The sequence below is a fragment of the Eubalaena glacialis genome, chromosome 5 (genome assembly GCF_028564815.1).
Source record: "Eubalaena glacialis isolate mEubGla1 chromosome 5, mEubGla1.1.hap2.+ XY, whole genome shotgun sequence".
In the NCBI taxonomy this organism is placed as follows: domain Eukaryota; kingdom Metazoa; phylum Chordata; class Mammalia; order Artiodactyla; family Balaenidae; genus Eubalaena; species Eubalaena glacialis.
In genome coordinates this window covers 76,253,973-76,325,817 of record NC_083720.1, presented here as the reverse complement: position 1 = coordinate 76,325,817, position 71,845 = coordinate 76,253,973, and the positions used below count along the sequence as shown (strand labels likewise).

Sequence of the window (71,845 nt, the reverse complement as noted above, 5' to 3'; positions counted from 1 at the left end):
ATAAAACTGGCAATGAGTCCATTCCTGCACACCAATAAAACTCAATTCTTTAAGAGAACCAATTTGGTTAAGAATTTCAATCTTCCTCTCTCTGTCTCTGTCTTTGTCTCTCTCTCTCCATCTATCTATCTATCTATCTATCATCTATCTATCTATATCTTCATTCTCCAAACATTTAATAAGATCCTATTATGCACCAGCCCTAGGATTGTGGCTCAGGTCAGTAGATGGACACAGTATCATAGTTTTGTAGGATAGACAGCTAGAAGAGCAAAGGTCAAATCATGAAAGACCCTTTGTATTCTACTGAGAAATATGAAGGAGATAAGGAGGCATGTAGGATGTAAGCAAGGAAGTAATGTAATCAAATCTGTCATTTACGAGTGATCATTCTGGAAACAGGATGAAGCTAGTTGGGTGAGGGTATAGGATTATGAGACTGAGAAGTCGAGACAGCCTGACCCAAGGCAAGGGCAGTAGGCAGAGAGAAAGAAGAGGACAAATTGAAGAGATATTCAGGAGTAGAATTGAAGGATGTAGCAGATGGGTCAGGTTTCCAACTAAAGCAACTGAGTTGTTGATGAACTAATGTTGCAAACTAGGAGGTTTGGAGTGGGGTAAGGGATGTGGAGGCCGGAAGAGGGAGAATTTGATGAGTTTGGATGGTTTCATGGAAAGAGCTTTACATCTGGAGTCAAGTTTCTGCCCTGATACCATTTTGTTCTAGCTGTATTTTCTTGGACTATATTTGTCTATTTGGCATTCATTTATCACAGGGCCAAACTAATGACCAAATTTGTTTACATCTCCCCTGCTATCCAGCTTTCTCAGGTGCACAAAAGTCATATTACAAACTCTCCAACCAATCTCAAGCCCATACCTCCAACCACCTCCTTTATCTCACTAACACCAAGTCAGTATTTCCCCTGTCATATATCAACCCAGGGCCAGACATCTCGGGACAACCCCTAAGCCTCAAAACTTGCTGGAATTATTCAAACTAGCCAATCCCAAAGTGTTTAATCTGTCTTGCCTTTCTGGCAGAAACCCCAATAAGGTTGTACCTATACTTTTCCCTTTTCTTTCTGCCTCCTGACCGACTCTGGTACTTCCCCATATGCCCCTAAATGGCATGGTGCGTGCTCTCTCCTCTCAGGAAATGTAAGTAATAAAAATCTCCTTTCAATGGCATTAACCTCTCTGTCCCCTTTATAAAATAGACCTGGTCACAAATCACACCTCTTCCTTTGTAATTCTAGACATTACTACATTCTTTGAATATTCCTTTACTCATCTAAAATAAATAATGTTGAACCTGGAATAACATGGGTTTGAAGTTCAGGGGTCCACTTATAAGCAGATTTTTTCCAGTAGTAAGTATTACAGCCCTACATGATCCAAGGTTGGTTGAATCTGTGGATGTGGAACTGTGGATATAGAGGAACCTCGGATATAGAGGATCAGTTATAAGTTACGTGCAGATTTTCAGCTGGGCTGAGGGTCTGTCCCCCTAACCCTTGCATTGTTCAAGGATCAACCGTATAAGAATAATAATAATAAGAGCTAGCTCATGTGATTATCATGAAGCTTATTTAAGATATGTGATAGCAGTCTTTGCACATTATAAGCATATTCATTATTATCATTAGTTCTCAAGACTCTGATCTGTTAGTGCCTTTCCCCAGAAAAACCAACTTCTGAGTTTTTTCTGACAATATAGTTGGTCGATGAATCATATTCATGGAGTGTCATCCCTGTGCAGGTGCAGAGTTTCTTATCATAACCCGAGTAAATTCATGTGATCTGACCAAAGCAACCAAAGCTCTTTGATACAGAGCTACAAGGAGCTGACCTGGTTAGTCTTTCCTAATGCAATATCATATACAAAAGTCTGTATTTAAAAAGAAAAATGGGTAAAAGACTCCCCTAATGTATAAAAAAACTGGATTCATCATCATTCTAGTTAGAACTTTTCAGGAGTCCAACTAATCAGAACTTGACCCTTAAGCCTTTGTTTAAACCCAATTGCTAGTTTATAAAAACTTTCCACCAGATTCTTAATTATTGTTATCAAAAACACAATGATTTGGCAACAGAAATGGAATAAATGATGTTTGGGAGAAAAGGAAAGACAATCTTTTGGGAGGAAAGAGGGAAATAGGAGGAAAATGCTCTTTTCCAGCAGCAAATGGTATTATTTATTCCAAAAAATAACAGTTTCCACAGAGAGCTCTTCATAACTTCAAGACACTAACAAAGAAAGGTTTGTCCAAGGCCAGAGACTATCAGAATCAAAATGGTGACACTATTTAAGGGAATTTAGCATGAAGAAATTCTAGATTTCCTGGAGCACCTAATGCCAACTCCAACTGGTTCAGAATGGGAACAGATTACAGCAGGACCACGACGACAAGGGTAAGGCAAGTGAGATGCCTAGGGTGCAAAATTTAAGGAGGCACTCGAATTCCGGGCTCTGTGAGAGCCCCCTAGTCCCTACCCTTCAGTACAACCACAAGAATAAATAATTTCTATTGTAGTGTCATTAACATAGAGGAGCTCTATCAAGTGGCTAGCCCTCAGCTGTAGCATAATCATAATGCAGACTATTGTGTGCTGTACTCCATGCTGAAGCATGCCTCTATGGATGGACTGGGTTCTTTGCCAAGTAGCCCCCATCGAAACCTAACCAGAGTCCTGAATTTGAAGAGGAATTGAGACTAAACAATGCTTGCTTATTCATTCCAGAAGTGGAACAAATTCTCAATCTTAGTGAGGTAAAAGTCAGTGTTTCTGAGAAATTCACCTCAAGGTCTACAAATACACAAGTGTATTTCTTATGAAAATAGCCACCACCCAAGACCACCCGCATACTTAATTCCAATAGTGTTCAGGATCAGAAATTCCTCTGCCTCTGGTTCTTGCTTTTGCTTCACTCCAGGCTTGGACAGGTTGCCAGCAAAACTCTGGGTTTTATTTAAAATAAGAATGTAGGACTTCCCTGGTGGCACAGTGGTTAAGAATTCACCTGCCAATGCAGGGGACATGGGTTCAAGCCCTGGTGCAGGAAGATCCCACATGCCGCAGAGCAGCTAAGCCCGTGCGCCACAACTACTGAGCCTGCGCTCTAGAGCCCATGCTCTGCAACAAGAGAAGCCACTGCAATGAGAAGCCCGCGCACCGCAACGAAGAGTAGCCCTCGCTCGCTGCAACTGGAGAAAGCCCCTGCGCAGCAACAATGACCCAACGCAGCCAAAAAAATTTAAAAATAAAAATAAGAATGTAATTCTTCCCATAAGTCTAAAAAGGATGTTATGGTGGCAAATGGCTTCAATGGAGGGTTTGAGTTTTCTGGATTCAAGAGAATCTCTATTTAAACACTTTTTCAGCACTTTTCAGATGTGTCCCTGCTAAAAAACTTCCCATACATTCACTATCATGTTTGTTGTCCCTTTTTCATTAGAGAAGAGCACAGCCATTATGTCATAGGCATTTTCGATCGACACACATAGGCAGGAGCTTTAGGTCAATGTTGAATTTGACTTCCAACTTAAGTGTTGCTTTCTCAATTTGTCTGCTGCCCTAAAGCCTCCTGCAACTCCTCCCTCTGTGGGTGGGGATTCATTCAATCCTGCACCAAATATTTACTAAACATATTTACTAAACACTTACTCTGGACCAGGCACTATTCTAGGCACCAAGGATACATCAGTGAAGAAAACAGATGCAAATCTTGCCATCTTGTAGCTTAGTTTCTAGCATCGGAGATAGAAAATAACCATGAGCTCGTGGATAAACTATACAATGAGTTAGAAGGTTACAAATTGGGGGATGGGGGAGTATAGCAGGGTAAGTGCTGGGGGCAGAGGCAGCATGGGTGGGGTGGTGGATGGAGCTGAGGTCAATATTAAATAGGGCAGTCAGAGTCAGCCCCATGGAAAAGGTGAAGTTGAGCAGACACGTGACGTGAGACAATTATCCAAACATAGCTAGAGGAGGAGCATTCCAGGCAAAGGGAACAACCAGCCCAAAGGCCATAACATGGGTGTATCCTTCTTGTGTTCTAGAAACAGCAATGAGGCCAGTGAGGTTGGAAGGGAGTAAGCAAAGGAGAGAATGGGAGAAGCTGGGGAGATGCCAGAGGCTGGATCCTGAAGGGCTTTGACAGCTATTTGAAACACTTTATGTTTTACTTTGAGTAAAATAGGGAGTCACTGCAGGATTTTGAGCAAAGGGGTGACCATGATCCTACTTCATTTTAAAAGCATCACTCTGGCTGCTGTTTTGAAAAGTCTGTTGTAGAAAGGGAAAGAGCAAAGCAAGGTAGATGTTTCAGGAAGCTACTGCAGTAGTCCGGACAAAGGGTGATGGTGGCTTGGCCCAGGGTGGTAGCAATAGAGGTAGTGAGAAGTGGTCAGATTCTAAACACATCTTAGAGATGCTTAAGGTAGAACCAAAGTCTTAACAGATTAGATGCAGAGTGTGAGAAAGAGAAAAAGAATTGTCAAGGATGACTCTGAGATTTGGGGTATGAGCAACTGGAAGATTATAGAGTTGCCATCAACAGAGATGAGGGAGCTTGAGGCTAGATCAGCTTGAGGGAAGAAGTAGGAGTCAAGTTTTGAAGTTAAGAGGTCAACTCTGATATCCAAAGGAAGATGTTGAGCAGGTAGTTGGACACATGAATCTGTAGTTCAGGAGAGAGGACTCGGCTAGAAACATACAATTAGGAGCTGCCAGCGTATAGATGCTATTTGAAGCCATGAGGATAGATGAGACCAAAAAAATGAAATTCAAAGACTTAGTCTTAGGGCACTCCAACACAAATAGAGGCCAGGGGAAGAGAAGAATCAGCAAAGAAACTGATAAAAAAGCCACCAGTAGTGCAGGAGGAAAACCTCCTCTTGGAATGTCTTGGAAACCCAGTGAAGAAAGTATATTAAAGGTGGGAATTACAAGCATACCCATAGAAATTTTTCATTTGTTTCAAAAGGGTTGCATCACTTAAGAATGCGTTTGTTGCAAGTGACGGAAAATATGAAAAGAGTCACTTAAATGTGTGTTTTTCTCATGCAAAAAAAGGAATCTGGAAGGAGGTAGGTCAGAGTTAATGCACCTGTGCAAGACTGTCATCAAAGAGCCTGACTTTGTCTCCTGGACTGCCATTTTTAATGTGTGGTTTTTAATTTCATGGTCAAAAAAATGGCTGCTCCAATGCCAGTCAGTGTCTTCAAGTTCCAGGCAGGAAGATATGGGAAGGACAAAGTGAGAAAGACAAAAACTTTTCTCTGAAGTCTCTCCCTTTTTAATGCAATATGGAAGTCCTCAGAAAGTACACCTATATCCTATGGACCAGAATCATGTCACATGGCCAAATCCTGGCTGCAAAAGAATTTGAGTATTTTTGCTTTCCAACTTTTGTATTAGAAAAAAGCAATAAAAACAATACATAGACAAGATGTTGAGTGAGCCAATCTATATCTGCTGCAGAAGGTAAGAAATTATATAAAGATAAAGATCTCATGACTGTGAAAGTAGATGAGAAGTTGGAGCTTCCAAAGTAGTATCTCTCTGATAAATGAATGCATCTTAATGACTTTGTACCCATAACTAAGAGTTGTAACCAGATCACTGCTCTATTGCTTTCATTTGTATCTCATTTTACCTTTATTCTGATCACTACTCAAGAATTTCACACATTACAGTCCTTTTCTTGACTCTGTATTGGACCAATACCATTCTCATTTAAAACGGTATCAACTAAGATGACTTCCAGAGCCAAACAAACTTTCAGCCCCTTGATCATTTTTAGTTTATGGAAATGACTGGCTCTGTCCCTGCCTTTCAAAGACATGTTCTATCTATAGACTAAAGTTATTAAATATTTATGAACACACTTTATAAAGGAAAGGTCAATTCATGAATCCTGGTGTATTGTTCTTCTGGCTTAGAATGCTCCTCCCTTCTTCTCTGCCTGGAAAATAAAAAATCCTTCAAAGCCCAGCTCAAATGCTTCTTTCCCTGCAACATTCCCTAGCTTGATTAAAGGCTCTTTTCTCTGTATTCTGATAATACTTTGAATTATATATCATATTGCATTTTATCAAAATTTGTAGAATGCATCTAAAATAATGCTTAGAGGGAAAACTATAGCATTAAATCCTTACATTAGAAAGTATTATGATCTCAAATAAATTATCTAAGCTTCTACCTTAAGAAACTGGAAGAGAAAGAACAAATTAAAGTATGCAAGGACTTCCCTGGTGGCACAGTGGTTAAGAATCTGCCTGCTAATGCAGGGGACACGGGTTCGAGCCCTGGTCCAGGAAGATCCCATATGCCGCGGAGCAACTAAGCCTGTGCGCCACAACTGCTGAACCTGCGCTCTAGAGCCTGAGAGCCACAACTACTGAACCCACATGTTACAACTGCTGAAGCCTGTGTGCCTAGAGCCCATGCTCCACAACAAGAGAAGCCACTGCAATGAGAAGCCTGCGCACCGTAACGAAGAGTAGCCCCTGCTTGCCTCAACTAGAGAAAGCCTGCGCACAGCAACAAAGACCCAACACAGCCAAAAATAAATAAATAAAATAAATAAATTTTAAAAATAAATAAATAAAAATTAAAAAAATAAAGTATGCAGAAGGAAAGAAGTAATAAAGATAAGAGTAAAAAATCAATGAAATAGAAATGTGGAAATGGGACAAACAATAGAGAATAGACAAACAATGAAACCAAAAGCTAATTCTTTGAAACTATCGCTAAAATTGATAGACCTCTAGTCAATATCATCAATAAAAAAGGTAACACACAAATTATCAAGATCATGAATGAATGAGGAGACAACAGTACAGATCTTACAATACTAAAGAATAATAAGGGGTGTTATCAACAACTTTATGGTAATAAATTCCATAACTTTATGCTAAAAAATTCATAATTGCTATGGACAAATTCCTTCAAAAACACAAACTACCCAACTACTCAAGAATAAATAGATAGCCTGACTAGCCCTATATCTATCAAGGAAATTGAATTCCTAATTTATAACCTTCCAACAGAGAAACTTCCAGGCAGAGGTGACTTTAATGGTAAATTATATCAAATATTTAAAAAAGAAATAATACCAATTCTACACAAAGCTCTTCCAGAAACTAGAGAAGGAAGAAATATGTCCCAACTCATTCTATGAGGCCATTATTGCCTTGATACCAAACCAAGGCAAAGACATGACAAGAATAGAAAACCACAGGTAGGGACATTCCTGGTGATCCAGTGGTTAAGACTCCACACTCCCAATGCAGGGGGCCCGGGTTCGATCCCTGGTCAGGGAACTAGATCCCACATACCGCAACTAAGAGCCCACTTGCCACAACTAAAAAGATCCTGCAGGCCACAACTAAAGATCCTGCATGCAGCAACTAAAACGTCCCGCGTGCAGCAACTAAGACCCGGCGTAGCCAAATAAATAAATATTTAAAAAAATAAAAAGAAAAAAGAAAAGAAAACCACAGGTTTCATCATAAACATAGATTTTAAAATCTTTAACAAAATATTATCAAATGAATCCAGCAATACATAAAAATGATAATAATCATAACTAAGAGAATTTTAACCCAGAAAGGCAAAATTGCTTAGCTTTTGGAAATCAATCAATATAATTCACCATATTAATAAATGAAAAAAGAATGATAATCCAACAAAAATATGATCACCTCAATAGATGCAGGAAAAAACTTTCCTGATCAGCTTTCACCATTTCCATTCAACTTTGTACTTGAATTCCTAGCTACTGCAATAAGGTAAGTAAAATAAAGATGTCCAAATTGGAAAGGAAGAAATAAAATTGTCTTTACTTACAGATAACATCATTGTCTATGTTAAAAAAAATCCTTTGGAATCTACAGGGTTGCAGAATATAAGGTCAATTACATTTCTATATAATAGCTAAAAATAGAAACAGAAAAATACCATTCATCAAAAAATGAAATATTTAAAAATAAATTAATAAAATATATGAAAGTACACTAAAAACTACAAAATATTACTGAGATAAAAAAAAGAAGATCTAAGTAAATGAAGAGATATAGCATGTTTACAGATTGGAAGACTCAATATTGTCAAGATGACAAGAGCATATGTCCTTCAACACAAACAACCTTCAAATATCTACTGTATCATGTCTGATAACATCCTGTTAGTCAAAGACAGTCACACAGTCAAGTCCAACATCAATGAAGGGAGAATATCTGCTCCTATGAGGGGGAGGGGGAGGAATATAGTTCCAAAGTATAATTCGATTAACTACAATGTTCACTGAACTTTAGTGCTATTAGTATCCCTAGGACTTAACATACATGGAAAATGGTTGTTGAACAATGACTAAATAAGTGTCTTTTTAGAAAAGTATGCCAAAATATCACTTTATATTTCAGTTTGGAAAGATCCTTGTTTCCAAAATCATAACTAGAAAGTCACGACCTTACCATATGGTGATGATATTACCTCACCATCCACATCTTTTAGACTCTACCATCACTATAGTCTCACTCTGGTTGCAAAAGGAGTTATGATAGCCGCTGAATGGCAGCACCAAAATACAATCATTCTCTTTTTTTTTTTCTTTTTCTTTTTTTGCCACCTTGAACCCCTACGTTGTGTTTTGTTTTGTTTTAATTTTTATTGGAGTGCAATTGATTTACAATGTTGGGTTAGTTAAAATACAATCATTCTTGAAAGTTTGGGAGGACGGGTGTGAAGGTGGCCATGGTGTCTGGAATCCAGCAAGGGGATTGCAGGAAGCGAGGCCACCAGGTCTGGCTACCCTAGCCCTAGCTCCCATTCTCGAACGTTCCAACAACACTTGTGTCCTCTGGTTGCAGAAAAGCTTTCTTTTTTATCAGAAGTTTCCATCTACATCCTACTCCTCTGGCTTTTTGTTACCCCCAAGTAAGGACTGTGGCCTCCACCTACTACAGTTCTCGGCTCTGTGCTGCTCTACTGTCACATACCGTTCCCCTCAGGTAATTAGCTCGTTGGAATCAGGTCTGCCAGCTGCCTCATTTAGGAGTAAGCATTCTAGAGATCAAGGAAACAAAGAAAAGGCTGTTCTCTAATATGTATTTGTTGAAGGAATTAATTAAAAAATGACTTTCTGGGGCCAGATTATTCCATCACGTTCTCACACATTTTCTCCATTTAGGAAGGAAACCCCAACCTTTCTACAAAGAAAGGATGTCTAATTATCTCAGGCTAATGAAAGACACATCCATTCTGGAATTGTCTTCATATATACCAAATATCACACGCTATCCTGTAGGAGCTCAACAAAATAAGAAATGTAATGTAATCCTCAGGACAGAGAAGAAAAATGTTTTCTTCATTTCAAAGAGTTACTTAATTCCTAATCAAGCCTAAAACTTTGACCAGCCAAACAATCGGCAGCTTATGCGCCACACGGAAAATACTGGATCTGATTCTGTTTGGAGCAGTCAACATGAGACATAATGAAATTCAAAATAGACAGGATACACATGCTCCAGAGGGATGTCATTAATACCCATGAATAATGATAAAGCAAAATACCATCTGCCAGGATAATGTGGCAAATCTTTTTAAAATTCCAATTAGCCTATAAACCAGAAACAGTGAGCAAATATGCTTCCCTGGCCGCGTGAGACCATGTGTCCTTGACGTCTCCATCGCTTTAAATGTAGACAAGAATGTGGGTGATGGAAACATTACCCATGTATGAATACATTTGGGAGGAAACATCCATTATTCTTTAGGACACGGGTGCTATTTATGTAACTGGGTGGAACAGAATGTTGGAATCTGCTAATTAAGGCCACATATATATTTTCACATATATTTTAATGATGAGGGTGAAAAGATTGTGTCTGTTATAAACACAGTATGTTAATTTTGCTGTAACAATGTGGTTGGACTTAATCCTTATATGTATTTGGAGTCAGAGATAATAAAGCATTTCTATCACCCTGTTATCCCAGGGAAAATTGCCTAGTTTATGATGGTTTCAGATATTCTAAGCTATTTCCCTGAGCTGCATTTTATGAAGCACATAGCTATTAAAATCATAATGTCCATTATTAGAATTGTAGTACAGCCTGAAAAGAGATTGTTCTTATACAAATGCGTAAAACAGTTCTATAGGCTGGCTAGTCCATCACTTGTCTTTTGAAATATTTCAAGAAGCAAAGCAACCTATTTCTGAATACTGACATTTCCCAGTAACTCTTGCTTTTCCATGGTTTTTTGTAGTGCAAACAACACTGGAATTAGTATATTTGGAATTTCTAATCCCAGTGCTTTCATTACGGTTGTATGATTTTTAGAAATCATGTGGTTTCCTCAGCTATAAAAATTCTTCCCTGCCTCAGTGTTACCGTAAGATTCAAAATAAGTAAACATGAAAAGGATCTTTGAAAAAGTTTTAAAACCTTCCAACAGTAAAAGTCATTTTTATTATCATGACTGTATAAAGTAAGAAAATTGCCTGCATTAAATTAAGAGGTAGAATTATACATTAAAAACGGAAAATAAAAAGATCTCTCGGCCATGCTTGGAGCACTGATTTGATGCTAGATTAGGCAGCTATTGTTTAATCAGTAGGATTATTGTTCCTGATGATCTGCCTCCTTCCTGGGGCTGGAACAGAGGCTGAGCCAATACCCAACCTGCAGCCAAACTCCTTTCAGTTTCAACTCCAAGGAGGCGTGCTTTAATCTGCAGCCTACCTGAACATGGGCAATAAGGAGTTACGTTGGAATAGGAGGCTATATTCCAATTAACAACATAATCAATCTGCATTATCCATGAATTGAAAATAAGATGAATTGTATCTTTTTTTTTAATTCCTAGAGTCTTTTGATTTGGCATGCTTCAGAGCACAAAAACCCACATCCTCCCATCAGTGAGCAATGTGAGGCAGAGGAAACCCTGCAAAACTGCAGGTAATTAGCAAAGCAGGTGATTCACATGCAGACGTTCAAGAATTTACCGTGACAATCATATCTGAAGACATGGGCTCAATATCAGTTTACTTCTGCACACCTTTTGGTCTAGCAATTTATTTCTAGGAATCTGTCCTAACAAAACACTTCTGTATGTGCACAAGGATGCATGTGCAAGGACGTTCAGGAAGTCATTTTACTTTTTTTTTAATTTATTTTCTTTTATTTTATTTATTTATTTATTTTTAACATCTTTATTGGAGTATAATTGCTTTACAATGGTGTGTTAGTTTCTGCTTTATCACAAAGTGAATCAGTTATACATATACATATGTCCCCATATCTCTTCCCTCTTGCGTCTCCCTCCCACCCTCCCTATCCCACCCCTCTAGGTGGTCACAAAGCACGGAGCTGATCTCCCTGTGCTATGCGGCTGCTTCCCACTAGCTATCTATTTTACATTTGGTAGTGTATATATGTCCATGACACTCTCTCACTTTGTCCCAGCTTACCCTTCCCCCTCCCTGTATCCTCAAGTCCATTCTCTAGTAGGTCTGTGTCTTTATTCCCGTCTTGCCCCTAGGCTCTTCATGACTTTTTTTTTTTTTTTTAGATTCCATATATATGTGTTAGCATACAGTATTTGTTTTTCTCTTTCTGACTTACTTCACTCTGTATGACAGACTCTAGGTCCATCCACCTCACTACAAATAACTCAATTTTGTTTCTTTTTATGGCTGAGTAATATTCCATTGTATATATGTGCCACATCTTCTTTATCCATTCATCTGTTGATGGACACATAGGTTGCTTCCATGTCCTGGCTATTGTAAATAGAGCTGCAATGAACATTTTGGTACATGACTCTTTTTGAATTATGGTTTTCTCAGGGTATATGCCCAGTAGTGGGATTGCTGGGTCGTATGGTAGTTCTATTTGTAGTTTTTTAAGGAACCTCCATACTGTTCTCCATAGTGGCTGTATCAGTTTACATTCCCACCAACAGTGCAAGAGGGTTCCCTTTTCTCCACACCCACTCCAGCATGTATTGTTTGTAGATTTTTTTTTTTAATTTTTATTTATTTATTTATTTATTTATTTATTTATGGCTGTGTTGGGTCTTCGTTTCTGTGCGAGGGCTTTCCCCAGTTGCGGCAAGTGGGGGCCACTCTTCATCGCAGTGCGCGGGCCTCCCGTCATCGCGGCCTCTCTTGTTGCGGAGCACAGGCTCCAGACGCACAGGCTCAGCAGTTGTGGCTCACGGGCCCAGCTGCTCTGCGGCACGTGGGATCTTCCCAGACCAGGGCCCGAACCCGTGCCCCCTGCACTGGCAGGCAGACTCTCAACCACTGCGCCACCAGGGAAGCCCTGTTTGTAGATTTTTTGATGAAGGCCATTCTGACTAGTGTGAGGTGATACCTCATTGTAGTTTTGATTTGCATTTCTCTAATGATTAGTGATGTTGAGCATCCTTTCATGTGTTTGTTGGCAATCTGTATATCTTCTTTGGAGAAATGTCTATTTAGGTCTTCTGCCTATTTTTGGATTGGGTTATTTGTCTTTTTTGATATTGAGCTGCATGAGCTGCTTGTAAATTTTGGAGGTTAATCCTTTGTCAGTTGCTTCATTTGTAAATAATTTCTCCCATTCTGAGGGTTGTCTTTTCGTCTTCTTTATGTTTTCCTTTGCTGTGCAAAAGCTTTTAAGTTTCATTAGGTCCCATTTGTTTATTTTTGTTCTTATTTCCATTTCTCTAGGAGGTGGGTCAAAAAGGATCTTGCTGTGATTTATGTCATAGAGTGTTCTGCCTATGTTTTCCTCTAAAGAGTTTTATAGTCTCTGGCCTTACATTTAGGTCTTTAATCCATTTTGAGTTTATTTTGTGTATGGTGTTAGGGAGTGTTCTAATTTCATTCTTTTACATGTAGTCCAGTTTTCCCAGCACCACTTTTTTTTTTTTTTTTTTTTTTTTGGAGCTGAGAAAGGTTTATTGCAGGGCCATGCAAGGAGATGGGTGGCCATGCCCCAGTAAAACCCTGAACTCTCTGAAGGCTTTCAACAAAGCCGTTTTTTTTTTTTTTTTTCGCCTAATATCATATCTTTACTTTTTTATGTTACAAATACATTTTTTTAAAAATTCTAACAGAAAGTCACAAAAATTATAATCATCCTCATCAGTTCACTCAGTCCCATGTAATTAATTTTTTTATCTTGATCTTTTGTTAGCGCTTTTATGAGTTCATCAGTTTTTCATTAGAGTTCTGAAAATGCTTATTCATTCACCCAGCACCACTTATTGAAGAGGCTGTCTTTTCTCCATTGTATATTCTTCCCTCCTTTATCAAAAATAAGTGACCATATGTGCGTGGGTTAATCTCTGGGCTTTCTATCCTGTTCCATTGATCTATATTTCTGTTTTTGTGCCAGTACCATACTGTCTTGATTACTGTAGCTTTGTCTGAAGTCAGGGAGCCTGATTCCTCCAGCTCTGTTTTTGTTTCTCAAGATTGCTTTGGCTATTCAGGGTCTTTCGTGTTTCCATATGAATTGTGAAATTTTTTGTTCTAGTTCTGTGAAAAGTGCCATTGGTAGTTTGATAGGGATTGCACTGAATCTGTAGATTGCTTTGGGTAGTATAGTCATTTTCACAATGTTGATTCTTCCAGTCCAAGAACATGGTATATCTCTCCATCTCTTTGTATCATCTTTAATTTCTTTCATCAATGTCTTGTAGTTTTCGGCATACAGGTCTTTTGTCTCCTTAGGTAGGTTTATTCCTAGGTATTTTATTCTTTTTGTTGCAATGGTAAATGGGAGTGTTTCCTTAATTTCTCCTTCAGATTTTTCATCGTTAGTGTATTAACTAACGATGTGCATTAATTTCGTATCCTGCTACTTTACCAAATTCATTGATTAGCTCTAGTAGTTTTCTGGTAGCATCTTTAGGATTCTCTATGTATAGTATCATGTCATCTGCAAACAGTGACAGCTTTACTTCTTCTTTTCCAATTTGGATTCCTTTTATTTCTTTTTCTTCTCTGATTGCTGTGGCTAAAACTTCCAAAACTATGTTGAATAGTGGTGAGAGTGGGCAACCTTGTCTTGTTCCTGATCTTAGTGGAAATGGTTTCAGTTTTTCACCATTGAGGATGATGTTGGCTGTGGGTTTGTCATATATGGCCTTTATTAAGTTGAGGAAAGTTCCCTCTATGCCTACTTTCTGGAGGGTTTTTAGCATAAATGGGTGTTGAATTTTGTCAAAAGCTTTCTCTGCATCTATTGAGATGATCATATGGTTTTTCTCTTTCAATTTGTTAATATGGTATATCACATTGATTGACTTGTGTATATTCAAGAATCCTTGCATTCCTGGGATAAACCCCACTTGTTCATGGTGTATGATCCTTTTAATGTGCTATTAGATTCTGTTTGCTAGTATTTTGTTGAGGATTTTTGCATCTATGTTCATCAGGGATATTGGCCTGTAGTTTTCTTTCTTTGTGACATCTTTGTCTGGTTTTGGTATCAGGGTGATGGTGGCCTCGTAGAATGAGTTTGGGAGTGTTCCTCCCTCTGCTATATTTTGGAAGAGTTTGAGAAGGATAGGTGTTAGCTCTTCTCTAAATGTTTGATAGAATTCTCCTGGTCCTGGGCTTTTGTTTGTTGGAAGATTTTTAATCACAGTTTCAATTTCAGTGCTTGTGATTGGTCTGTTTATATTTTCTATTTCTTCCTGGTTCAGTCACGGAGGGTTGTGCTTTTCTGAGAATTTGTCCATTTCTTCCAGGTTGTCCATTTTATTGGCATATAGTTGCTTGCTGTAATCTCTCATGATCCTTTGTATTTCTGCAGTGTCAGTTGTTACTTCTTTTTCATTTCTAATTCTATTGATTTGAGTCTTCTCCTTTTTTTTCTTAATGAGTCTGGCTAATGGTTTATCAATTTTGTTTATCTTCTCAAACAACAAGCTTTTAGTTTTATTAATCTTTGCTATTTCCTTCATTTCTTTTTCATTTATTTCTGATCTGATCTTTATGATTGCTTTCCTTCTGCTGACTTTGGGGTTTTTTTGTTCTTCTTTCTCTAATTGCTTTAGGTGTAAGGTTAGGTTGTTTATTTGAGATGTTTCTTGTTTCTTGAGGTAGGATTGTATTGCTATAAACTTCCCTCTTAGAACTGCTTTTACTGCATCCCATAGGTTTTGGGACATCGTGTTTTCATCGTCATTTGTTTCTAGGTATTTTTTGATTTCTTCAGTGATCGCTTGGTTATTTAGTAGTGTATTGTTTAGCCTCCATGTGTTCGTATTTTTTACAGATTTTTTTCCTGTAATTGATACCTGGTCTCATAGCATTGTGGTCGGAAAAGATACTTGATTTCAATTTTCTTAAATTTACCAAGGCTTGATTTGTGACCCAAGATATGATCTATCTTGGAGAATGTTCCATGAGCACTTGAGAAGAAATTGTATTCTGTTGTTTTTGGATGGAATGTCCTATAAATATCAATTAAGTCCATCTTGTTTAATGTATCATTTAAAGCTTCTGTTTCCTTATTTATTTTTGTTTTGGATGATCTGTCCATTGGTGAACGTGGGGTGTTAAAGTCCCCTACTATGTTTGTGATACTGTCGATTTCCCCTTTTATGACTGTTAGCATTTGCCTTATGTATTGAGGTGCTCCTATGTTGAGTGCAGAAATATTTCCAATTGTTATATCTTCTTCTTCTTGGATTGGCCCCTTGATCATTATGTAGTGTCCTTCTTTGTCTCTTGTAATAGTCTTTATTTTAAAGTCTATTTTGTCTGATATGAGAATTGCTACTCCAGCTTTTTTTTGATTTTCATTTGCATGGAATATCTTTTTCCATCCCCTCACTTTCAGTCTGTATGTGTCCCTAGGTCTGAAGTGGGTCTCTTGTAGACAGCATATATACGGGTCTTGTTTTTGTATCCCTTCAGCCAGTCTATGTCTTTTGGTTGGAGCATTTAATCCATTTACATTTAAGGTAGTTATCAATATGTATATTCCTATTACCATTTTCTTAATTGTTTTGGGTTTGTTATTGTAGGTCTTTTCCTTGTCTTGTGTTTCCTGCCTAGAGAAGTTCCTTTAACATTTGTTTTAAAGCTGGTTTGGTGGTGCTGAATTCTCTTAGCTTTTGCTACTCTGTAAAGGTTTTAGTTTCTCCATCGAATCTGAATGAGAGCCTTGCTGAGTAGAGTAATCTTTGTTGTAGGTTTTCCCTTTCATCACTTTAAATATGTCCTGCCATATGGAGTCATTCTTAATTCTCTGGGCACTCCCTGTGGTTCATGACTTATTTTTAATCTTTTGTATCACTTACAAATTTGGTTATTTATCTGCTCACAATTCTGTCTACTCAATTTTGGGCTCTTGAAGTGCAAGAAGTGTGTCTTACTCATCCTTGGGCTCTCTTAGCTTTTGCTTGTCTGTAAAGGTTTTAATTTCTCTGTCAAATCTGAATGAGATCCTTGCTGGGTAGAGTAATCTTGGTTGTAGGTTTTTCTCCATCAGCACTTTATATATGTCCTGCCACTCCCTTCTGGCTTGCAGAGTTTCTGCTGAAAGATCAGCTGTTAACCTTATGGGGATTCCCTTGTGTGTTATTTGTTGTTTTTCCCTTGTATGTTATTTGTTGTTTTTCCCTTGTTGCTTGTAATGTTTTCGTGGAGCTGGGAGGTGTCTTGTGGACCAATGTCCTGAACTTGGCTCTCCCACCTCAGAGGCACAGGTCTGATGCCTGGCTGGAGCACCAAGAGCCTTTCATCCACACGGCTCAGAATAAAAGGGAGAAAAAAAAGAAGGAAAGGAAGAAGAAGATAAAATAAAATAAAATAAAGTTATTAAAATAAAAAATAATTATTAAAAAAAAATTTTTTAAGTAATTATAAAAAAGAAAGAAAGAAGAGAGCAACCAAACCAAAAAACAAATCCACCAATGATAACAAGTGCTAAAAACTAGACTAAAACAAACAAACAAACGAACAAACAAAACGGACAGACAGAACCTTAGGACAAATGGTAAAAGCAAAGCTATACAAAGTCACACACAGAAGCATACACATACACTCACAAAAAGAGAAAAAGGGAAAAAAATATATATATCGTTGCTCCCAAAGTCCACCTCCTCAGTTTGGGATGATTTGTTGTCTATTCAGGTATTCCACAGATGCAGGGTACATCCAGTTGATTGTGGAGATTTAATCCGCTGCTCCTGAGGCTGCTGGGAGAAATTTCCCTTTCTCTTCTTTGTTCACACAGTTCCGGGGTTTCAGCTTTGGATTTGGACCCGCCTCTGCGTGTAGGTCACCTGAGGGCGTCTGTTCTTCGCTCACACAGGACGGGGTTAAAGGAGCAGCTGCTTCAGGGGCTCTGGCTCATTCAGGCCGGGGGGAGGGAGGGGTACGGATGCGGGGCGAGTCTGCGCGGCAGAGGCCATCGTGACGTTGCACAGCCCGAGGCGCGCCGTGCGTTCTCCGTTCTCCCGGGGAAGTTGTCCCTGGATCACGGGACGCTGGCAGTGGCGGCTGCACAGGCTCCCAGGAGGGGCGGTGTGGATAGTGACCTGTGCTTGCACACAGGCTTCTTGGTGGCAGCAGCAGCAGCCTTAGCGTCTCATGCCCGTCTCTGGGGTCCGCGCTGATAGCCGCGGCTCGCACCCGTCTCTGGAGCTCGTTTAGGCGGCGCTCTGAATCCCCTGTCCTCGTGCACCAGGAAACAAAGAGGGAAGAAAAAGTCTCTTGCCTCTTCGGCAGCTGCAGACTTTTTCCTGGACTCCCTCCCGGCTAGCTGTGGCGCACTAACCCCTTCAGGCTGTGTTCACGCCGCCAACCCCAGTCCTCTCCCTGCGATCCGACCGAAGCCCGAGCCTCAGCTCCCAGCCCCCGCCCGCCCCGGCGGGTGAGCAGACAAGCCTCTCGGGCTGGTGAGTGCTGGTCGGCACCGATCCTCTGTGCGGGAGTCTCTCCGCTTTGCCCTCCGCACCCCTGTGGCTGCGCTCTCCTCCGTGGCTCCGAAGCTTCCCCCCTCTGCCACCCGCAGTCTCTGCCCGCGAAGGGGCTTCCTAGAGTGTGGAAACCTTTCCTCCTTCACGGCTCCCTCCCTCTGGTGCAGGTCCCGTCCCTATTCTTTTGTCTCTGTTTTTTCTTTTTTTTTTTTGCCCTACCCAGGTACGTGGGGAGTTTCTTGCCTTTTGGGAGGTCTGAGGTCTTCTGCCAGCGTTCAGTAGGTGTTCTGTAAGAGTTGTTCCACATGTAGATGGATTTCTGATGTATTTGTGGGGAGGAAGGTGATCTCCATGTCTTACTCCTCCGCCATCTTGAAGCTCCTCCCTCTATTTTATTTTATTTATTTTTGGCTGCGTTGGGCTTTTGTTGCTGTGCGCGGGCTTTCTCCAGTTGCAGTGAGCGGGGGCTACTCTTCGTTGTGGTGCGCGGGCCTCTCATTGTGGTGGCTTCTCTTGTTGTGGAGCACAGGCTCTAGGCACGCAGGCTTCAGTTGTGGCATACAGGCTCAGTAGCTGTGCTCATGGGCTCTAGAGCGCAGGCTCAGTAGTTGTGGTGCATGGGCTTAGTTGCTCTGCGGCATGTGGGATCTTCCCGGACCAGGGCTCGAATCCGTGTCCCCTGCATTGGCAGGCGGATTCTTAACCACTGCGCCACCAGGGAAGTCCATGAAGTCATTTTAATAGCAAAGGATTGGAAACTATAAATCTATCTATAGGAATGAGATTGCATAAATTATGGTATATTTACACAATGGGATACTATGCAGCTGATAAAAAATGAGGAAGGTTTACCTATATATACTTGTGACAGAGATCTCTAAAAGATAGCACTTAAAGAGAAAAAACACTGTGGACTCTGGTGATAATGATGTGTCAATGTAGGTTCCTCAGTCTTAACAAGGGTACCACTCTGTGGGGGATGGTGATAATGGGAGAGGCGGTGCATGTATGGGGGCGTATGAGGGAAATCTCTGTACCTTTGCTCGATTTTGCTATGAACTTAAAACTGCTCTTAAAAAAATTAAGTCTATTAAAAAGAAAGAACAAAGCACATTACAAAGCATTACATAAAGTACAATCCCATTTAGGTAAAATATAAAGCAAAGTAGAGATGTGTATATATGTATATAAGCAGATGAACAAAAAGGGGGCTGAAAGGATAAAAGAACACACAAAAAAGATGCAGTTCTTCCTCTGGGAAATGGGACAGGGACAGGGAAGAAGATATGGTGAAAAAAGACTTTAACCTTTTATTTTACGCACTTGAACAATGTTTGAACCGGGTCCAGAGTAAATGCAGTCTTGTATTCCTTGTGCAGGGGAAAATGCACAAAATGCTACTATAACAAACAATAGACAGGATTAAAGATGAGCTAGGTGCCAGTCATCTTTAAGTCAAATGCTGGTTCTGAGAACTAACGACCTCAAATAATGTTTGAAACTAGAATTTTCTATTGGTTTCATTAAAACCATAATACAGAGTCCTACTAGAATGTCACTAAAGTAAATTAAACAGGATTGGTTTAATTTATGGTTAAACTAAAGACAAAAATGCTAAAACCTTAGCATAATTTAAAATTATATATATATATATCTCATTTATTGAAATATAAAGATCTTCATTTACACGTTTTAAAACAAAAACATGAATGGGGCAATTTGTAATACAATTGTATCGGTAGACTCTTCCTATCGAGTTAGTTCTCCAACATTCACCACACCACTGTTTTGGGAACATTTACGTATTTTTCTCTTTATTATTTCTAAAATATAAATTTTGGACATTCAAAAGTGCAACAGTTAATGTGCCTGTGGGGAATATCACAGTTAAAAAAATATAAACAAAGGCAGTGATACAGCTTGTCATAAATGTTTTGGCAGTATTCTCCAAGTCTATATAGAAATACATATATACATATTGATGTATAACATCATTTTATCTCACGTCCCTCTTCACAAAAATAGGACCATTTTGTACAGATTGGCAGACCACATTTTAAGGACATCATCAATCATTTAAAAAGTCACAAATTGTGTTTCTCAGGCCAACTTTGATTGTCTTCATAAAAATAGAAAGCAGGAAGGATTGACAAATTTTCATCTGGGGTCTTTGCAGGAGGCCAGAAAGGAAACAAATCTGTCATACACTGAAAACACTATTTAAGAGAGAAAAAAAAAAAATGCAGCCACATACAAACTCAGGTGACAGCATTCATCAGGACTAGATCCTGCTGGTCTGAGAATTTTAATCCAGCCTCATGATGTCATGCAAGACTCAAAGGACATCAAAATGCAAAGCACCAACAAAAGGAGGCTGTACGAGGGACAGGGAGCGATAAACAGAGTGCTTGAGCTGTGATTCTAGAAACACAAATGTATTTCAAGTCTAATTGGCTCTACAGAACCTAGTCAGGTTTTCTTTTTTAATTGGCCAATCTGGCTCAGTCTTCACACTTACCATGAAAAAGGTGGGGCTTGCATTGAGATTACACCAGTAGGTAGTCAAGTACCTTGTTATTGCTTCTACATCTTCCAAAGCATCACCTGCCACGAGTACGCACAGTGATTGCAGTAATCACAGCCCATGTTTCATTCATATGGTGTCAGCAATTAAGTGGTATTGCACAGAATGCCAATGAACCCACAGCAACCGGTTTCACAATCTGGATGGATGTGACAATCTGTCCTCCCATCTAACCCCAAAATATCAGTAAAACTTAAAAATTTTTTTCACCAAAATAGTGACCTGGTCATACAGAGACTTGGTACACTGAATTGCATCATTTTTGTACATGCCTTTTGGCGGGAAACTGGTGGGGAGGGAGTTCAGTTCCCCATGCAGTGAGAAGATCTACCAAACCAAGATTTGGCTTGCTCAGTCTCAGCTAAGACTGTAAAATTAAATTAAGGGTAGCAATTGCCAGATATAAGGCATTAAATGTCACTGACCCAAAGCCAAAGATTTAAATAGCAGGCTTCCTACGTGGTTGATTTCTATTTCAAATTATTTTTTTCCCATGGCAACTTCCTGTCATCTACACCGGTGTTCCCCAAATCTGGCTGATCAGAACAGCCAGGATGTTTGTAAAAATACAGGTCTCTGCTCCCCCAGACCTAATTAATTCCGAATCTCTCAGATGGGGACATAGAATCTCATGATTCTGGTTGCCAGTTACATATAGGGACCAAGGATCCAGGCTAAGGCACACACAGCCTTCACTAAACAATGCCTTTATTGTCTCAGAGTTCCAAACTATTTCTCCTGGGGGTAAGAAATGAAGGAATGGGGCTCCTGTTCAGGGCATCCTTCTGACTTTTTCAGGGTTCGCAGAATTAAAAATATATATGTGTTGAGATCCACCAGGATTATCACCAGGCATGAAAAAAATCTCTGCAAATCCAGTCTTTTTGCCGATGATTACTTTTTCCACTGGGTAATAATATGAGAAGTCATGTTAGGCAGAGACTCATGCCTTAATATTGAGAACATTTAGGATTTAGGGGTTTTGTTTATTTATTCCAAATCGCATTACTTCAAAGGGCAGTTAATTGCTTTTAGTACGATGGATTAGGGAACTATTCAGTACATAGTTAAAAACTCTGACTTGCTGGAAGACACTACTCTTACTTTGTTCTCTATGTTCAACTAAATTTAATCCACTAAAGCTATAACCATATTTTATAGAGAAACATGTTATTTAATATAAATGTCAAAAACTGTCAAACTTGTCACCTACTTAGTAAGGATTTTTTTTAAATTGTGCTTTTTCTGTAGGGAAAACGTGTTACATATTACACATTTAGCGTTACTGATAACAGTAGCATTATTATAAACGTAGATTACAATATGAAAATGAGTTGTCAGGCTTATAAATGACCCAAATCTAATAAACAAAGTTGGTTAATTATTATCTTTTATCACCTCAACACTAAAAAAAAAAAAAGTAAAATGCTATAGTACCAGTACCTTTTAAGGTTCAAAAGTGGTTTTGCATGTACTTCATAAGAAAGTTCAACAGCAGCTGATACCAGGTTTCAAGCGTGAAGCACATGGGTGGACTGAGTGGTCTCTCCAGAAGTCCAGGGAAGATAGTTAATACAAATCAAAACACATCCTTGGTTAGAGTTATTTACATAATTACAATGCTGGAGTTTTGTTGCAGTAAAAGTTGTGTACGTTGGAATCTCACCAATGCCCCTGAATCGCAAAGTTTGTCTTCTGTGGCCCGTTATTTCCTTGCCCATCTACCTCCAAACTTCACATGCCAATGAGATGCTACTGAAGCATTGCCAGAGGCCACAACAAAAAAGTTCATTTCAGAATATCCCATTCATTCGTATTTAGAAGGCTCCCTGAGGCCCTTGGCTGGGAACTTCTCTTTACACATCATCCAAGTTCTCCCCTCAAACTTTGCATTGCAGTAAAGTGGTTTTCTTAAAAGGATCCAAGTTGGTTCCAGGAGTGGAAGGTCCCCCCCGAATCTGCCAGTTACAGGAAGCTGTCTTCCACCAGGTCCGAAGAGTCTATGCCAATGTCGTCCATCATGTCGATGTCCTCGATGGTCTCATCCTCTCTCTTGATGAAGGTAGAACTGCTGGAACCTGTCTCAATGGCACTCTCTTCAGAGGTCTGCGAGCTGGAGAAGGGAAAGAAGAGGAAAGATCACAGTCAGACCAACTAGACCATGGGGGCATTTCCAAGGTGACCCCCCAAAGGCAAAGGAGCTCTTCCTGCAACATCCTTTGGCATTCAAACCCAGGCTACCCAGCCGGGCAAGATTTTGCCACCAAGCCAGACGCAGCCCCCATCACACTGCAGTCGGCCACATGGAAAACCCAGATCCACAGGTCATCTCCACACTTCAGCTTCCCTTCTCTTCTGCCAGATCTTCCACCAAAGTTGCTAACAAGCTGTGACAATTTCTATTTTCCCTACTCAACCCCAGTGGAAGAGAAAAGAAGCAATGCCCGATCAAAAGGCCTGGGGAAGAAAAAGCAGAGGGATGAAACTGGGGCAAAGTGCAGCCGGGTCAGTCACTTGCTAGCCCTGAAAGCTCCTGAACGTCCAAACTGTGATCTCAGGATTTCACCCCACGCCCCAGGAATGCCCTCCTTCCCCTCCTCTTACATCCAATCCCCCCTTGAGTCCTAAAGGCCCAGGTGAAGGCTCTTTACTTACTAGAGTAGCATCTGAGAAGGGAGTTCTAGAGTCAGAAAGCCTTAGATCTGGAATGGTCCACCACTTACCAGCTGTGGGACTTCACACAAGTCCCTTAACCTCCTGAACTTGTTCCCTTGCCTATAAAATGAGATGACAACAGTGCCTGACAATATTCCTGTTTGTTAGGGAGATTAAATACAGCAGTAAGGCAATAGCCATACAGCACTGAGCAGGGTGCCTAGCACATAATAAGTGCTCGATAAATGTTAGTTATGATTATTGTTGCTGTTATCCAAGCTCTGAATTTGAATAGGGCCCGGATATTAGATGATATCAAGGAATAGTTGTCAGTTTTCTCATGTGTGGTCATGCTATTATGGTTATGTAGGAGAGTCCCCTTATTCTTAGGACATGTGTGCTGGAATTTCAAATGATTTTGTTTCAAGTGACTTAGCAAGAAAAAAAAGTATGAGTGTATGTTTGTGATACAACACCTACCATATATATGTATATTATATATATAATATATAGGTAAAGCAAATGTGATACAGTGTTAACAACAGCTAAATCAAAGTGGTAGATATATTCTTACAATTTTTCTGGACACTTAAAATTTTTCACAAAAATTTTTTAAAAATATTCTCTAGAGTCTCCAGACTGTCACTATTGCCTGTCTTCCCTTCTCTGAACTCTTACTGTCTTACTGTTATCCTGCCCTGTGTTGCTAAATTTTTATGTACCTCTTTTAGCTCCAAGCAGATTATCACCTGCTGATAGGCAGGACCATGGCTGCACCTCCTCGTGGCGAGGCTGCAGTACCGTGCTACACACATGGCATAGAAACCATACCATCAGCTGGGTGGCCACATGACGGGGTCTCACACATGCATACCAAAAAAGAGGCTCTCACCCCTTTCCTGCCTCTCTCCCCTCCTTTCCATATCAGTTTCCAAGCAGAGAACCAAGCCTGCCCAATAGAAGCCCACGGGAAGCAGTCTGCTACCCTCCACCGTGGGGCCCCTGTGGCCCAGAGAGCTCTTAGAACCTATGGGGCTACTGGACTGAGTTCCCCTTCATAACCCTCCAGATTGGGCCCTTCCTTAAGACTGAGCTTTTGCTCAGTTCCTAGTCTGTACCCCACTTCCCCTCCCCACTTATACCCTGGTCCTACAGCCTCACTGTGAACCTTAGTCCACTTGGCTGGTCTTAATAACCATGTAGTCCTGGCAGGCTCTCTCCCCAGGAGGCCAAACCCAGTTCCTGGGACCTTGGCCAATGGCTGGACTGTGGGCACAGAAGAAGCTAGCTTCCACCAAGACTCAGCACCACGTCATCCTTGCTGCTCATCAGGCTTCACGGACGGTGGTTCCTAATGCTGATGACTGGCCTTATTTCTGGTTCCCAAGCCACAGTGCTCATCTTGTAGCCCAGGACCTGACTCCTGATAGGCTCTGACCTAGCACCCCCAAGTCCTCTACAGCAAGGCCCTTTCTTCCTCAGGCCCACTCGCCTCCCAAGGCCAAGCATCCTGAGCCTGAGGAGGGTGTTCCACAAGACCACCATGCTCACTCCTGCCTACCTACACCCAGAGCATCCCAGATCTGGGATCCCCCATCTTTTATGGGCTGAATTGTATCCCACCAAATTCACATGTTGAAGCCCCAACCCCCAATGTGACAAATGTGGAGACAGGGCCTTTAAGGAGGTAATTAAGGTTAAATGAAGTCATAAGGATGGGGCCCTAGCCCAGTAGGATTGGTGTCCTTATAAGAAGAGACACCAGAGATGCACACACAGAAAAAGCCCATGTGAGGACACAGCAAGAAGGTGGCCATGTGCAAGCCAAGGAGAGAGGCCTCGGGAGAAACCAAACCTGCCAACACCTTGATCTTGAACTTCCAGCTTCCAGAACTGTGAGAAATTCCTGTTGTTCAAGCCCCTTAGTCTGTGGTACTGTGTTATGGCAGCACAAGCTACAACACTCACCATCTCAGCCCACCTGTCAGGGCCACAGTCTCACTGACCTAGTGTAGTCATTTGGGACATACTTTGTGTGATTCAGATAAGACCAAATGTATCACCCTTACAGAAGTTCCAGTTTTCTAATACAACAACTACCTACCAACTAGAATTGCTCTCTCTGTGGAATACGTGTCAAATTCTGAAGTCCAGCCTTGTGTACCCCTAAAACAGTTCTTGGCACCTTTCTTATGTTATTTATCCCAAAGTGATTTTCTAACTTTATTTAGAAGCAGAACCCTTTTTTACCGTTGAAATATTCAGTGCCCTCAAACACAAAGTAACCAAATGGATGACAGATCTGGGGTATAGCGCTCCAAGACCCACTGTTCAACCTTCTTCCCACCCCCAAGAAGTTCTACAAAAACTACCCAAAACTTGGAGAAACATTGTTTGCTAAAGGAACATAAACACATTTAAAAATCGTACTGAGCAGAGGATAAATAGAAAGGTAAGTCAGACAGCCCACTTTTCCCCATCTCCAAATCTCACCACAAAAACAAACAAACAAAAACTATACTTCTTTTAAAATTACCTGGTGCATACACATAAACAAGGGCTGTCTATATCTTATAACTAAATTGGTTGAGAGAGGTCACAGTTATAAGCCTCCAAAATAATAATCTCATGTGCTTCTGCCTAAATATTTATATGTATTCAACTGAATGAGAAAGAGACAGCAATATCCTGAATGAAGAGAGAGAGAGAGAGAAACTCATAAGCAACTTGGACCTTGAACCAGGGGCCACTATCACCACCTACCTTCTCCTGCCTCTGTCCAAGGGTTATGCAAAGAGAGCAAGGAAGTGGGGCATGGCCCCTCCACCTGGACCATACAAACCAATGGTTCTAGTGCTGGCTGTGCATTAGCATCACGTTGGTAATAAATTAATGGGTCTAGGTATGACCACCAGTGGCTGCTATTGTCACAAAAAGAGACAATGGTACAGCATGTACCTCCTGTACACAGCATCATCTTTGAAGCACACTTACCAAAAATCTACTGAGTCAGATCAAGCCTCTAGACTAACTACCAATTTCCAACAAATATAGGAGACAGAAGCATATGATAAAACTCACAACAGTAATGCAAGCAGCAAAATTCTGAATGTGGGAACTCTACAGGCAAATGCTCTGGTTTTTACACAAACAATATGCAAGGGGGCTAAAAGAGGCAGAACGAATTTATAGAGCTCTATCAACCAAAGTCAATGTGTGACTCTTATTTGGGTCTTGAACAGAACAAACTAAATGTAAAATAATATTTATGAGAGAATCAAGGAAATTTGAACACTGACTGGATATCTGATGCTTTTAACTATTGTCAATTTGGGGGGTGAAATAATGGTACCGTAGTTATTTTTAATAACTATAGTTATTTTTTAAAATAGAGCCCTTATCTTTTTGAGATGTATGCTGAAATATTATGGATGAAATGATATGATGTCTAGGATCTGCTTCAAAATAATCCAGAGGGAAGTGGTAGAGGAGGAGTAGATATGGCTATGCAAGCAGACAGGTCATGGGTTCATCAACACTGAAGTTGAGTGGTGGGTACCTGACAGTTCACTATACTGTTTGAATTATGCACGTTAGAAATCTTCCATAATACGAAGTTAGAAAGAAAGAATAAATCAGCCAGAGAGTGCTTGAGTCTCACTCCCAGAGATTATCATTTGTTGGTCTGGGTGAGGCTTGTATAGCAGTAGTTATCAAATCTCCCCAGGTGGTTCCAACTTGCAGCTAGGGTTAAGAACCGCTGATGGGGACTTCCCTGGTGGCGCAGTGGTTAAGAATCCTCCTGCCAATGCTGGGAACATGGGTTTGAGCCCTGGGCGGGGAAGATCCCACATGCCGTGGAGCAACTAAGCCCGTGCGCCACAACTACTGAAGCCCGCATGCCTAGAGCCCATGCTCCGCAACAAGAGAAGCCACTGCAATGAGAAGCCCATGCACCACAATGAAGAGTAGCCCCTGCTCTCCACAATTAGAGAAATCCCAGGCGCAGCAACAAAGACCCAATGTAGCATGAATGAATGAATGAATGAATAAATGAAACCGCTGATGTAGAGTCAAATAGCCCAGTACAGCCAGCCTCTCAACTTTCTCCTCGGTTTGAATTAAGAAACTAAATAAGAAAACAGCAAGAAGGATTTCTCTGGCGGTCCAGTGGTTAAGACTCCAAGCTTCCACTGCAGGGGATGTGGGTTAGATCCCTGGTTGGGGAACTAAGATCCCACAAGATCCCACCCACATGCTGCGGGGCCAAAAAAGAAAAGAAAAAAGAAAAAAACCAGCAAGAGAGGCTTATATTATTTCAGTAACCATAGTTGCTGTATCAGTTTGATCAAGTTACCTGAGGACTTAGGTCAAAGGTTCTCCATCAGGGAAACATGTCCCTTCCTGCCCTAGACCTCCACCAGCTCCAGGGAGCAAATATAGGCAGTACACTCTTTGACATTGGTCTCAGCAATATTTTTTTGGATCTGTCTCCTCATCCAAGAGCAACAACAACAAAAATAAACAAATGGGACCTGATCAAACCTTTTGCACAGCAAAGGAAACCAATAACAAAATGAAAAGGGAACCTACTGAATGAGAGAAGATATTTGCAAACAATATGTCTGATAAGGGATTAATAACCAAAATACATAAAGAACTCATACAACTCAATATCAAAAAACCCCAAACAATCCAATTAAAAATTGGGCAGAGGACCTGAATAGGCATTTTTCCAAAGAAGGCATACAGATGGTCAACAGGCACATGAAAAGACGCTCAACATCACTAATCATCAGGGAAATGCAAATCAAAACCACAATGAGATATCATCTCATGCCTGTCAGCAGAATGGCTATCATCAAAAAGACAAGAAATAACAAGTGGTGGTGAGGATGTGGAAAAAAGAAAACCCTAGTACATTGTTAGTGGGAATGTAAACTGGTGCAACCACTATGGAAAACAATATGGAGGTTCCTCAAAAAATTAAAAATAGAACTACCATACAATGCAGCAATTCCACTTCTCGGTATTTATCCAAAGAAGATGAAAACACTAATTCGAAAAGATACATGCACCCCAGTGTTCTTAACAGCATTATTTACAATAGCCATGATATGGAAGCAACCTAAGTGCCCATCAACCGACGAATGGATAAGGAAGATATGGTATATATACACAATGAAATACTCAGCCATAAAAAAGAATGAAATCTTGCCATTTGCGACAACGTGAATGGACCTGGAGGGTGTTATACTTAGTGAAATGAGTCAGAGACAAATACTGTATGTTTTCACGTATATGTGGAATCTAAAAGAACAAAACAAATTAACAAACAAAACACAAACAGACTCACAGATACAGAGAACAAACTAGTGGTTACCAGAGGGGAGAGGGGCAAAGTAGGTGAATGGGATTAAAAGGTACAAACTACCAGTTATAAAACAAATAAATCACAGGGATGTAATATACAGCACATATAGGGAAATAATCTATAATTTATCATAACTTTATATGGTGTATAATCTATAAAAATATCAAATCACTATGTTGTACACTTGACACTAATATAATATTGTAAGCCAACTATATTTGAGTAAACTAAAAAAAAAAAAAAATTTAAAGAATCATCTGGGAAGCATTTTCAAAACTAAACAGACCCCTGGGGGTTCTGCCACTGGCTCCCCCAGGACAGATTCAGCACTAGGAGAGCCTCACAATGGGGCAATGGCTCCTCCCCTTCAGGTGCGCTGGGGGAGGGGAGGGGAGACAGCTCGGCAGGAAGCTGAGGTCTCGTGTCTACCTGTGTCTGTTCCTTTTGCCCAGGTCTTCCTCCTCAGGAACAGGGTCGATGTCAGGCAGAGGGATGATGTAGCCACTGTCCGCGCTCAGCCTCTGCTCGTCGAGGCCACCCTCCCAGTCCTTCAGCTTGTCCTCCTCGTTTTTGTAGGTGACGCCAATGTAGGCGTTGTCGGAGTCGACGCGCATACGTGCCACGGCGGGATGGTCACTCTTCAGGAAGTCCAGGTGGATCTTTTCATAACTCTGCAAATGTTCATTTCACATAGTTACTCAAGGGTTACTGATAGAACTGCAAAAAAGGACACAGATGCTCAGAACTTACAATTTTTTAACTGTTGACAACTGAAGGAGAGTCAGGTGTTAACTGTTCCCCAGAGATGTGTAACATGAAGAAAGGGACACCAGTGGCAGAGATCTCCTGCTGGTAGGTCTTGAGATACCAAGAACCCCTTCTCAGTCAGCAGCTACAACTGTGCCCCCATACGCACACACTCCCTTCTCTGGGAGTAGCATGGACCCTTCTGGTCCCCATCACACAGTCTCTCCAGGGCTTGGATGGGTCCCAATAAGAGGTGAATAGGGCTTCCACTGGGAGCACCATACCAGAAGTCTTCCTGATCCCCAAACACTGGAGAAATTTAATTCAAAACTTAGGGACCATTGATCTAAAAAAGACCCCATTTTCAACAATAGTTCCAGTCTGTTCCCATCAACACAATTTCACCAACCAGAGTGTCTCTGACTGTCCTATCGTTAATTTCCTTCCTTCCTTCTGCCTCACTTATGGCAGTTGTAATGGGCAGTGAGATAATCGATAAACAAAAGTATTTAACTTCCAGTTCAGCTAACAACTGCTCTTCCTTGAGAAGAAGAAAGAGAAGCAATAAGTATGGAAAACCTACATGGTGACTGAATCTAAGAAACTGAGTTTATTATACCAGTGTGTCTGGGTTTCCTTCTCAGCATCTCAGCAAAAATTTGTTTCATTCATTACCGTATCCTGCTTGGTTCCATGAAATTACATTTGTTCCTTTGAACAATGCTTCCTATTCCACAAAAAACCAGCTGGAGCCACAGATAACAGCTGAGGTTGTTCCTTCCAGTCAGCTGGTAAAAGCCAATTTCGCATGGATTTAAGTGCATTCAAATTAGCGATTTAATGGCTGTGGATGCTCTGAGACTTCTAACTGCACAGTAGCTTCAGATACTCAAACATCTGGAGAATGAAGTGCTTACAGGTGTGGCACACTTAGGATGAAAGGGAGCCATGCAGGAAGAGGAGGGTTTCTACTCATCATTGCTACCAAGGGCCCGGGGAGTACTCCCTGAAGCCCCGGCCACTGGATCACACAATCTTTTTCCTCCTTTGAAAATGCTCCTTTAAAATAGTGTTGAACAGTACTGCTCTCCTGTTGTCTCCTCCCTTTGCCCATTCCTTTCCACTCACCCATCTTAAGAGGCTCAGACAAACCTTTTTATATTGTCCAGGCAGCAGATTCTCCACAATCTCACTCAGGTGGTAAAAGGAGGGTCTCTTCTCTGGCTCACTGTTCCAGCACTTCACCATGATCTCGTAGCTGGAGAAGCACAGGACTCACAGTGGGCACAGGGAGGAACGTCAGGGCACCCCCTACCCCCACAAACCCACTACTGGGCATGAACACAGGCCCACGGGATAGCAAGGGGGCTCACACTTCACTGGTGGCGTGGTCAGGCTTGGCCATCCGGTACCCACTCTTGATCTTATTGTAGAAAGTAGAATCCACCATCATGCCAGGGTAGGGTGTGCCACCTGAGGACCCAAGAAGAAAATGACCAGGACTGACGAGTGTGTGGTACACTGTTGAAACACTTGGCACCTTTAGAAAATGTTTGGGGATCCCCGCCTTGAAGTATCGGTTCTTCCAAAGAAATTAAATGTTATCATCTGCTTGATTTCACAGCCTTGCCCAAACCTTAAATTTAACCAGGACTTCTAGGTTGATCAAGTCCAGACACCCTAGGCAAAAATTCTCCACGTCTAGAAGAAGCGCAAAAGTGTTTTTCAATGTTTCTGACTACTGGATCTATGAATACAAAGCAAAATAGAAAAGCCAGAGAAATTCTGAATCATTGAGGCCAAAAAAGTCATTTTCATCAGAAATGTTCAAATAATTAAGGCAGAAGTCTTGAAATGTCTAGATAATTCTCTGTTTGTAACAGAATACGAGACTCAGTTAAGCCACCCACTTGGATGATCCACAGTGACATCTATGGAGGGATGAACTAGGATCGAAAAAGGAGAACAGGCAGGGAAAGCCCTTTACTGTCACATCAGGACAATAGTGGATTCATGAAACATTTCACATTTTTGTGGCCAAGGCCAGGTCAAGTTTAGTTTCCTTCCAAAACTACTCCAGGACTCCTCTGTTCTCTGGGCTTCCATTACAATTTTAAATCAGGACCACACAACTTATCATTAAATGTGTAAGTTTCATCTCCCCAGGTGAACTGTCTGGAAGTCAGGGTCGTGAATCACCCCCTTGCAGGGCCCTCACCTGGTAGCTCGGGGCACCTGTGTTCTTCAGTGACCGGTGCCTGACTTACTGAATGACTAGAAGGTTTCTCTCCTCCAGAATGATGACCAGAAAGGGAGTCACCATTCCCCTTCCCTCACTGCACTCCTTTCACTGAGTGTCCATCACCATGAGGTGAGGGAGGGCGAACCCCCACTGGTGAACCCACTTAACCCAAAGCCCAAGGGGAAGAAGCAGCGGTTGAGTGGATGTCATCAGGAGCATTTCCAGTAGGAGACAGTCCCTCTGATGTAGCTCAAAGGAGAAGGGGGGCAAAGGTCAGGGGTGAGGGCACAGTTCCCCAGGACCCCTTCTCGGTCTGCTCAGACACACACTAGGCATCGTAAGTGCACAACATGTGAATCGGCTGCAGTGCACTTGACCCACACTAGGTATCTTAACATTGTTTACATCCTGGAGCTTGGAAAACACAGCATCTCCCTTTCAGTGTTGTTCCAGAACAACCCAAACAAGCAGAGATGTCAGGCCCATACCGAGGGAAAAGATCTCCCAGAGCAGAATGCCGTAAGACCAGACGTCGCTCAGTGTGGTGTAGAGGTTGTCGAAGATGCTCTCAGGAGCCATCCACTTCACCGGGAGAAAGGTCTGCAGGGAAGTGGGGAGGACGTTAAACCCAGCATATGCAGCTATGATCTACAGCAGCAGGAATAGAAAGGGGTTCTCTCTGGGCTAATAGCTTGCACTGGCAACCGTGCCCCACAGGAGTGTCTCTTTAGTTCACTTCTGTACTCTCGGCACTCAGAAGAGTGCCTGGCACCTAGTGGGTGCTCAATACGTATTTAATGAATGATGGATGATCACTGCTGCCTCTTACACCCTTCCAAGGAATAACATGCCAAGATATTTAATCCTGAATTTTTACCCCAAAAGCGTGAGCCCTGAATGGACCTGTCCCCTATTTTCAGGTCTTCCTAGGAACAAAAGTAAGAACAGACCTAGTGACCTGAGAGCCAATTACATTTTGAACTATAAGAAATAGTGGGGAGAAGGTTCAAGTGTAGGACAGAATGACTATCTTTAAGGAAACTGTGCCTCTAAGATGTATTAACTCAAATGGTTTTAACATTTTAGGGGTCATAGACACCATTTGAAAATTTGATAAAAGAGGTGCTCTCCTTGGAAATAAATGCACAACTTACATATTAATAACTAACACTTACGGGCTGCTTTGTATGTGCCAGGCACTGTCCTAAACATTTTACATGAATCCAGTGATCTAATACTCTGCGGCAACTCAGGAGATAGGTACTAATGTCACTTCCCTGATACAGATAGGGAAACCGAGGTACAGAATGGCCAAGTCCCCACACCAGTAGGTGCTGGAGATGGTGCTCACACCCAGGCAGTCTGTCTGTAGAGCCTGTGCTTTTCATACTGACCCCTGGAGCCCATTCATGAATGTCATGGACTCTGTGTTAAAAACCTGGGCACTGAATGGCTGGAAGCAACACCCGTTTTCAGAGATGCAAGTGAGGGAGGGCGAGCACGCCAAACAAGGTGAGAGCGCGTACGCTGCCTTTTGACACGTAGTTCGAATCATGCATGATGTCTCTGGCCAGGCCAAAGTCACAGATCTTCACGATTTTCCCTTGCGCCAGGAGGACGTTGCGAGCGGCCAGGTCCCGGTGGACACACTGCGCAGAAAGGGAAGAAATGACGGGGAGTGTCAATCCACCTGCGCTAGACAGCATCACCCCTGCAAGACTGGTCACTTCATGGGGGCGCTTGGAGCTGCCTGGCACACAGCCTCAGGGAGGCTGTCCTGGCATAAAGAGCTCCCCTCTCGCAGGCTCTCATCCCAGTCCCTCCCGGGAGGGACAAAGCTCTGCAGAAAAGTAGACACCTGATCCTGTTGGATGCCCCGCTCTGCTTTGGGGATGAGGAAGAGAGAAGCAGCCATTGCTACAGGCTTCTCCACGATCTCCCTTCCACGCTCACCTTGCTCAGATCTGTGGCCTGGGTCTAAAGAAGTCTCTGTCCCCTGAATACACTTACATTTTTTGAAGCCAAAAACTCCATTCCTCGGGCAACTTGATAGGTAAAGCTCAACAAATCCAACAAAGTAAGGCCTTCTGAGTTATCATCCGAAAGGAGGTTTTTGACTTCTGAGTCTGCAGGAAAGGAATTAAGTGTGTTGGTGCTGGCGGACAGCATGAAACATTACCCACCTTGACACTCCTGATGGGCTGGGCCACTCGGCAGACTGCGGAGGATGGTCCAAAGAACACACTTAAGATCATTTTGTTATAGTTTCTGAACCTCACAGGTGGGTGTGTAAAATATGCAAACGTGCTCTCTTTAAAAAGAAATACATCTGTAGAAACATATACCTGGTTTAAATATATATATAAGTATATATGATTCCATAAGGACCAGTATCATGCGCTCTCACACATATTTTGTTGTTTGCCTCCCAAATTTCTTTTTTCAATCTTAGTTAGCAAATCACCTCAGCCACTTTAAACACACACCCACACACACACAAATCTTCCGTGATGAATGTACATGAGGGCTCTTTGAAAAAGCAGCTTCTAGGAATTGCTTTTTTTTTCTTTTTAAAGCCACCTTCACAGTACTTGGCTTACTTTGTGAATAAAATTAGCCACCAGTCCAACTAGAGGTAGCGATCTTAAAGGTCAGTGCCAAAGACTTTGCGCGTAGTTCCCTTTCTTTGTAATTTGTCCACTTTCCCCAGTTGGTCCCCTCTGGAAGGGTCCCAGGGTTTTCGAGGAAGGAGGCAATCTAGGCCAGCAGTTCTCAGCACTTTTTGAAAAAGTTCAGGCATGTGAAGAGTAGCTGCAGCCCTTCACATTTTTCCAGCCAGAAAGCAATGGTCTGCCTGCCAACTGGGCCTGGGCTGAGCATGAATCAGGTTCCCCTGACATCTAGAGCCACGTCCAGCCTGGGAAGCAACGTAAACTATTTTTAACAATACAGGAGGGAAGAGGAAGGACTGGTTCCGACAAGTCTTATTGGCTAATCTTTTAAAAGGGCTTGGAAGTTTACCCGGTTGGCAATGAGATGTGAATGGACCTTGGAGCTGCAGGAGTGGAAAATATTATTCTGTACTGCGCTTTGCAAAACAAGCACATTCTTTTTTTTAATGACTGTACCTTTCACTTAAGAACCCTGAAAGCATCCAGAGTACATTAATGATTTTCAAAACAATTTCCATGACAGCTCAACACCTTTTTGCAGGGACCAACGGGAGGTCTCAGACCCAATAATACAAGATTATGGAACAAGGCATCGTCAGATCTATCTAGCAGCCTCCTCCCCACTCCAAGCCTGTGATGAGAGTAGAAGCCTGGAAGGACCACCCCCTAGCAGATGTGGGGTGGTCCATCTGCTATGGCCATCAGCTAGGCTCCCCGGAGTTTACAAATCAATTCAACCCTGCCACATGCGCATCTGCTTTGAAAACAAACGGATCTTCCTTCAAACAACATTCAGTAGAAGCACCCAACACCCTTGTCAGAAAATATAACCTCAAATTGTCCACTTTCCAGTTTCTATCACAAACTGGATATTAGCAAAGCTAAAAACAAGGGCTATTGAACTCACAGATATTAGAGATTTATATAACTAAATTAAAAAAAAAATAATATTAGGAACCAATATAAGATTGCCAGCTTTTAACTTTTCCAAGTAAGGGTACTGAGAAAAAACATCAACTGCCGGCCCGTGAGCCACAATTACTGAGCCTGCGCGTCTGGAGCCTGTGCTCCGCAACAAGAGAGGCCGCGATAGTGAGAGGCCCGCACACCGCGATGAAAAGTGGCCCCCGCTTGCCGCAACTAGAGAAAGTCCTCGCACAGAAACGAAGACCCAACACAGCCATAAATAAATAAATAAATTTAATTTAATTAAAAAAAAAAAAATCAACTGCCACCTTACTTTCATTTAAAGAAGAAAAAAACAAAAAAAAGTCATGTTAACACCAAAAAATGAATACCATTATGTCAGAATAAACAATTCTTTAAAATGACTACATTTTAAAATGTACATTACAGGGATATAATGTACAACATGATCAATATAATTAACACTGCTGTATATTATATATAAAAGTTAAGGGAGTAAAGACTAAGAATTCTCATCACAAGGAAAACAATTTTTTTCTTTTTCTTTTACTTTGCATCTGTGTGAGATAATGGATGTCCACTGAACTTATTGTGATAATCATTTCTTGATGTTTGTAAGTCAAATCATTATGCTGTGCAACTTAAACTTACACAGCCCTGTATATCAATTATATCTCAATAAAACTGGACAAAAAGATAAAATTAAACTAAATTAATAAAATAAAATAATTACATTTAAAGTCTGAAAAATTTATTACATTAGGTCTATCTTTATTCTTTTTCTTTTTTCAATTCACAGGTCACAGACCTTCAAAAACACGTCATAGACTCAGTTGTGCAGATCTGCAGTTAGGGACCATGTGGCCCGGCGGTCCTACTTACCAGGCCTGCTCACCATCTTCTGAGTATTTTAGGTATCATATTAAACCACTGGAAGATCACAACACCCAAAGCATAAGCAAAGACACCTTTACCTAACATGGATTTCTTCTTATATGAGGCTGGGCGATCATACAGTGCTCTCTGGATGTCTGAGTACTTAGAAACCTCTTTCCTTTCCAGCATGGGGACATACTGTGTAGTGTCAGCTTGCTTCATGTCCATGTAGTCACCGTTATTTTCAAAAGATAAAATAACGTAACTGTAAAAACAGAAAAAGAAACCTTAACTAGGGTGTCCTCTGGAGTGATCGTCCGACATTCAGTAGATGACAACTAGGTACCCACCACATGCGAGGCAGTGGTGGGCATGGGGGCGGCACGGGGAACAAAAGCACACCACCCATACCCTTTCACCAGGGTGGCCTAGTCAGGGAGATGAGCATCAGTCAATGATCACACAAACACATGGACCATCTCAACTCAGCTGGGTCTGTCTTTATTCTGTTCTCCAGTTCACGGGCCACAAACCTGCACCATGTGACCAAGTGGTTTGGGCAGACAAATCCTGCTACTCAATAAATTTAGCACCAATTTGGTGTCCGTTGAGTAAATTAATATGAAGTGAACTCACGTCCTTTCTGATCTTACAGAACTTCGTATCTACAGAGATCTTTTTAGCCACTTTAGACTTCTACAGCGGGGATCATCACTTCACTGGCTTGACTAATAGGCACAGGTTCAGCAAGGACCGGTATCTCAAACTTAGAAATCCTCAGATAGTTTCTCACAAGATATGAGCACTGGGGCATCCCTGGCCAGAGATGCATTTAGAGGTCTTAAGTAGAACACACATAAACAGCAAACTGGTTCCCAGAACTATTCCAACTCTCACTCTCATTCAAACCTAACAGCAAACCTATCCCCAACATGATATCCTGGTTCAAAACACCTGCAGACATCAGGTATCTCTCAGCACCATGTTACAGGATGATGGAGCAGGGTAGTTGACTCTAAGTCTTGCTACCTCCTGGCACTGAATCTGCGGACACGGCCTCTATCAGGACATGGGTTCTCTCTACTGGTGAAGCTCATAAGACAACGATTCACAACAGCGTCTCTCTTTGCACCTACCTTCGTGTGCTTTCGTCAGCAGGGTTCAATCCAAAAATGTCCAGCTCCTTCTTTGGCTTCTCTGGGTGGCGGCTCAAGAAGCTGTCCCTATTCTTATGCAAATAGTTGACCAAATCCCCATAGAAGCAGTACTCGGTGATGATGTAAATGGGGCCTGTGGGGTCCAAAACCAGTTGGAGATGAGCATGAAAATGAAGAACAGAAGAGCCATGAATTACCGTGTCTACACTGGTAAGAGATGCTGCTCAAGAACAGTGAGCTTTCCTCAATAGAATCCAGTCAACAACTCCATTCAAGGGACTTATATTTGCTGGCATGTTTGGGAATTAAAACGCCTAGACAGTCTTCACAACCATAGTGTTCTATGAAAATCCTCTCAGGTGAGCAAGCCTACCTGACTTGGTGCAGGCTCCCAGCAAGTTCACAATGTTTAAATGCGGCCCCAGGTGGGTCATTATCTTCAGTTCAGACATGAGAGCTTGTTTTTCACTGGATCTGGCTGTGGCTATTGAAGAAATAAATCACGTATCGGTTCAACTAAACTATTTACTACCCAGAAAAAGCCAAAAACATGGCTAATCCTATGACTGGACATCATTTTATTTAACAACAGTCTAAAAGAGAAACAGTGACTCAGTCTAGATGCTAATAACTAATTCCTAGTCTTCAGGGTAAAAAGAAGCCACTAAAAATAGCTCTTGATTTTCCAACATACAGGCAACAAGAACAATCTAAATAAACCTAACGGACAGAAGAGTCTAAATACGAATAAAACCTAGAGTCAAAAGAACCAAGATCTAGTCCTAAATTTGGCATTTAACTGGCTGTGTGATTTTGAGCAATTTACTTAATATCTCCATGTTCAAAGAATCCCCAGAAAGGGGCACTTACGTTTTAGCATCTTCACTGCTACTTTCATGACAGGTTGGGACCGACTTAATCCATAGGCAGTTCCTTCAACCACTTTCCCAAATGCGCCAGAGCCCAGGATACGACCTGCGGGCAACCAGCACCATCAACACATGCAGAATCAGGCATCTCATCAGCTTCATTTACCACGGCCAGCGCTCATGGGTACACAGCTGGGTGGTGTTTCTCCCATATGGAGGAAGCATAATGATTCCTCCAAGTCATCATGTCAAAACCAGAATTGAGCCCACAGGGCAGGAAATTAGTATCACTGCTTTTGTCAAATAACATTTGCAAAGAAAAGGAAAACACAGGCGGGAAGAAGGAGGGTGTAGCCCTCCCTGGTGTGAGTACTCTGTCTACCAGCTGGAGAACCGGGCCAAATCGTGGGCTCTGCGGCACTTGCTTTCTGTGGCTCTGGCCCAAACCTCCTGGTTCTCTACCCTTCTGTTTTCCGCACACAAACAGGGCCATCTTTTGCATCAATAAGCCTTTATCCACTGGAAATACTTCAGTATTCAAGACATCACGGATTCTAAGCAGTGATGAAGACAACTTCGGGCTGGCTCCCTTGCTGCCTGTTTGTTAGGAAGACTAGGAAGAGCAAAGGCTAAACATGCCCTAGGAGCACAACACTTTGCCACACGTTGGGAGATACAAAATGAAATGGAAGCTCTGGTCCCCACTTTTAAAGAGCTCACAGTCTAAAACAGATGTTTCTGCCAAGCCAGGGAAAGACTCGGCTCATAAAAGGGCACTAACAGCCAACACTGCCTGTGACTGCGTGTCTGCATGACTGGAAACTGTTCCTGGAAAGGTACTGCTTCCCTAGCAACTTGACAATACACAGAAGCAGAGAGACACAGGGATGCCTCTTGGTACGTTAGGGATGTTGCCCTTTTTCTCCATATTTTATTACTTTTTAACTTCCCTAAGCTCCTCATCCATTTTTGTAAAACAAGGGAGAAAATATAATAAAGAAAGCTTAGTTTCCAGGTATAGGTATGTGAATAGGGTGTCTTGTTTGATTTCAGTTTAAATAACTCTCTAAGAAGACCTAACTTGGCTGTATTTTGGAATGAGACAAATGGATAATTTTAAAATGCCTTTGGCATCCTCTGAAGTACATACTGTTAGAATAGTCATGATGACACAACCTCTAGCTCTAACTTTCATTTGTCTTTGTCCTGTTTTCATTCATTCAGAATGTGATATTAAAAAAACAAAAAAAAAATCTCTTGGACTAAAGCTTCATGTTCTTGGTCTCAGCCCAAGATTGAAATATTTGAAAAGTTTGTGAGAAGCTGGCTTGATGATTTTTTTCATGTTTGTTTTAAAAGCAACCTATATTTTTATATTCTATATTTTAAAGAAGTATCTAATAATCCTCAGAATGTACTGAGTCAAAATATATTTTCCGATTGTCCTCATTCATTTCTCATCTGTTCCTTTTTAGTCGTAGAAATTCGTCTCATTTTCAATTGGTGTCATTTCCAAAGCAAAGCCACTTTGATGGGTATCTTTGGCAGGCCTCCTCATATTCTCTTCTCCCTTTGTAAAATTTTCTTTAACTGTAATTTGCTAGGGAAGGAGGTAAAAACAAATCATTGCCGTGATTCAATTAACTCATTTTCAAGAGAGAAAAATATTTCTGAAAGCCAATTTCTAATGCTTAGCTTTTACTAAGCACAAGCTCAGATCCTTTATTCCTCCACAGGCCTGTAAAGAGTAAAGTTGCGTACAAATAAAGGGAGTCTTGGGAGATCACCCCAGTAGGAGCTTACCAAGCACTAGTCCATCTCTTGGAAACTCCCATCTCGAGTCATAAGGCAGTTGCATCGGGTCCACATAAATATATTCATGTCCATCGGGGCTGATTGATTCAATGACCCTCCAACGAATTTCATACCTTGGTTTCTATAAATGACCAGGACAGGTAACTGGTGAATTACCAACGTCCGAATGTACCCAAGCTTAACCGCAGCAGCAAAATGACTGGACACAGTAGGATTCAAGTTCACTCATCATGTTGTTACTGAGCTCCTTCTTTGTGCCAAGCCCTGAACTAGGTTGCTCTTCTTCTTGTTCTTATTGGTTTCAAATATTTTTAGTTCTTTAAAAAAAATATCTACCTGTTTCCAAATGACAACCAGGACAATGAGTGAGATGATCACAATCACCAGCAACACCAGGACTGCGGCCGCCACCGTGAGCTCAGAACGGAGAGCTAGAGGACGAGAGAGAGAGACAGAGAGAGAGAGGCACGGTGGAGAATTTGCACAAACACGCAGGACAGCAGGAAGGCAGGGTGGCTGTTTCTGGGCCAGAAATCTTTCACTACTGGTGGAGAAGCATGAGAGCTGCCAGGCTTATCTGGGGGATGGGCCAGACCATCTCTCAGTTATCTACATGCATGAAACTACTCCAGCCCTTCCCTTAGAAGGGAAAGGGACAAAATTCAGCTGGGAACAAAATACTTTCTCCAAAGGTGCTCCAACATTAACCTTCTGGACAAAATATGAATTGGCATATAAATATTAATAAGTGAGATTGAGAGCTACCATTAGTAGCGTAAGTTTAGAACATAAGTTCAGAAAATTAAGTTCAGTTATTTTGAAAGGTTGCAGTTTACTTATATTGCTTTTGGCTTCATTGGTTTTTTTTTTTAAAGAATTCAACCTGTCTCAACTGTTATGAAGAGCAACAAGGCGGAAGATCCTTCTTCCCCATCCTCCATCCCCACACGCTCAGACCAAAGAGACTGGGTAGCTATACGGTTAGACAAGCAAAATGCCGAGGGGCCTCTGCACAATGCGGTTTGGGATTTGAATCTGAAAGAAAGGGCTCCCACACAGATGCCCAGAGAAGGCCCGTTAAGAGCATCCGGAGCTGAATTTCCACCGAGGGACCTTCATTCCTACAGGACCCCATCTGGGATTCAAAGTTCCGCTTGAGAGAGGAAGGGCTCGGCTGCTGACTCAGTGTTGTCCTGACCCACGAGCTACTCACTGGGAGCCACCAACTTCAGCTCTCGGCTCTCCACCCCGAGGAGATTCTTAGCCAGGCATCGGACTGCAATGGTCTCCTCCACTTTGGCGAATGTCACTTGGCCCTCCACCATGCTCCTGTCTCGGGGGTGGACCTCCGTGATGATGTTTGAGACATTGTTGGCCAAAATCATCCATGAAGTTTCGTTATTACATCTGGAGACGGAGAAAAAGGGTATAGGTACAGAGCCAATTACGGGGAGTCGTGGGGGTGGGTGGTGCAGTGAGAATCATCTAAGACGGCAAGCAGCCCTGACTTTGTCTGCATTTGGGGGGCTACAGGTCGATTTTCTTATTTTATGTGCAGATTAACATTCAACACCTTATTCTCCAAGAGAGAATAAGCTACATGTGGGTATTTAAAAGTTAACTGGTTATGAAGACAAGGCAAGATAAACAAGTTCAATCCAATAGAGCCACCCATCCCAAGCCTTGAACCCATGAGCAACCTGGACTTCAAGAATGTTTAACTATCCCAACGTCCCACCCCTCCGAAAAGGCCTGCTGCCCTCCCTTCTCTCCACCCACACCGTGAGGACCCCCTCAGGTGTCACTAGGGTTAGACCTCGATTCCAGCTCCAGTCTGGATCCAAGTCTGCTGCCTTGTGGCCTGGGGGGGTGGGGGGGGGAGGGGGGCGGGGGCGTGGGTCTAGGAGTCTCCGTCTCCAGGAGAAGCAATGAGGCTTCTGAGCACAGCGGTCACTACAGGTAGGAGTGCAAATGTGTTGCTCACGTGCTCGCCGGAGAAGGGTGAGGGATGGGGGCTGAAGGAGGGACGGGTACCTTAACTCCCGCCACACAGCAGGTAGTGAGAAGTCACCTGGGCAGTACCATCATTTATTTTCACATGCCAGTCTAGCCACCAAATAACATTCACCACAGATGAAATGTGAGGTGAAACTGTGGGCCAGGGTAGTAAAAATCCTCTTACAGCAGTTCTTTAGATTCATGCTCTTTTCAGATTAGAGACCCTTTGAGAATCTGCTGAAAGCTATCGACCTTCTTATAGCTACTCAGGAACACAGAAGTGCACCTGGGTGCATGCACGCCTGCATGCACACACACACACGAGGTCCATGTTCGGAACCCTATCTTGTAGTTTATGAGACTTAGGCCAAATAAGAATCACAAACACACAAAAAAAGGGCCAGCAAAAGAAGTAAAATGCACTTGAAGTCCTTTGTCCTGAGGAAGAAACATTTTGACCACAAATGGAAAAGGAATGTGTGATTTCCATACTTCTTAATATCTTTGCAAATCATCCACTCAATATCAGGAAGAGGGGTTCCTTCAGCTGTGCATCTCACTGTCTGGCCCCCGTTAGAGCCATGGTGGTCGTCGACCAAGTCCAGAATGGATGATGGAACTGCAAGAGGTGAAAAGAAATCAGAATTGAATGGTTCGTGTCCCAGAAGTTCTGGGAATTACGAAGTGGAATTCCACGAGTTCAGAACTTGTCCGCGTGACATTCAAATCTACAAATCAAGCAGCCACTGAGTCATGTGCACAGTAACACTCCAGTTTGGACAGACCCACTTGGGTAAGAGCATGGTCACATTTTCAGTGATTTGGCATTTGTGCCCTGTGGTGTTTTAAATATGCAGTGAAAGAAGCAGAAAGCCCCTGTGGTTATTTGGCTTGAAAGGCAAGAAGGCTCTTAAAATTATATTACAGCTTGGGAATCATCTAATGGATTCATCTAAATGGTATAATCTAAAGCAGCATTTACCAAAGTGCATCTATGGGATATTATTAGGTTTTAAAGATTTTTTTTTAACCTGGGATCAAATAATTTAGAAATATGCTGATACTTGTATCATAGATTGACTGTGAGGGTCAAATGAGCCCACCTAAGACAGTATGTGGCCCAGGGTAGGTAAGTAGGTTCTGAACCAGAGTGTAAAGACTTGGGCACTCCTTTCTGGGAAGGGCCACTGTACAAGGTATACAAGGAAAGCAAAGCAAAAAGGCCAAACATTCTGGAACAATCTAAGGTCATCCAGACCAAAAAGCATCATGTCACTCTTCCCAGACCACATTGAGAAGCAGATGGTAAGGAAGCTAGTGGAGCCTAGGAATTCCCAAAGTATTCCAGACTAGCCTGGAACCTCCCAGAATTATGTGGATTTATAAGTCCAACAAAGCTATCCCTGACATGTGACATCTACAGTCCCTGCTTCTCCCCTAAAAGGGCTGCTTTTCCCTCCACGACCTGGGGGAAAAGCGCCAGGCTGTCCTCGGGAGACTCTCAGTCACGCATCCACTGAGCTGGCATTATCTTTATACGGCCCTTACACACCTTGAGTTAAGAGTTCAAAAGTATAACTCTTCACATCGTCTTCATTTTGAACTACAATAGTATAATGGCCGCTGTCTTCTTCCTTAGCTCGGATCAGCTTTAATTTGCTTCGATACCTTAAAAGAAAAGGACTTTGTTTCAGCAAGTTGTAGCCAAATAAATTCTAATCATTAAGTAATAACCATATTCAATTCGAATTTTGTTTTTTGTAAAAAAGTAAAAACACCTTTTTTTCTTGTCCATATCATCGCTCTTCTGGGATTTTTGATACACTTTCTATGCACTGAAGGTCTGAGTCATAGACACTTAATTCTTAAACATAAGATGGAACAACCTGAGATGAGCAATGGCTTATGTGGCTACAAGAGCAGTCAGCTCTGCTAAGGCCAGATTTCTGAATGGGAATAAACCCACCAACTTCCCTTTTTTTTTTTTAACCCTTGATTTTTACCTTTTAAAAAAATACTTGCTTCCCCTAAATATTCACCATTTGAGTGATTAGCCAAACAATGGAACATCCTTGGAAGAAAGAAGGAGGACACTGTCTCGGTATCGATCCGAAGAGGTCACTAGGGTATAAAATCCCTGCTTGCTTGTATTTGCTTTAAGAAACTCTGGAAGGTTTCATAAGAACCTAACAAAACTAACAAAAGTATTCCCCTGGGGGTGGAGAGGAGGGGGTACCGAGGAACACGAGGACAGGAGTGGCATAAGGTTTCTTACAATGCACTGTCTTTAGGCTTGAATGATTTTATAGCACAGGATTCATCTTAAAAAATAAATAAATTAGAGAAACATAGTCCTTCATACTTCATTTATGGGAAGTTTCTCCAAAAGGTTTCTTACACGTATAATAAATGACATTTGGCCATGAGTGTGTGTGTGCATGCACGTGTGTGTGTGCATCTATAAAGTAATTGCCCATTTGACTGTCATTAACAAAACAGCACAGTGTGATAGGCTTCCCTGGTGGCGCAATGGTTAAGAATCTGCCTGCTAAGGCAGGGGACATGGGTTTGAGCCCTGGTCCAGGAAGATCCCACATGCCACAGAGCAACTAAGCCTGTGCGCCACAACTACTAAGTCTGCGCTCTAGAGCCCACGAGCCACAACTACTGAGCCCTCGCGCCTAGAGCCCGTGCTCCGCAACGAAGAGTAGCCCCCGCTCGCCGCAACTAGAGAAAGCCCATGCACAGCAACAAAGACCCAACACAGCCAAAAATAAAAATAAATAAATAAACAAATTTATAATTAAAAAAAAAAAAACAGTACAGTGTGGAATTGTGAGTGAAAGGAAGGTGGAGTGAGAGGAAGAGCACTGGTCATGAAGGGAGGAGACCTGGGGCATGATTGAACCTCTCCATGCCTCGGGTTCCTTATGTGTAGCATTGGAAAGCTGTATGCAAGTGTCATTTTGAGAATTAATTACATGAAATAATCTATAGGAAAGCATTTCAGAGGCTCCAAAATACCCTGCTAATGTAGAGTCTTCTAGCCCAAGACGCCAGGTGCTGGGACCTGTGACGAGAGCATGCTGGGCTGGCTTTCCCTCTGCCACACCACACTGGACACACTCTGGAATAGACTTCCTTAGAGTCCCCTTAGCACCCCTGGCTGCCAATGACCAGACAGTCTTTTGTCGTTCATTTTCTGCACTTGTTCAGCCAAGGAAGCTGGTGGGTCCACTAGTTTTTTTGGGTTTTTTTAAATTTATTTACTTAATTTATTTATTTTTGGCTCTGTTGGGTCTCCGTTGCTATGCGTGGGCTTTCTCTAGTTGCGGCGAGCGGGGGCTACTCATCGTTGCGGTGCGCAGGCTTCTCATTGTGGTGGCTTCTCTTGTTGCAGAGCACGGGCTCTAGACACACGGGTTCAGTAGTTGTGGCTTACGGGCTCTAGAGCACAGGCTCAGTAGTTGTGGCGCACGGGCTTAGTTGCTCCGCAGCATGTGGGATCTTCCCGGACCAGGGCTTGAACGTGTATCCCTGCATTGGCAAGCGGATTCTTAACCACTGTGCCACCAGGGAAGCCCGGATCCACTAGTTTTAAGTAAGCCAGACACCCCTCCATCATATGCATCCTATGTTCCCTTGCCCATCATGGGGACCAGATGTGCTGCAGGAACTCTCGAAGCACCTGAACAGGCCACTCTCCTGGACCACTAAGCTGACGACCGCTGTCTGGCCATCGCTATTGACTGTAGCTTGCAGACAGCGCTCAGACGGGTGTCTCAAGTGTTGGCTGTGCCAGGATCACCCTATTCCTCTCTGGCCTCACAGCCTAGTGGAAAGTTGGGCACTGCCCACCTCTTTGTGCACCTCCATTTCGTGTCATCAGAAAGCCTTCCAGATTCAGTATCCCACTTCTTTTTCCATCACTGTTCCACAGAGGTTTCCACGACCATTTTCCCAGATGTCACTTCTCAATTACACATGGAATTTAGTTCAGAAAGAAGAAAGCGAATCCTGAGGTTAAGCGAACTGATGAGAGAGGGGTTCTGTCTTCTCTTCTTCCCCGAAGGCTTGAAATAGAGGACTGTGTCTCCCTGGGATGGTTTCTGACAAAGGTGCAGGGCTGGATTAGCTGAGCCCTTCAAGAGGTACCTTCTACTCCTAAATTCTAATCAGAGCTTAAAACTGCAAGAGACCTCAAAATATCATCTGGTCCAGTTCCTCGCCTTGAAGGACACAAGGTATTATTAACCCTACATTATAGATGGGAAAACTGAGGCTGAAGGGTGACTTACCCAAAACTCCACCACTGGTTAAGAGATGACAGCAGTCTCCCGACTCCTCAGAGGGCAGCGATCCAAACTATTCACTGTATGTCTTCTCCTAACCACATTTAACCAGACACTACTCTTATTTCCCATGGAGGCCTCACTGGGGCAAATGCGTTTCAAATTAAGCCAGCAATGTTTTGTTTCACGTAGGTTTATGTGCTAATTGCCCTGGAACTGTAATCACCATACAAGTGGGTCCAATTTTACTTTCTTTCCTCCATCCCTTGCTGAATCCAGGAACATATCTTTCATTGGGAGCAGAGATTTTCAGTTCTTCTTTTTCTCATTTGATCATAAACTTACCAACATACTATTACTGCATTGCAATGTTATCAGGAAAGGTACTTGATTTCCACTATCTCCTATTTCTGACTGCTAAATTTTCTATATGGACTCTTGGTTTGGGTTGTAAGACACGCACAAACCTCAGTCTATCTAGGAATACACAATAAAAAGAAAAGGCATACTCAGGAAGGGTGTTTCTTTACCTTATTTCCTGAATCTTTTCTATGTCAGTGGTGATCTCCGTGAGATTCTCAATCAGTGTCAGGTTGTTCTTCAGCCAGGCTATCCTGGGAGCGGGGTAGGCCTGCACGTCCACCACAAAATGTTTGACTTCATGCAGGTTGACAGCTTCCAATGGGCTGAAGTTGGGTTTGATTTCAATAAACCCTTTCTCTGTACGGGGAAAAGTTTCCATTAAACAATGATTACTGCATAGTGGATCCCCGAACAGCACAGCCGATGGACATTTTAGAAAGCAGAACGTACCATGCACAGAAATGGTGACTTTCTTCATTTCTTTGACCTCCTTGGTGGCCTGGCGGGCAGCACATTCGTAATCTCCGCTATCTTTCACCGTGGCCTCGGGGACCATCAGAGTGTACACCAATTTGATGGACGGGACCTTGGTTTCCTCCAGCATTGTGATGCCTTTGCCTTTCTACAGAAAAAGGGGAGGAAAACCGACTTTAACAAGCTAGCTCCTAAGAGTGAACCCTCACGTAAGCTACGGACTCTGGGTGATAATGATGCACCGATATGGGTTCACGGATTGTAACAAGTGTACCGCCCTGTGGGGATGTGATGGGGGAGGTTGCTCTCGTGTGAGCCCAGGAGCTACGCAAGAAATCTCGGTACTTTCGCCTCAATTTTGCTGTGAACTTAAAACTGCCCTAAAAAATAAAGTCTAATTTAAAAAAGGGTTTTTTTTAAGCTCACTCCTTTGAAAATTCTGTTTTAAAAAGATATTTAATGATATAGTAAGGTGTTTGTGCTATACTGCCACAGGAAAAATACATAACAAAGTACTATTTAAAGTATAGTAGCTATTAATTATTACATTTATAAAGTATTTAAAGGATTTATCTCCCTAAAATTTTAATGGGGGTGTTCTGGGAAGTGACTTTTCCTCTGTTTCTCTAAATTTTATGAAGTTACAACAATAAGCCTACATTATTTTTAATATCAAACAAAAATATGATTTATAAACCAATACTTTGATTATATATTTTGGGGCCAAACAGCACATAGTTTGGTTTCGAGGGGAAAAAAAATTTATCTCCAATAAATGAAATGTTTCTGTTTTAAGGGTTAAAGGCAATCAGGTATGAACAGAAAAATCAGATAGCTTTACATTTCAGCGAAGAAATATATATATATATATATATATATATATGTCTATGAATGTCTCTTCAATACATGAGGTTTATAAGGCAATATGTAAAAATGCCCAACATCCAATCAGATGCCCTGGAGAGAAAGGAAAGGGGAGCAAAAGCATGGGGGAGAGAAATGGATAAAAGAAGAGATACTAGGGGCTTCCCTGGTGGCGCAGTGGTTAAGAGTCCACCTGCCAATGCAGGGGACACAGGTTCGAGCCCTGGTCCGGGAAGATCCACATGCCGCAGAGCAACTAGGCCCGTGTGCCACAACTACTGAGCCTGCGCTCTAGAGCCCGCGAGCCACAACTGCTGAGGCCCGTGCGCCTGGAGCCCGTGCTTCTCAGCGGGGGAGGCCACCACAAGGAGAAGCCCGCGCACCGCAACGAAGAGTAGACCCCACTCGCCACTACCAGAGAAAGCCCGTGCACAGCAACGAAGACCCAACGTAGACAAAAATAAAAATAAATAAATTTATAAAAAAAAAGAAGAGATACTATAAAATGCCAAAAAAAGAGCAAGGAGCCGAAATTTGCAAACTAGGAGTGAAGGGGAAAAAAAAGCATATATATACATATATGTTTTTTGTTCTCCATGAGGCCCCTGCATTAAACACTGTTAATTGTTTCTGCGTGGGACCATCATAGCCTTTCACAATGGTTCATATACACTTACCACAATGCATTAGAATGAATGAGACCCGGGATTAACATATACGCACCGCTATATATAAAACAGGAAAACAACAAGGACTTACTGTATAGCACAGGGAACTATACTCAAAATCTTATAATAACCTATAATGGAAAAGAATCTGAAAAAGAATATATGTATGTATAACTGATCCCTTTACTGTACACGAAACTAACACCACATTGTAAATTAACTACACTTCAATTAAAAAAAAAAAAACAGAATGAATAAGACCCTATGTGTAAATCCCCAGGGATCAGAGATGGCACGGTGGCTCCCCTTCCCCGCTTCCATCTCCACTCCTCCCTCCTTCTCCCTCTTTCTGTACATGGGCCAGCTTTTAACAGCATGCTTGGGATTTGGCAAACATCATTAAATCTTTGTTGAATGACTCAAGTTATGCCTGTTCACTGAAGAAAACCATGCAAAGAAAGACCAGGCAGGCAGGAGGCAGAAGTATCATGGGTGTCCACAAAGCAGAAATAGAAGGGGGCAGGCAATCAACATTATCAAATGCCTCAAAACCCAAAGGCATGAGAGCCAAGAAAAGGAGAATTCATGACTCTCTCAGCAATCAGCAAATTTTAAAATCCATTCGTTTTTTAATTTTTTTGGTTGTTATCTTGTAGCCATAGAACCTTCCGGTTTCTTTCATACTTATGAGAAAAAGGGCTCAGTGTGAAATATCTATGCATTCTGTCCAGCTGTCATCATCTCAGACTCTCCCATTGCTCCAAGAGCCATGAAGTCATCTGGTCAGTGAGCAGCTTAGAGATGGGAAGCTGAGGTCTAGAGGAGGTCAATGCCATGCCCCATCAGCGATGGGTCTTTGGACCCCTCCTGTACTCCATTCCATGCCACCAGGGGCCGTGAGGGTACCTACCACTTGTCCAGGGTAAGTCCACTGAAGGTCCACAACCTCATTGTTAAAGACGGCGCAGGTGACCACAATCGATTCCCCTGCCTTATATACAGTTTTAAGAGCTTCCATTTCCAGATCAAGTTCTGATGTTGCTATTTAAAAAAAGAACAAACACAAGGACCTAAATATCCACAGTATAGTTAGGCTCTTATAAGGTTTGGGCTTTTTTAAGATGACCCTGAAAAATAATTTGGAAACCACCTTGATCAAGACAAAATATTGAAAATCTCAGAAGCCTTGATTTGCGTTGACATACATAATTTGGCACAAAATAAGACACACACACATACACACGCAGAACAATAACAATAGTAAAAATAAACTCCAATTAAACAGAAGACCACATTTGAATCCGCAAGCATTTGGGTTAATTTGGGTTAATTACGACTGCAGCCACCTTTATTGATGGATGTACTCAGCCTTTACTGACCTGCACTCCCCTATAGGCACTAGTTCCCACCCCATCGCTTATTCTCCTCTTCTCTCCCACTCCGCTCCCCAGGTATTCTCAGCACTTCAAGAACCTAGCACAGAGCCGGGCATAAAATAAGCCCTTCACAAAAGTTAAATGGCACGTTCTAGCTAACGCCACACCTACACGTAAGTGTTCGATAAATCTGTTGCCCCAAGCATGGTTTATACTTTCCCATTTGCATTAACCACTCGCATCAAAGGGATGAAGTCGACAACCACCAGCTTTTCTCAAAATCAAAATCACTTTTCTTAAGTTACTAAAATTAACCTAGGGGTCCAACCCCCACAGGTGTGCGTTTGTTGTTAGGGCCTTTGTAGTCAGGAATGTGACTAAACAGTAAGAGGCTTATGCAAGAAAAGAATTCCTTAGAGTATTTTGAAGTCAACTGATGAAACACAAAATCTTACAGGGGTAGGAAAGCTTTTGCCTTTGGTATTGCTAAGCTTCGTACTGTTACAGCCACAGAAGTCAGCTTAACATTGTACGGTAAAGGTGGGATCCTAAGTTCCCATATCAGAATTTGGGGTCTCCCATCACCAGGGACTAAGATTAAAAAAAAAAAAAAAAACCTACATGCATCTGACTGTTTTGCCTGTAACTCTTATTTTAAGAAGGAGGGAGAGGGCACAAGTACCTTTTAAAGCATAAACATTGAATGGGATGGTCTGGAACTTCTTCCCCCTGACGGTGGCCTCGCAGATATAGGGTCCGACAGTGAAGGTTCCATTAAAGCCTTGTCTGCTGTCATAGGAGGCGTGTACCACCCCGTCACTGCTGAGTAAGATCACTGGTGTCTCAGGATCAGTCGTTCGACAAGGGATGATGGCAGAATCATCGTCCTCCACGATGACCAAGTAATCTGTCATTCCTAGAGGTACGAAGGCTACATCTGGGTCTGAGGTTTGAAAAAGAAAGAAAAACACGTTAGGGATTAATTTCATCTTTACACATACATGCAGAAAAATTATTCCTTTGCCATTAATCAAATTCAAAGGTATGAATTTTACCTTCACACATATATATAGAAGTGTCACCCCACTGACATTAATCATCATAAAAGCTAGAAGGTTCATACTTTTTAAAGTATGAACAATACCAAATTGCCTATACCTTCATAAGAAATACTGATGATAAATATAAATATTAGTCAGGAATTGAGGTAAAAATTTAAACAACTACTAAAAACAACATAAAATGGACAACAAAATAATCAGGTCTGTTCAAAACATGAGAAAATACTTATAATTTTTAAATTATGCAATGCTTTTGACAATGCTTATGGCCTATAGTCAGTATTATTGAAAAGTAGTAGAGAAACCTACCTATTAAAAAAAATGACTCTCAAATAATAAATAAAATGTATAATCCCATAGCTTGAGAATTTCCTTTTCAAAAGAAAACCAGCTACTTAAGCTACTATGGTAAGAAGTACTGAGAGTGTCAAGCATCAGTTTCGCAAAGGATGTGCAATTCTTCATAATTGCAAACAAGATCTCTGACAATGCAGGGCCTAGCCAGATGATGTTTGTGCTGGGGCAAGGGAGGAACAAGAAGAACCTTTGGACTGGTTATTCCCCGGCAGTCCAGTGGTTAGAACTCCTCACTCTCACTGCCAAGGGCCCAGGGTTCGATCCCTGGTTGGGGAACTAAAATCCCGCAAGCTGCACAGCGCAGCCAAAAAAAAAAAAAGAAGAATCTTTGGGCAATCTTAGGCAGATCAAAACTCCAAGACCCAGGGACCTTTAACAAACCCACCTTCCTACCATTGTCTTCACAATGGGAGAGGGGGGCGGTATTTATGGTGGGAATGACGGGTGACATTCTAAATACCTACCCTTTTTGAAACATTTTTTTTTTTTTTGATTGCTAGGAGGGAAGGCTGATACAGATAAGAGTGTCAGAACAGAAGTGAAGAGGGTCTAGATCCATGGAGCACCCACAGTTACAGAAGGCAGGAAGAGGAGCCAATTTTAAAAACTTGAAAAGACAGAAAGGTATGAAGATGCACTTCTGAAACCCCCTTACTCTACCTCTGCTAAAATGACACGGATGGCAAGAGCTGTAAATGGTTTATATGTTTGTTTATTTGAAACCAAGTACTCTGGCTGTATTCCTCTTTAATTCACCCATCTATATATTAAACTTGCCATGACTTGAATTTGTGTTTAGAGTTCCAAATTCTTGAACTCTGTTAGCAAAGATTCCAGCAAACAAAGCTGCAAGTTAATTTCAGGTTAAAATATACAGTTTGACATCCATTACACATCAGCCAGAGCTTCCTTTAAAATGCAAGTCTCCCCTACCATCATGTGTTACCTATGCAATGTTTAAATAACATGGTGGTCCTTCTTTTAACAGCTGTCCTTGGAAGAAGCCAATATATATAGATACAGGTACAGATATAGATATAGGTACAGATATAGACATAGATCATTACAAAGGAGTACCCAGGCAATGCTAGGAGGGTGGTAGACCAAATGCATCTCAAGCTCACGGCTAAGGCTAGTTAATTAGGGTGGCTACTGTGGGAAAGCACCACACCTTCCTCCAGCAACGGGGCCTGGCTCTGAAATCCATCACAACCCTAGGCCATGCCCTCCAGAGATGTTTCCAGACAATGAGTGTGTGGAACAGGGGTTCCTTAGCCTGGAGGACTCCCCAGCTTTCTTTGCCCAGAGGTCTAGTACTCATCTACCCCACCTTCCTTCCCACTCTCCTTCATTCAGGGTCACACTTACAATGCAGGCAGACAGTTCTCCCAGCCTCTGCTGGATCCCTCCCCATTTTCTCTCATAAGCCTCTCTCCTAGTAAAACCCTTACATACTTAATCCCACCTTACCCCTATCCTGGCATGTGTTTCTTGGAGGACAAGAGACAACATCAACCTGAATTTTTATTAAAAAGAAAAAAATCTATTCCAACTCATCAAGAGTAAATACAGGCACACCTCGGCGTATTGCACTTTGCTTTATTGCTCTTCGCAGATACTGATTTTACAAATTGAAGGTTTGTGGCAACGCTGCATCAAGAAAATCTCTCAGTGCCATTTTTTCCAACAGCATTCACTCAGTCTGTGTCTCTGTGTCACATATTAGTAATTCTTGCAGTATTTCAAACTTTTTCATTGTTATTATCTTTGTTACAGTGATCTGTGATCAGCGATATTTGATGTTACTATTGCAAAAAGATTACAACTCACTGAAGGCTCAGATGATGGTATTCCTAGCAATAAAATATTTTAAACTTACGGTACGTACATTGTTTTTTTAAGACATAATGCTATTGCACACCTAACAGGCTACAGTATAATTCAAACGTAACTTTTATATCCACTGGAAAACCAAAAAAAATTTGTGTGACTCGCTTTATTGTGATATTGGCTTTAATGTGGGGGTCAGGAACCAAACCTGTAACATCTCCAAGGTACGCCTGTATATGTTTTATTGAATTTAAGAAATAGCATGGTTATTTGGAAACTATTATAATGATCTATGAGCAAGTCCAAGGTAAGGCCTACCTAATTACTTTGTGGCCCCAGCACTTAGCAGTGCCTGTCACACAAAGCATACACAGTAAATATTTGTTGAACTTGGTCAAACTGAATAGAAATGAGTACATTTCATATATCTCAGAAATAACTAAATTTCCTTGTCAATTGCATTATTATGAATTTTCATCAAATCTTTAACCGTGGTCATTTTTAAGTCTTTTGTCATTTACAGACAGTTCTGGGTGTACTCTGATGCTTTCGCAAAAATGTTCCTGTAAAAGGGTTTCATCTTCAAGGAATTCATGGAAAAGACTCTGACAAGTACAGGTTTCTGATAACTGACTATACTGCTGAACTGAATGAATAAGCATTTTCAGAACTCTAATGAAAAACTGATGAACTCATAAAAGTGTTAACAAAAGATCAAGATGAAAAAAAAATTAATTACATGGGACTGAGTGAACTGATGAGGATGATTATAATTTTTGTGACTTTCTGTTTGAATAAAAAAAAGAAAAATCTCACAAGGACTCAGAGGCAAAAAATATACAAATCAATTATCACTGCAAAGTAAAGGAGCTGTTACAGTGGAGGATTACTGGACTGAATGTCAATATTATGACATAGTATGAGTGTGTTTTGTGTTTGGTAATTGCAATCATTGTTGCTTTTGTTGTGGTCGTCCATTTCCAATGTTTGGTGTCAGTTTATTTATCTCTTGTAAAAATAAAATACAGTGTGTGTGGAAAAAAAAAATACTGAACGTAGCAAAACATATGTAGTCAGTTATTAATGAGTTGATCTCATTCAGGCAGGTAAGAAAAAGAAAAAAAAAGAAAAAGAAATGAGTACGTTTCAGACATTCTGCACCCTGCCAATAAAAGATGCCACAATGACAATGATTTTCAAAACTTAATACAGTTCCAAAATATTAACAGTGAATATTTCTAGATGATGGCATGACAAATGATCTTGATTTAAGTTTGTGTGTTTGCCTATAGTTTTCAAATTTTCTCCGATGAAAATTTATTATTTTTATACTTTTAAAAACTCTCATACAATTAACAGGAGAGATGGGACGACGATAAGCTTGGTCCAGGGGACCCAGGCAACTCACCTGGCACATAGATGTAAATGCGTCTGCCCTCGATCTCGCTTTCTTCCAACTGCGTGTGGTTGTAATAGCAAGTGTACAGCCCTGTGTGGGCCGCCGAGGCACTGACCACTTCCAGCACCGTCACAAAAAGGCCACTGTTGTTCTCCTCGTTTCTGATTTCCACATTGGGGTTCTCTTCTTCAGACATGGGGTACTGCCAGCTCACTTCACTCTCCCCAAAGCATCTCAGAGAAAAGGATGAATTCAGCTGCACAACCCTCTCGTTTTCATTGGGCAGGATGGAGGGTAATGAAAGCTGGCAGAGGATGAGGCTCGGCCCTGTAAAAGGAAACATGCTCTGAATAGGATGCAGTCCAAAAGGACGGTCTCACCCAGAGCAGCTTCTATGAACAATGACCATTTCTACGCAAAAATCCGTTAGCCTGGATGCCCATGAAAGGCCCCCCATTATAACAGCACCGCATCTGCTGAGAGCAGCAAATGCTCCTAAGGCCTCAATAGTCCCGCCAAGCGCCCCTGGATTCACCCCTCCAAACACTCCAATGGATAGAGGACGTCTGACTCCAACTCCATATTTTAGACTCTTACGTGTGACCATGAAGTATCCCAAGATAGCATAAGCTCAAGCACACATGCGTTCTTTACTGTGGACAGGGAACGCAGACAGTAGTAAAGACACAAGGCAGATTCGTGCTCAAGAAGTATGCATCTTCCGTTCCTCTCAAACCTCTGGCGTGCCTCCTCTCTAATGACTTCCAGAAACCAAAGCAGGAGGATGTGGATTTCAATTCAAAAAGAATAGTCAAGCCCAAGAGCAAAAACTCTTAAGTTCATCTTAGAACCTAAAATGTCAGTTTAGCTTCCTCTGTCTATAAAACTGGTAGAAGAGATATTATGACTTAATTAATTATTCATTAATGTTCTCTAACCTCCCTCTGAGCCTGGTGTGGGAATCCCACCCAACTTCAGTATGTGTCCACTGTGATTGATCAGCTTTGTTAACAGGGAAGCGGTAAGTACACCTGGGTCACTATCCTGCAGATGGGGAATACTGAGTGGACTTCAGAACTCCTAAATCACTGATAACGCTCAGTTCTACCATATCCATCTAGATAAGACCTAAAGAGACTAATAGGCTTAAGTTAACTCCTCAGACTAGAAAAACACTGGCGTCATTGTGAACATCTGCAATTTATAAATATCTGGATGAAAACTAAGAAAGTCGAATAAATATTTCAACAAATGGCCCCACTGGCATCCTCCTGTTGGAAAAGAGTTAGTAAGCTTCCCCAAGAGTCAAATAGTCTATTAATTCGATTTCAAGGCCAAAGGTGATTCTAAGATTTTGTAGCAATTAAAGCATCTTCCACTTAAGACAGGTATAACTTTAGACAGGTATGATTTTCTACATGAGAACTTTCCATTATTTGTTTCCTTTGAGCGTTCTTGAATTTCCCTGATCCACCTCTACTGGAAACCCATGTCCCAGGAAACGGAAGAGGGCAGTGGGCAAATTTAGACTATTCTTCCTAACAATATTTCAACGCCATGATTACACATATAAAGAACATTCTTTTTGAATTGGAATTAGTGCAATACAGCAGAGGGAACTGAAGGTTTGTGGTCATTCTAGATAATGTCCCATAGGTTTCTACTTCTCTTACTCTTTTGGACTGTTTGCAGTATGCACAGTATAGGTCATATACCCACAGAGCACAGAACTTAGGAAAAAAAAAAGATTTCCCCTAGGACAATGAGCTCAGATAGGCCTGGGATCCATACCTGTGAGGAGACAGCCTAAGACCAGGAGTGCCCAATAGGAAGTCCCCATAGTTCTGGAAAACTGAAAAAGTCAAAAGTCAAACAGAAACAATATTAGTCAATAAAACAATCCGTGAGCCTTGTTTTCTTTGCGCTTCGCACTATGGAAAATGTTTTTTTTTCTTTTTTTAGTTATTAAATTGCCTTTTTACTTATTTTTTTTTGAATTTTATTTTATTTATTTTTTTATACAGCAGGTTCTTATTAGTCATCAATTTTATGTTAACAGCATCATTTTAGTCAACAACATCCTGGTTTAAGATTCAGTTAAAACAGTAAGATGCCTAAGAAGCAGAAATCAGATGGCCTTGTGCGGCCCCAAGATCATGACAGGAGCCATCTGAAGCCAAAACCCTTTTTGATTGCCTGCAGCTTTCAAATTCCAAAACGTCTCACTTTATTGTCTTGGAATATGTCCAAACGTACAGAAGAACGGTTCCTCTTAAACCATTTAAATAAAGATTGCGAAAAACAAATAAACACATGTATTTACTCAACTTCTAAACTTGAGCTGTTTTCACTCAAAATGCGTTGTCATTTGCTTCGTGTTTCGCTAACAGAAAATACTTGGTCACATCTCGGTAACTTTTGTAAAAGATGCTTGGGCTGCCAACAAATACCTTAATACTTAGGAGCCATTCTGGTATAGACGTTTTACAAGTTGCACTAACCCAATGTCACTTAGAGGATGTCATAGGCAGGCCTGTACTAGGCTCAGGCCTGGGCCTCCAGCCCAAGTTCTCCCAGGACCTGTTACATTCACAGTCAAGCTAAACAAGGCACAGAAAAGCCGAGGGCACAGGCATGGAAGGAGGATCAGTAAAGGAAGTGAAAAAGGGAGAGGAAGTGCGAGGGGAAAGTGTGGCTAAATTCTTGTGTTTCAGGGATGCAGTAAACCACAGGATAAAATTCAATGGATGATTCGTTTTCACACAGGTACCTGTACCTGCAAAAGCAAAGTTCTCCACCCTGATTTCCTGCAACAAATTCTAGGGAATGGAAGAGAAGTAGAGAGAGAGACACTGAAACTGAATGTCCCTAAGACAAAACAGGGAAAAGCAGTGGGCAAGAAAGGGGGGATAAGGAAAATTAACGGAGGGAAAAATGAAAAGAAGGACCCATATTGCCCTGCAGTAAAACGACTGAAAAATCCATTCTGGTCCACCCTCTGAAAAGGCCCCTCTCCTTTATCCTTTTCTTTCCATGCACACCCCACAAATTTTATTATCTCCCCCTTCACTTCCCACATGAAGTCACTGAGAAAGTGATCTTCCTGAAGTCGACCACGATGAGCTTGCAGGTACTGGGGCTGCTGAGCACCCAAGTTTCAATTAAAGAGGCTCCACTGAGGGGCCTGGGCAGGGGCGCAAGCTTTAAGATGACCCATAAAAATCACCTAAGCCTTGGCCTGGGAGGTACTGGGTCTCCGAGTTGCTCAAAACCCCAACTCATGCAATGGAAATGAGTTCATGGGACTTAATTTGTTCCATCACTGACTTTGATGTGTGTACATGATTCCTGAGTAAGCTGTCTAAAAAACAAAACAAGAGAAGAAATTCATGTATGCCTGTGTTTAGCCCTTGTTTTCTTCTTCTTTTTTTTTTTTTTTTGGTTGCAGAGGATCCAATTGATAATAGCCTAGTAGTTTTTGGTGGAGCCTGAGCGCTTCATCATGTATTCTTGCTTGAAAGTGGCAACTGGCCTACCTGCAGACATCAGATTTCTGCCCTATTCAATTCTACCAGTTAAATGGAGGAGAAAGACAGAGTGAAAGAAAGACAGAGTGAAAGATGGAATGCTGGTAACAGTGAGTGGGCTGGACAGGAAAAAAATGATAATTCTGTTTTCTCCAAAGCAGAAACGAGAAACCAATATTTATTAAGCCAAAGTTGTCATGTGTATGCCATGTTTGTTAATAATAACCCTGTGAAATATCTGATTTTAAAAAGTGCCGCTTGAGGCTCAGAGAGGTTTAGCAAATGACCCCAAATCACACTGTTGGTGATAAAGCCAGGATTCTAACACCACGTCTGTGTAATGCAAAAAACACGCTCTCTGCAATCCACCATATGTTCTCTCTCAAGAGAAGGTCAGTGTTTCAACCCTCTGTGCTCCCTCCACCCCCAACTATTTCCTAATGCAAACTGGGGCCCTGCTTTCCTCCTCTGCTCACTGCGGCAGTGAGAGCAACACAATGTGTTGTGAACCCAAATGCAATTTGCACAATGCTAGCTGGCTGACGGCTTCCAAGGATCCTGGTGTGTGCCCAGGGATGCAGGGTCTCCTCACTGCTGCGGTGACGGGCACAGCGGGCCCCAGAGCCAGGCTGGCCAGACTGATTTACCACAATTAGCAGTAACGGCCTGTGTGTTTGTACATATAAATATCAGCCTCCCACTGATAATCCACTTAGCAAACTTCAAAGGAGCCCTCCAGAGCCAGCTTGATGTCTTGGGTTTTATCACATTTATATCCTGCATTCCTTTAGCTGGGCTTGCCAATGATGCATCTTTAAAGCATTCCCGAGCTTAAGAAAGGGGCTCACTGCTTTTACAGCGCAGGCTCTGAGGAGCGTTTTGCCCTGGCCAGGCCCCACCATGCTTCCTTCTGTGCATCCAGATATGGGGGACCCGATGCCAGGGAGGATTACTTACTGACATACAAAGTGGGCAATGAAAACAGGGCCTCAGAGCAAGCGATAATGATACAAATACTGAAAATCAACATGTGTTTACTTATGATTTCAACCTCCCTTCTCTGATAAGAGTGGTCCCCTGGCTAGAAATCTAGGCATATTTGTGAAGTTTCGTGTCATTACTCGTCTGTAACTCAGACAATTTACTTGTGAATAATTGCAGACTGTTAGCCCTACAGGGAGGTAATGGAAAACAACTGGAAAGAACGGAGGCTTCCCTTCCTATTGGTCCTGGAGTGAGAATCTCTAGGAGTCATGTTGCTATTTCCAGGGCTTTTCTACTCTGGGAGTAAATGTTCATCCTTAATCGGTAACCCCTATCCTAGAGCTCATCCAAAAGTTGGACATGCAAATATAAGTAACTGAGGTTACAGGTTCAGAGAAACACAGCATGTTATGAGTCAGCAAGAACAAATCACTTTGCAAGGAGGAACAATGGATTTCATCCAAAAAACATTTTTTTTAATCATAATCATTTCTCTCATGCCAGCCGTGTGCTGGACTTCAGTCTCAGTCCTCTATACTCACAACTCGTTGCCACAGGTTAGAGAAACAACTGGAGAAAAGAGATCTCTTCCGTGTTCACTCTCAGACAAATGAGTGTGGTCTCTCCTCCCACCCCCCATTCTCTGGTCCTTCATTCCTTCTCTCAGAAGATATGATAGAAATGGCATTAAAGCAGGCTCTGATCCCACATCTGACACCTAGGCCACCTCTCTGGATCTCAGTCTCTTCTGTAAACCAGGACTAAGAACACCTGACTTGCTGGCTTGCCTTACTGCATTATTATAAAGACTAAATTCTATAGTTTAATTGAAAGGGCTTCAGAAACTGCAGCTGTTAGTTTTCATACTGCCTCTTTTTCTGCAGGCTCCAAAAATGTTTTAGATGAGAGGGACATCAGAGGGGCTACTGCAGCTTCTACTTACTGAGACAGTCAGGCCCCAGAGGCCACTTGACTGGCCCTGTACCACCTGCGCAGTGGAGAATCGGATCTGAACTCGCATGTGGTGAAGACTGGTGTAGTTATCAAGACTGTTTCAAGTTGAACCAACATATACAGTCATGTAAACAGAGAAACAAATCTGTTTGCAGCCACTATTCTTTCTTTAACAGGTTGTCATCTCTGTCCCTGCAAACAGAAGCAAAGAGCCATTAACTATGACTCTACAGTCAAAAACAACATGCTAAGCTAGAGAGTAAACAGAGGGCAAGCAATGCAAGGGCACTATTTCCAGAAGAGAGAGCATGGCATTCTTCTCACTAAAGCCAGAGAGCTGGCTTCCGGATCACCAGCTGCACAATGCATCCCGCTGCAGAGCCACTGAATACTGAATTTCACCCCACCCTGGCATGATTAGAGGCCACAGAAGACTTTCTCACAGTCCCAAAAGCCACTGATGACTTCAAGATTCAGATTTCCGAGGTTCAGTTAATTTCAGCTCTCTTCAGTTAATTCTAACTGTGAAAATTACATGTCCTGCTTTTTCCCTGCGACAAATGTTCTTGTAACCTCAGCCCAGGCAATCCAAATGCTGGTCTACCCTGGTGGCAGCTTCAGCGAGGGTGTGTTTACTGGGATCTGCACCTCACCAGAGCCTGTTTTACTGTTTTTATCTCCTTGAGTTCCATTAGACATTCCAGTGATGGGCGGGGGCTGGAGTATTTTTACATGGGAACATTTTATGGGACCATCTGAGCTCATAAACTTTTCTGCTCTCCTGCACCAGATATTTAACCACGGGAGACTACAATGTCACTTCCTTTTGATTGTCACCAAACTGGTGTGACACCTAATGGGACAACCTTAGGTGTAGCAGCTTGTAGTATACTTGATCTCACCAAGTCCCCAACACTAGGGCTTCACTGTAAAAGGAAATGCAAATAACCCACCTATCTTCTTCACAGGTCTGCTCTGATAATCAGATGTGGTAGGTCAGCACTTTGCTCATTAGGTAAATACAAAGGATTAACAACTAAGGCGAAAGACTTCCCAGAAGTCCATAAAATAAATGTTGTCAGCCCAATGATTCTTGCAACTTCACAGAAAAAGAAAACTTGGTCCTACCGGGTGGAAAATGCATCTTCCTGGTGCCACGACTCGCTTAGAATATCCGCGAAGCCCATTCTCGCAAAGGGTCGTTGGAGTTCTCAAGTAAAACCAGCAGGTGGCAGTATTGGTCCAACGGACAGGCAGTCCGGCTTTCGCCAGGACTCAGATGCTGCTACAAGTTCTGTGCCAAAATGTCCCAAATCTTAACTTCCAATCTCTTATTTTATTGGGTTGTACATTTAGGTTTCGTGGTGACCTCAGCTCAAAGCCCGCAGAATAGAAACAGGAATAGGGTAACTGCCTGCGGCAAATGGCTTAAAGTTCCGCGGGGCCCCAGGAGAATTCGCTGAAGGCCAGACATCACCACCACCACCATCACCATCACCCCTGCCAGAGGGTCGGCCGAGGAGACTGAGCTTCGGGAGCCAGGAAAATGGCGCTGCCATCCCAGGTCGCAAAAGTTTAGAAAGTTCAGCAGGAAAAACCACTCGGGAGGAGGTCGGGCGGTTCAGGGTTTTGTTTCGCCAACGCTCTCCCCACCTTGCAGTTTCCGCCCGCTCAGGGAAGGGAGACCACCTGGGCAGCGCTAGGTGGGGGTCCCGACGCCGTGGCCGGGCCCGCGCTGCCCAATCTGTTCGCATGCCACTGTCACCCCTCGTAAACCCCCCGGCGCGGGCCGCGACGGCCGCGCAGCCCGGGAACTGCGGGCTGATTGGAAACGACTGTTCCCATTGCACAATAACGCAGGGTCGTAAAACAAACAGCAAGAGGCCGCCTGCGCGGCAGGAGAACTTTCGAGGGGCTTGACACCGCCCCCCCAAGAGCGCCCAGGACTTTACATCCTCTGCTTCTCCCACATTTAATTACTATGACGCCCCTACCCTTATACCCAAACCCGGAGACCTCCGCCCCTCTCGCCCACCCAGCGCCATCCGGGCACACAAAGTGCCTGCGAGGCGTCAATCTGAGGCCTCCAGGAGGGGGCAAGGTGACCGAGGTTAGTCTCCCCTGGGTCTCAGCGCTGCGCTCCGACCCGGCGGCTACGCTGACCGCCGGAGGCTGACGGACAGCCGGACTGCGAGCCGGACGCCCGCTAGAGGGCGCGGTAGCCCCGAGAATCTTACCCGGCTAGCTCCTCGCTCCCGCCGGCCGCTCTGGCTCCGGGTCCCCGACAGCGCAGCGGGGACCGCTGCTCGCCCACCTTCGCCGGGGTGGTTCCGCGCTGGCACCGTCCGGCCTCCGGCCCCGCCACGCCCACACGAACACCGAGCGGGCCGCTCACCCTCCCGCTGGTCCACGTCCTCGGCAGCTCAGTCACCCCGCGGCTGGGGGCAACGACCGCTCGCTCCCAGGTTTAGCGCCCGCGTCCGCCGCTGCGCCCCAGGCACGACGCTAGGCGTTCGCATTGTTTTCGGCTGAGACCTGAGAGGGGGCCGGACGGGGTGGAGGGAGAAGGACCGGGTGGGTTTAGGGTTACAGTCGCGCGCTAGCGCCTCCTATGGGCCGGAAAGCGCCACGGCTGCGGACAGCTGCTCGCAGAGAAGGCCGCCGTGGCTGCGCCTCCTGCGCTTTTAAGAACCCAGCCTTTCCCCAGTGTCCCCCTTGCCCGACGCTTGCTCAGCTGAGGCTGCCCTGAGCACACAAGCGCCGCCTGCGCCTCTCGCTCCCCTTTCGCGGGGACGGGGAAGACTGCAATAGGCGGGGAAGGAAGCACCCTGATTCCGAGGTCGTTCATCCCCTACAATCTACTTTTCCAACGGATCCCTGCCTCACTGTTAAGTTTAAAACAAAAGGAAATGCCACCGAACCACTACAGCAAAAGACAAGCACCGGCAGAGCCTGGACTAGAGTGTTGTGGGGAAAAGCAATTTGCCCCGACTCTGCCTCCCGCGCTCGAGGCAAGACCACAAACCTTACCCCCCGCCTCGCGTACCCCGCTGGCTGATGCTGCGCGCGGACCCCGTAAGACCAGACGCAAGGGAGGCTGAGAACCGTACCTTTCGGCGACCGAGCAAGCCTTTAGCTTTCCCCCTCTGAATTGCCACTTTTCCATCAACAACATGTAACCCTATCGCAGCTCCCCAGAGGCCAGAGGGAGTCCCACCCACCGGGGTCTGCAGGAAGGCGCCGGTCACCACGTCCCCAGGATGCGTCCCGGCACTGCGCGCCGCCCACGGCCGGTCCCCAGGAGGCACAAAACGGGCCCGCCTCGGCGCCAGACGCGTTTGCAGCTGGAAAGCCCGGCCCGATGCCCCTCCCCCTACACCCCTCCCCAGTCCGTGTCCCCGGAGGAAAGCGGACCTGGGGCCGGGAGCCAAGGCTCCGTTTCGAGTCCCTCTCGGTCTAAAGGCTGGTGCAAGGGCCGAGGGGCAGCTGAGGGCTCCTTCCTGGTGCCTTCTCCCACCTCGTCTATCTCCCACTCGCCACCACCCTTCGCTCTTGGGACTCCAATCCTGGAGTCCAGCTACACTTGGGTCAAACCAAAAGCAAGACTGTCCAAGAGCCCGAAGCAGGGACTCACTAGGGTGTCAGTGAGGCTGGTCGAGCCCTCGCCTGTCGGGGAGTGGAGGAAGGGCCCCCTTTACCGTAAGGACTGTGGAGAGGAGAAAGGCAAGAGAGAAGGAAAAGAGGGGAGCAAAGCAGCAGCACCAGGGCCTGGGTCGGTCAGATGGAGGTGGAGATTGGGGATGGGAGGGAATGTTAAAACCAGAGCCAGAGCGGCAACAAATGAGGTGCTCAAGTCCCGGGGGCCCCTTCCTCCCCTCCAGCGGCCCCGGGGCTCGCCGGTCTCTGGGGTGTTAGTCCGGTGAGCTGTGCGGCTGGTTGTCGTGCCCCGTTTGCCCCGGATGTCTCTCCCTGCTCTAAAAAGCTGCCTAGTTCTGTTCGAGAGCGACCGCGGCGAGGCGAGGCTGTCCAAAACGTTGAGCAATTCGGTTGCGGAGCCAAAAAGCCATTTCCCACACAGCGAAGCCAGGGGCTTTTCCAGGCGGCCGGGCCGGGCGCGGGGCAGTCCGGACCTGATAAGGGTCATTCACGCTCCCTCTCCAGCCCCAGTTTGCCTCTCATCCTTGGAGATGGATTTAAGTGGCAAGTTCTTCCAGGCACTCTTTCTATACATCCTGGGGTCCTAGCAGGGCTGGGGGAGCAAAGTGCGGGGGAGGCGCTCTGGCGGCGGGAGAGACAGCGAACCGACAGCCCCTCACTTCCTCCACGGCTGAGACGCTTGGCCACGCTACTGGCAGCTTCTTCACACCTGGCCAGGCGGCCGGGGTTCCTGGCCCCCTCAGACAGCGGTACTCCGGTCAAGCCACATTCCCTCTCACTCTGAGCTGGCCGAGACCCTTTCCGACCTGAACCGCTGATCCCAGTTGTTTCCGAGCCAAGTGGACGCCGCCCGCTCCCCTGGCGCTGCCTGGAGAAGTTAATCTCACGTGTAAAAGCCGATTTCCATGGGGATAGACGGTGGAAGAAGGAGGGGCGCGAGGAGAGAGCTCCGAGGCGGGCAGAGACTCTGGCCGGCGCAGGGAGTGGAATAGAAACAGGGACACTGGAGAGGGTGAAGCACGGGCGGCAAGTGCCACGCATCCCCGCGCGGAAAGGGGCATGCGAGGGGGGTGCAGGGTCCGGGTGCCCCGAGGGAGGTAGTTCGCCTCCCATCTTCCTGTCTTACCTGGGAACCAAGTCTCTCCGTTACGAGTTGTCCCTAACTTCTCCCACAAGAAGTTCTCCACTTTCTTGGCGACCTTCCTTCTTTCCTTCCTGCGGCCGGGACTGGGCAGGAGCAGAGCCCCGGGCTTTGCATAAACGGTTCGACCGAGGAAGGGGGCGCGCAGAGATTGGTGGGGGTGGGGACCACCGCGCACAATGAGGGCCCCTTGGAGCGCAGTTCGAAATTCCTCAAATCCCAGTTGCTGGAATGCGAGGCGACGATGACTTCTTCACTCGGGGCCAAATGTGTTTGTCATTACTCCAGACCGCCTGCCTGCCTGCCCTGGCCGCCGTCGCCCCCGCGCTAGAGCGCGCAACCAGAGCGCACTGCGGGGCTGGCGCCCGCTCTCCCTCGCACTTCACTGATCCCACAAACCTCCTAGAAGCTCCCCAAACCCTCGCCCAAATCCGCGCCCCCTCTGCTTGTCTCGCAGCCGCCAAGGCTGTGCTGAGTCTGGCCCCGGCTCGCACCGGGCGCAGCGCCGTCCAGTAATTACGCGCCCTGGGTCAGCGCCATGTGCACCCGGCGGGCACCCAAGGTCCGGCCCTCTCCAGCCGAGCCTTTCACGCCTCCCCTCCCCTCAACCCCTTCCGCGCCCCACTCCGCGCTCTTCTCTCCCCACCTCCCTCCGTCCACCGGCCGCGCTCCACACCACCCGCTACAGCGCTGTCGCGCCAAACCGCGGGCGAGGAATGAAAATACTCGTTAAAAACCTGTCGCCTTCCAGGACCCAATGCCAGGAAGAGGGCAAACACCTCTGCCCCAACTCCCAGCATTACTAGGTGCTAGTCCCAGTATACAGGAATACCACCCCCAATCCCAAAAGAAACCTCAAAAATGTAACCCTAAACAATTTCCTTGGGAGGCCATAGAGTTGTTAGAAAAACACTGCTTTTAAAAATAGGTCTGGAAAATGTGTTTTTTTTTTAAATGCCTAGACTTTCGAACTCTATAGTTATCTTTCCTCCAAGTGAAGTTTATTCAAAATAAATTACTCTCTGGACACACAACTAGAACTCAACTCCAATTTTTTTTTTTTCTGATCGCCCAAACTTTAAGTGAAGTTACTTCACTTCTTGTAGCCCAAAGGGCCTGATTAGGGACTTCTCTTAGAAACAAAAATCCTTTTTCTCCTCCCTTACCTTCTCCTCCTATGTCAATTCGCAATGAAAATCCTACATATGGAGCAAAAAATGTGTCCACGGCCTTCAGTCCTCTCCTGTAGTCCCCTCCTCTGTTTCTCTCACTCTAGGTCCAACCGTAATGGGCTCAAAAACCGCGTTTTGTAATTGATTCAATGTTATAGTCCATCCTTCTAAAACTAATCATTTGCTCTAAGTAAATAGCTGTCAGGAAATGAAGGCCCCCCCTCCCCTTGGCCTCTTCAAAATAAGAGTTTCCCTCGAACTCCGTGCGCTCTGAATCTTCCAGCCTCCAGATTGCGCCTTCGCTTTTCGCTCTTACGCAATCAGGGGGTCCAGCCCCAACCTCCAGACTTCGACAACAACTGGGGGGCGGGGAGAAGCAGACCAGATGGGGTGGGGGGGGTGGAAGGGGGAGGTGTGGATGCTCTGCCGGGAAAGAGGTTCGCGAAAATACAAACGGCCCATCATTTCCAGAATGAGTTTGCCTCCTGATCTGGGGGACATTTTCCTGTGCCAGCTATGTTGCTTTGTATTTTCTTTGAAAGGAAGAAAAAGAACACCTTAAATTGCAGTTAATGCCCAGAGAGAATATAAATCTGGAATCGAGAAGTGTCCCTTCTGTAGGAATTCCTAGCCCGACTATAATTGGGGCCGTCGGGAGAGGTCTCCGAACGGTTGCGTCGTTTTGAACCTGGGGTCTTTTAGGGAAAGTGCCGTGCAGTTGCTAATCCTTTAATGGGATTAGGCAAACTGTTGAGCCTAATAAGAAGATGATGGGTGTTTTTTGGTTTGCTTTGGTTTTGTTTGAAAACGGGTTTGAAGGAGGGTACAAAGAGTCGAGGGTCTGCATAGGTTTGGAACGTTCATCGACAGAACGACCTTTACTCCCTTGGAGCACTTATCTTGTCATGTCTTTGTTTTCATGGTTATCTGGGCGAGGTTGTCCTGGTTTCTATCACGCACACAAAAAGGCTCAGGCTTGAGCGTCTGGGGAATCCTCTACAACCAGCCTGTCACCTCCGCGCTCGGGGGGGGGGGAGGTGTGTGGGTGTGTGGGTGTGTGCGCAATTTGACTCTCCCTGCGCTCCCTCCCGCCGCCTAGGTCGGACCCTACCTGTGCCCGGGGGGTTGAGAACGGGGCCCCAAACCCTTTGCCGGGGGCGCGAGGCAAGAGACAGCGCCGGGAGAAAGCGATCCTGCTCGCGAAGGAAAGGGGGCGCTGACGCTCCAGGAACCAGACCTGGGCGGAGTGGGGCTGCCGAGCTGAGGGCGGGGGAGGGGAGCGCGTTCACCTTCCCCGCCTTCTCTAATTTTGAATTCTCTTGCTGGGTGGAGGGGCTCATCCCTCCCCCACCCTCACTCCCCACACACAACACACACACTCCTGAGAACCGCCAGCGCGGCCTGGTTTAGGCTGGAACGTGGGACAGGCATCACCTTTCCCCTCATCCAGAGGATGGACGCGAGACAGCCTGCAGGGGATGGTCACAGAGAAGTACTCCAAGCGGTGCTGTATTGAACTGGGACCGCTTCCTGGGATGTCAGGCAGGGGAAGACGCCTGAGGCTGGGCTAGGGGCCCTATACCCCCAGCCCTTCTGCGCAACCGCCTCTCGTGCATCTTCAGTTCGGGTGACTGCCCTGCTCACTATTACTTCCACATGTTCCTTCAGGAAATCATTGAAGGCGAATATATGAACAGCCCCTTGTTCGGAATGCTAACAGGATACCGTAATGTTTGTAGATAATGAACGGGGACTAAAGGCACCCCCCAAAAAAATCGGAGTGCGGAATAATAGAGGGAAAGCGGGTGCTGGCTTTCATGCAATTAAAAAAGTCAAGCTGAGATCTAAGTTTTAATACCAGGTACCCAAGAGGGTAGGAAGCGAGGCAGGGAGCAGGGCCTACCCAGGAAGGCCTGCTTTGCTGCTAAGAAATTGCCAGACCGGTCACGCCGGGATCTCCCGAACGCAGGGCCCCAGCACTCCCCGCCCACAAATGGTAACTTCACAGTTCATTTCAGAGAAGCTTAAAGGGGCCCGAAAAACGGACTGGGCGGAGGGTGTCTTCGGGCCATAACTCCTCGCGAGTTTAAAGCAGAGAGAATGGATGAGCAAGTAAGCACTCAGTTGTCCTTCTGGTAGTAATTACCTGCCTAATTTGAATGATGCCTTTGTTATGATCATTAACAAACATTTGCTAAAGGTTTCCATGTGTGACATTCCAGACGGTTTAAAGGCCTGGGGAGCAGACTCCCGGCATAGAACACCGGTGGGGGGTAGCGCAGAGAAGCAAATGGTTGGGAGAAGTTTTCGCCGAGTCTGGGCCGAGCAAAGATGGAGAGAGGGCAACATCTGCCTCTCCAGCAAAAGCAAAATAAACCCAGTGGTCAGGAGCAACCTCGGGGCTGGAGGTCCTCGGAAAGAGGCGGTTCGTTCCTTAAGACGAGTCCTGCCCAGCTGCCCCTCCCACAGCTCATAGGCGGGTTTGAATCTTGCTGTCCGCCCTCCGCCGCTGGCCAGAGGCTTGGAGAGGTCGGGGCTGCGCCCGTCAGTCAGCCAGGGCGTCGCTGGGAGGTGGGGCGAGCCGAGTTTCGCTCTCCCCGTGTTGTTCTAAGATCCTCCAGATTGCTCCCCCGATGCCCGGTGTCCTGGGTGGTCCTGGAGCTGCAGCGGGCAAGAAGCGCCTCCTGGCCGAGGCAGACTGAGGGGTCTCTTCTCGTCGGCTTCTGCCTGGGGCATCGCGGGTGACCAGGCCACCCTATGCGCCCCGAGGAGTGACCCTCGCCGGCTTGGGCAGCTGAGCGAAGGTCTCAGCCTGCACCCGGATTTTGATTTTCAACCTCTTGTGCTTTTCCCTTGAGGGATCATCATGGGGTTAAGAATGAGGGTTTTCTCCCCAAACCCGGAGTCTGGGCAGCTGCGACCCTCTGGGAAGGAGGCCCAACTCGGGAGTGGAGCCATGTGGGAAGTTTGGGGAGTGCGGTGTTTCTGGCGTGACCTTGAGCATCTAGGCGCTCAATCGACTATGAAAGTGGAGGCAAAAGATGTAGCAGAGCCAGCCATCAAAAAGAGGACTCCACAAAGTTTTTACAACCAAATCGCAATGGTTCCTGAGAACAAAAACAAAATCTCCCCCTGCCCTGCTTCCCGGGCTCGCGCTTTCCGTCCCCACCCCACCCCTGGGAGACCGCTGCCGCAGCTCAGGGCGTCACACCTTCGGCTTTCGTGGGCGTTTCCCGCTGAGTTGGCTTTTTGTTTCTCCTTTACTCCTCCCCTCCTCTCCAGCTCCACCCCCCAATTCTACTTTCCTCGGAGAATTCAGAAGGTCCTTCGGCTTTAGGAGACCTTTGGTTGCAGCAGTTATCAAAGCCGTTAGTTAAAGAAAATCACATTTAAACCAACCTGCAACTGGTTTTTCAAATGAAATTGATGGAGGGGGGCACATTTCTAGCTTTCTGAATTGAAAATGAAGGGCCGTTTGATGGTTGGGAGGGAAAAAAGGCTCTAACTGTCCCTTTTCCCACCCCCTTCAATTCTTGATTGGGCCTGGAAGAGACGCCTCCGTGGGCCCACCGAAGGGACCTTCGTCGGGAAGGCTCGGAGGAGGCCTGTGGACGTGGTGCACAGATGTGTGGAGTCCCCGCAGAGTGCCGGGGACCCCGCCCTTGCCTCGGGTCTGCCCCGGCTGAGGCTTGGAAGCTTGCTGCGAGCCTCTGCACGCTCAGAACACAGAGAGGCCCAAGTCTTAGAAAAGGAGGAGAAAGAGGGTCCAGACTGGCCTGTGTAACTTGGGGTGACAGTTCTCTCTGGGGCCCCTGGCACACCTCCTCTTCTTCCCAGTGGCTGGCTAAGGGCGCAGCGTCTCTTCTGGGTTCCTTGTTGCTCTCTCTCCAGAGATTTGTCTCCAGAGAGACGTAGAAAGCAGTTCCCGGTGGCTGGAGACCAGAGGCACCCTCTGCTAGGGTCCCTAACACTTCAGCCTGCTTACTGACCTGAGGACCAGAGACTGTGGAGTTGGGAGAGATGTGGTAGGACTAGACCCCTCTGGATCTGGATTTTTGGATACCCTTTTCCTGGGGAGAGAGCCCCACTTCCTCAATCTAGGGATGTTTCTGTACCCCTACTCCCCTCTCCTTCTCTTAGGCCTTAGCTTTTAGTTACTTTTAATTTGAAAACCGTGTGAGGGGAGAGGGAAGGAACGAGGAGATTGGGAGGTCTGCTCTTTATTAGGGGCCTCAGCATCCAGCTTTCCAACACACAGCTGTGGCTTGGGAGGGGAAGGAGGGCTGGCTCGGTTTAGGTCAGCTTGACTGAAGAAAGGGCCTTGTCCTCTGGAAGTCCCAGGAGTACAGCAAGGCCCAGTGATGTTATTTAAAAAAAAAAAAGAAAAGCAAAGCAAAAAGCTTCCAGCTGAAACGCTGTTCAGGGGAAAGCCAGTGGAAACTGGGTTCCACAACTACATTAATTATAGTATATAAGTTTGAATATGAGCCACATTAATTTAATCAGGGTATTATTTAATCCCCGAGACAACCCTGTGGGTTGTGCATGATTACCCCCGTTTAACAGAGGAGCAAACGAAGTCAGAGGGGTTAAGCAATCTGTATACAGCAGTGCCAGGATCTGCCTAACAGATTCCAGTTACAGTGTGATCTGGTGAAGACAGGTCACGTCTCTGAGCCTCAGTCTCCTCATCTGTATGAGTGGACATAATGTCTGCATTACACCCCCAGATTGTTGTGAAGTTTAAATGAAATGAGGTAGAAGAAGCCCAGGAAGGCACTAGATAAATTTTCTCTTTCTCGTCTTTCTTCAGGCTTTTCCACAGGCACAGTCATCTCCAGTTCTCTGCTTCCCCTGGATTGGCCTCCAGAGCTGGGTGAAGGCCAGTCTAGTTTTCTAGTTCATATTGTCAATTAAGGGTGGGTCAGGGGCATCTTGGTTCCCAACTATTAACCCCCAATGTTTCAGGCCCTCTCAAAAAATGGGGCCTAGGCAGGAAGGCAGGGGGGATCCAGGAAGGAGTAGAAAAAGCAACTGAAATGAGAAGACAGGCCTGGCATCACCAACAAGAGGGTCTGTAAGAAAGTCAGGAAAAAGAGAAGTTGAGGCCTTAGCCTCGGGGTGAGGACCTGTGAGGGAGCCTCTGGGGTGTCTTGTGCACCAGATGCCCGGACTTTGAGAGGATGCACTTGGTAGGGCAAGGTGTCCCATGCATGCATCTCCCAGACAGCCATCCTCCCCCACCAGACTTCCCCCAACCTTGATTTTGGAAGAGTTTCTTTTCCCATTTTTCAATTCATCAAAAACTTATGGCACACCTGAAACTAACACAACATTGTAAATGAACTATACTCTAATATAAAATAAAAATTAAATTTTTTTAAAAAGTGAGTTAAAAAAAAAACTTATAGCATGTGCCAATCAGAGTTTCCTCTCAGCTAGAGAGAACTGATTCAGGGAATTCCTTGGTGGTCCAGTGGTTAGGACTCAGCACTTTCACTGCCGTGGGCCCAGGTTCAATCCCTGCTCGGGGAACTAAAATCCAAGCCGTGCAGCCAAAAAAAAAAAAAAAAGAGAGAGAGAGAGTTGATTGAGTCAAGAAACATTTATTGAGCATATGCCTTGTGTCTGGCTCTATATTAGGCATTAGGGTTACAGTAGTAAACAGAATGGATATGGTCCTTGCCTTGAGGGACTTGCTACAACTTTCTTATCTAGCCACCAGTGCCCCCTCCCCATTGCAGACTCACTGCTGCAATGAGAGAGCCCCCATTAGAATAACACTCATTTTTTCATGAGACTGTAATGAAGAAGATGGCTAGAGAAGGCAGACCTCTTGAATCATGGGCCACAGAACGCACACACACACC

At 44.0% G+C, this 71,845-nt stretch overlaps 1 protein-coding gene across 6 annotated transcripts; it reads right to left on the bottom strand.

Annotated features, from left to right (window-relative positions):
- Nucleotides 1–19,497: 19,497 nt before the first annotated feature.
- PDGFRA (platelet derived growth factor receptor alpha) lies at nt 19,498–66,127 on the bottom strand. Of its 6 annotated transcripts, none has more exons than XM_061192261.1 (25): nt 65,970–66,127; nt 62,243–62,540; nt 59,995–60,197; nt 56,332–56,392; nt 54,550–54,867; nt 50,576–50,836; nt 49,428–49,558; nt 46,962–47,133; nt 46,679–46,868; nt 43,409–43,524; nt 42,349–42,475; nt 41,072–41,265; nt 40,195–40,289; nt 39,847–39,979; nt 38,045–38,149; nt 37,548–37,658; nt 37,154–37,307; nt 36,116–36,282; nt 33,553–33,668; nt 33,069–33,191; nt 32,031–32,142; nt 30,674–30,773; nt 30,453–30,558; nt 28,983–29,224; nt 19,498–22,637 (listed from the first exon to the last, which is right to left on the bottom strand). In XM_061192261.1, exons 3-25 carry the CDS (start codon nt 60,070–60,072, stop codon nt 22,490–22,492), a joined length of 3,360 nt encoding a protein of 1,119 aa, XP_061048244.1. In that variant the 5' UTR covers nt 60,073–60,197; nt 62,243–62,540; nt 65,970–66,127; the 3' UTR covers nt 19,498–22,489. The 6 variants fall into 6 exon arrangements, with proteins under 6 accessions (XP_061048244.1, XP_061048246.1, XP_061048248.1 ...); XM_061192263.1 differs by lacking the exon at nt 65,970–66,127 and adding an exon at nt 63,116–63,146; XM_061192265.1 differs by lacking the exon at nt 59,995–60,197.
- Between the last annotated feature and the right edge of the window lie 5,718 nt (nt 66,128–71,845).

What these genes read in the sequence shown, in the direction of transcription:
- PDGFRA (XM_061192261.1), bottom strand. Translation starts at nt 60,072, where the DNA reads ATGCGAGTTCAGATCCGATTCTCCACTGCGCAGGTGGTACAGGGCCAG. An exon ending in GACCACGCCACCAGTGAAGT is followed by an intron (nt 30,559 to 30,673) that starts GTGAGCCCCCTT and finishes GTGCTTCTCCAG; the next exon opens with CTACGAGATCATGGTGAAGT. An exon ending in TGCCTGGACAATATAAAAAG is followed by an intron (nt 29,225 to 30,452) that starts GTTTGTCTGAGC and finishes GAACATTTGCAG; the next exon opens with AGTTATGAAAAGATCCACCT.